The 72,089-nt window shown below is 42.8% G+C and overlaps 1 protein-coding gene across 1 annotated transcript; it reads left to right on the top strand.

Annotated features, from left to right (window-relative positions):
• Positions 1-53,353: 53,353 nt before the first annotated feature.
• Positions 53,354-57,825, top strand: IQCJ (IQ motif containing J). The gene is given in 4 exon segments (XM_072868509.1): positions 53,354-53,439; positions 54,321-54,401; positions 57,603-57,753; positions 57,814-57,825. Coding segments are annotated over 4 exon segments (330 nt in total).
• The last annotated feature ends 14,264 nt before the right edge of the window (positions 57,826-72,089 follow it).

Here is a 72,089-nt window from a genome sequence, read left to right as displayed (position 1 = left end):
ACCATATTCGCTGCCAGCATTGAAAAACACCAATTTTTGCATTTTGGACAAATTCAGATTTAAACATTGTCTTAGTGCATCATGGCTGCTTACGCCTTACGGAGTCTTTTGACCTATGAAAAATTTGCAACTAGCAGTATTTCTTGCTTATTATTTAAACCGCGGACTTGTTTATTTTCCTTCTATTGGCTGAAAATGCATACATGTTTGGCCAAGTTTAGTCTCAGTGTGCTGACACTTTTGCCACATGCTTGAAAACATCTGAGTTACCTCTGTAAAATGTATTTTAGCTTCCCCGGCAATACTAGAAAAAACCTGAGCAAATTTGTTTATGTGCCTAAAGAGCATTACAAAACCCCGTGAATCCACTTTGCTACATAACAGCAGTTTGAGTCGCCACTGTACCTCTGTGCTGGGTTTAATAAAATGCGCAGCAAATAGCTGACGGAATGAGCCATTTGAAGTTTGTGCTGGCACCTTGGCTCGTATATATGTGTGTGTGTATATACATACCTACCACGCTATTTAATTTTTGATCCAGCATTGTTCCCAGATGAGCCTTGTAAAACGAGCTGAGCTGCACCTGCACATCTTTGCAGAACGATTAGAGCAGGATCCAAATCCGCCTGTAAATTCAAGTTCCCCTTCATTTCCATCGCTATACGTCTCTGAATGACAGCAAATTCATTCCTGCGCTGGAGACTTGCCAGAAGTTTCTCATCTCGCTGTCTGTGGGCTGCTCGCTCCTGCTCTGGCTCTTTTTTTTTTTTTTTTTTTTTTTTCTTTGAGGTTTTTCTGATGCCTATAGAGTGAGCTCAACTCAAAGGTTTGCAGCTTCGCTCTCGTCTGCTATTCTGTAAGAGCCAGCCTGGGCGCCGGTACAGTCAGGAGTAGCGTGTGAACGTCGGATTTCTGCCTTATTTCCCTGCAGGTGACTCAGAAACTTCACAATGCGGCTGGTAATGTATTTCATTTTTCTAAATAAATACTTAAGTGCTTCTCTTGTGCAGCTTTGTCAGCTTTTGGATAGACTGGCTTTCTTAGAACTAATTAAATGATGTCGGGGGGTGGCGGATGCCTACTGGGACATGGATGCTGTTTGTTTTACTCGCCAGCCAGAGATGTACAGGCAGATTTCCTCAAGGAATCTTAAATCAAGCAGCACTTTTTCCTTTAGATAAGGAGGCTTGAACAAATACAGATTAGCAGATGCAATTCATAATGTGCACAGAACTGCAGTAAGTTTATGAGGGAAACCGAAATTTAAGGCTGTGTTACGTTGTAGGCTCAGAAAGGAGAGAATCGTCTTCATGTGCTAACAATTTAAAACAGTGTTTGAAAAAGATGCCTGAGGATTCGGAGAGCTCTGCTGAGCAGTGGTCATGCTGCTGTGGCAGAATTTCTCTAGGTTTAACTGCCCTTTTCTTTTTGCTCTGCAATTATTGGAAAAAAAATGTGGCTACGGTTCATGGGGTAACCCTACAGGGCTTTTCAGCTTCGGTATTCAGCAGGCATTTCAGCTCCTCTAAATACAAGCCCTTGAATAGTAAGCAGATCAATGTAGGGCTCCTGTAGCCAAGAGTTCAGCTGTTTGTCAACACGTAAAATCTCACAGCTTTTGTCAGGTGCAGTACAGGCAGCTTGCTGGATTCACATGAAGTCATCCAGGAAACGTGGCGGGGACCAATCCCGGCTCCGACGATGGTCAAAGGACTGAAGCAATTAATCTCAGATTGATTTTTTTTTTTTTTTTTGGCATTCCTAACATAGTAGTTGTAACAGGCAGAGATTTAGTTTGGGGAAACTAGTTGTATGCATTTAGCACCAAAGCTCTTTTAAGAGCAAATTCTGTCTGTCGTTAGCAATACTTCCCGCAAGAACAGCTTGTGCAGTGTGTTGTCTTTACACCTGATGCAAAACTGTACATCATCTCAGTACAGTGCAGAAATAGCCCACGAGGCTTTTTCATTTTCTGCTGCTTACCAACAGACCGCCTTAAATGTTGTGTGCATCATTACAAAGCTATCCATCGGAAGGCAAGGTATTGAAATGACTATATGTAAACACCACAGGGTAATAAATAAAACTAGGTGCTATTAACTCGGGAGAGACGGAGCAGACTAACGTGCCTCTGAGCCAGCACATGGGAGTTAAAGCTCATTGTGAATGGTAGCTCAGGCATTTCGTGGTAAGGTTTCTGACGCAGCAGGTGAGGATACATCCCGCACAGGCAATTCCTCACCGCGTGGCATCCGCTGCTTCTCTTAATTCAGTGGGCAAGGAGGAGGAGGTTTAACATGTTGGTATTGATATATCCGACGTGGCATAGAAGATATGGCTCTTAGCTCTAGTGTGGGTGGATGTAAATAAGCAAATATTGAATTATCATTTCTACAAAGCTAAAATTAATCTGAGCTTTTATGTTTTCCAGGACAACTTGTCAGACAATGTAAACTAATTTGCTAAATTGCACAGGAAAAAAGAATGCATTAGGAATGTCTAATTTACCTAGATCTGAATATATTTTGATTCCCTTTATTGCCTGCTTCAAGTTTTTCAGCTTTCCAAAAGGCTAGGTAAGCTCCATAGGTAGTCTTATAAACAAAAAAAAGTACATAAAGAACTTACCTTAGTAGTAAGATGCTGGGATTCACTTAATGCTCACAGTGCAGCACTGTAAAGCCTTGTGCATTGTGTCAAATACTTTTCTCACCTGCTTGCACTATGTGTTTCGAAGTACAGATACTATATGAGACCTTCACTTGCTTTAAATCTCTGACCTCTTAAAACTCTGATTTTATGTTACTTAAGGCTCCTGCAGGTTCTTACTCTCGCAGTTTGTGGACTCATGTAATCTCAATAGAACCAGGAGACTATTTATATGCCCAAGGGCTAGATCGTGTTTTGTGTTTAAAAGCTCATATAGACCTGAAGTACAGGAATGAGATCAAATGCAAGGAAAATGTTTGTACTTACAGTAATTTCCCTGGATGCCAAAGAAAATACAGTAATAAATGCCACTGGTTGTTCATATGCCCTCTGAAGGTGAAGTCTTATTGTTTCAGAATACCTGTAACTATTATACAGACTTGTAGCTGTACGTCAGCTTCACAGTAAAACCAATATTTAACACTTTTAAATCTGAAAAGCCTGCGTTGTAGCATCCTGGAGCATTAGAAAGGCAGTAATTCGGGTGGATAGGAGAAGTGTAGCCTCCAGATGTTGCCCCAGGTCACCGTGCTGTCCACTGAGCAACGGGGCTGTTACCTGAGTTCAAATATACTCCTCTACGCCAGGTTGGATGAGTAAAGTACAGTGTGCAAAATCACCCGCAGCAACACCAGAGGTAACGTGAAAATTTCTCATGAAACAATGATGTCGTCAGGAGTTGAACTGGAGTTTGGTCATGAGACAGATGAAGTCAGCTCTGCTCTCCCTGGATTGGCAGAGGCTAGATGTGGAGATGTTTTCATTTAGCAAGGTCAGATCCTTCGAAGAGTATATAATGGGTTTTTGAGAAAAACCGGTGCTTGGGAAAATATCTACTAGCAAGAATAATGATCAGGTCTCTTCTTCAACATCTCTATAAGAACAGGAGAGTCAACTGAACTTAGACAATACTTCATTTAAAGGTATGTCAAATAAATGAGGGTAGACGTGGCCTAAAATTGTCCTTAGGAAAACTGTGAATGATGACAAATGGGTGTTGGTAGAACCAGGCTAACATGGTTTGTACGTAGGCACTGAAATGGGCCATTAAATTGGACTAGATGATCCAGACTGAGCTGTTGGGAGACAAAATGGAAAGAAGCTCCCAGCCCGTATGACTGGTGCATTTCCCAGGCAGTCTGCATGATGAATATAAAAACACCTTGAAGCAAGAGGCTTCGACGCAGAGGCAGCTACCTTTGGAGATGGCATTTGACCCCGAGCATCGACTGTAACGATGCAGCTCAGCTGCGGCCAGTCCTCCCGCCGGCCACGATGGCTCAGAGGAGCTGGCTCCTGAGAAGATACTAAAAGTGAAATACATATAATTTGGCTAAATAGGAAAGGATCGGGAACATAAACCACTCACCAGTCTGAAACTCTGTAGTTTTCAAGGAAGGGAATTGCAAGGAATTATTTACTGTGGTAGGAAGAGATGTAATAAGTTGATAAAGGCATAGTTATGCTGAATATAGGAAGATTTTCCTGTTGTAGGGTCTTTTTTATAATATGCAAAATAATGTCTACAGGGAGCCAAATGAAATTTTACTACTTAAGCACTGAAAAAGAGCTGTGACAAGCTCTGTCCCCAAATGAATATGGCACATATTGGATCGGGCAACTGGATTAATTTTTTAAAAATCTCTACTACCATTCTGTGGCAAAAGAAATTTGTAGTAAAACTTGAAGTTATTTTCAGAATTCAGTGAGGTGTTTCAATAGGACTATTAAATTATAAGTGTTTAAAACACCTATAAAATGTAGGTGTTCAACAGGACTATTAAATGCAAAGCATAGCTGAGGTGCATTTCAACATCAGCAAAGCCCTTCAACCTTTCTGGCAAGAAATTAGAACAATAAAACCAGGAGAACATGGTAAACTTTTCCAATAATTCTTGCACAGGACTGAGAATACTGTATCTCATGCTCTGTGCGAGCCAGCTGGATGTGGAGATTGGTGTAATCAACCCACCATGCCCAATTTTAACTGACATATCTGAAAACAGCTAAGCTACTTAAATGCAAAGGCATTTGCAGGAAAGTGTTCCTGAGCCCTTTGCCTCTCTGAGGGGTGGCAGCACGGTTGCCAGTCACTTTATGGAATTACCCGAAAGGACTTGTAAAAACACTTTGTAGCATCGGTACAATTCGCAGCGGCACGAATCCTCCGCTCCCACCAGCAAGAGATTTTGCTGAACTTTCTCCACCCAAAGCTCCCCTTCCCACCCAGGCAAACAGCACAGCAGCAAGAAGAAGTTAAATGCGTTGGTGGTCTCTGAGCACATTTCTCTCATGGGAGGTTTAGTTTTTGCAGCGATTCTGAGGTTTTATGAAACCCTCTCATCTTAGTGCGTTGGGTCCTACCTCAGTGCATCAAGCTAAAACCAGGAGAAGCTTCTGCTGCAGGGTTTTCTGCTTTAATTACTCTTATTGCTGCACCTGAAATACCTGTAATTAGCCCCAGCCTGGCTGGCTGAGGGTGCAGGAAGCCAATTACTGAGGTGCCAGCATCTCTACCCCAGTGGGGTGGGAGTCGGTGCTGCTCCTTTCCCTGTCTGGCCCCTTGGGCAAGAGCCAGTGCCTCCCGGAGCAGGGAGAGGGCAGGTTTGCCTTTCCATTCTCATCCTCTACCTTCCATTTTGCTGTTGTACTTGAGGGGTGGTGGGGAAAAGCAGGTAAGAGAGTGTTATTCCTCTTTTCTTGGAAGGGCTGGGGATGTGAGTGCTGCACCTGCTTGCAGGAGAGAGATCCCCTGTGGTTATTTATCTTTCATATTTGCATCTTAAAAGAAGGAATCTTAAAGCATATCGGGGGGGAAGAATGTGTAACTTGTCATATAGAAATATCCTGCAGACTCTGGAGAGAGATGACCGCTTTTCTCAGGCGCTCCCTGCCTGCACGGGTCCCAGATGGGTCTGGTGGGCTACCACACTCATCCTGTGGCTCCCTGGAAAGCAGGCTTTCTCCCCAGGCTGTGCTGAGGTGGGAATGGGAAAGTCTCTTGTGATGCTGTTGGGCAGAACCTGCTTTTCTGAGCAAGGAGGTTACAATCACGTTGTCCATGCAAAGCTTTTGTGACTCCCTGTACTGGATTTTGTGCCTGTGATCTAAAGCTGAATTACCTCCGCAGACCCTAGAGCTGGTGTATTTTCTTTGATTAGATGTCAGTAGGATGTACCTGACCTGGCCTCGGCTGTCTTACTGCTTCCAAATTTAATGACTATGTTTGATCAAATTTTTCTATGCGGGAATGGGCTGTACTTTGTAATGTTGTCCACATGGTATTTTTTTCTCCTTGAAGAACAAAATGTAATATTTTCTTTGGGGATAGATATTTGCTAAACTCCAGATTTGAGAGGAAGCATTTTCCCCCATCACAAACTGGGGGGGAGGAAAAAAAAAGCCCTTTGTTCTTACCTGTCCCAAACACGCAGCAGCTCTTCTGTTAGAGTGTGGGAATGCTGCTCGGGTCCGTGCTCTCCGTCTGCTACAGCCTCACGAAGGGGTGCTGCCGGGGCCTCCTGGGCACAGATGGGACCGAGGAAGGTCCCACCGCAGGTCCTCCCCGATGGAGCGAGACCCACCAGGGATGGGCTGTGGTCAGATCTGGAAGGGACCAGTGGTTTAGTGAGGGAAGGGGCAGAAAGCTCCTGCCTCTTTGTCCAGAAGCTACGTAGTATTTTGGTACCTGGAGACATTGCAATACCTGTTTGGTACTATTATAGTGAAAGATCTGTGGTACTGCTGTTTCCAAACCATGTGTGAAGTCAGAAATCTGATATTTTTACAGAATACAGTCTTACAGATGGGTGAGATAGTGTGCAGGTACGAACCATCATCTACAGTCCGGATGAAACTTTTAACGTGGGCAGGGCTGGGGCTAGAAAGTCTGTGGTGCTGAAAGGTGGCTGCACCCGTGCATGGGTGGGCTTTGGCCGTGCCAGACCCTCGTGCCGAGGGACTCAGGTAGCAGCAGCATCGTGGTGTCCTTCGTGTCGTTGGTATACCATCCAGCGGTGTTCTGCTCTAAGCCATGGTCATCTTGCTTTGCGTGTCTAGAGCGTGAGTAGTTTCTCTCATCTTGCGTCTTGCTTTGTCACTTGCTGTTTGCTCTCTCAGTGCTGAAGATGGCTCCCGGGTCCTGGAGTTTGGCTAGCGTTTCCAGCAGCATCAGCTGGTGTAATGAAGGATATTAGCTCTGCCCCACAAGAGGGAAAACAAATAAACTGGGAAGTTGAAAGAGGTGGTTTTGTTCCCTCTGTAGTTTCAGGGCAAAATATCTTTCGTTTCCTGTACTAAAGATATGTTGGGCAGCGCTGCCCCTTTGGAAGATTCGCAGGGGTTACCTGCAGCCAATTTAATTGCAGATAAGCAAATACTCTTTGCAAGCCACTCCACAGTAAAATTTGAGTGAGATGTGATATGGTACGGCACTGTAAAGCTTGATATTAATTTTTAATAATCTTTGGATACCCTTTGGAGGGATGCCCTCCATAGAATATTAGTCCCTGTCCTTCAAAGCTCCACCTTTCCTGCTGAATAAATTGTGTGGTAGCAAATATCTATTTCCAGGGGCTCACAATCAACTTCTGCTTGTTCAAAAGTAAGTAACAAGGACTGCGTGTCTCCTGTCCAGAGGCACGTCTGGTTGCAACTGCTCAGGACAGAAGCTTTTGATTATAGAAAATATAAGTTGTTCCTAGTCCGATAGGAGCGTTTTGAGAAGCTCCTAAGGAAAAGGTAAATCGATTTGTAAGAATTGAAAGATATCTTTCTTTTTTTTTTTGTTTGGTTGGGTTTTTTGGAAGAAAGCCTAATAGACTGCTTTGTAGGCTTTTCTGTGCTAGCTTTGTTTACTAGAATAGAAATATCTTTATACAATGCTGGAATACATTAAAAAAAAAAGCAGTTTCCTACAACTTACAACTCTGCTTACTCTGAGAATGATCAGAAATGAGGAAAATCATTTTGGAGTTACTCCCCCGCTCCCTTCCACAAGTCCTACCATACATTCATCCATGTTAGTGAGTCCTAACTCTGGTGCGTTAATTTAGAGCATCTTGCTTCTTCTTGATAAGCATGAAACAAATTAGGGCATGTTAACACCCACTGCAGTCCTGCCTCAGATTGCCTCTTGGCAGATATCCTCGCATCAATTTCTGCAGCACCGGAGGTAGCTGAGCTTGATCTTTCTTTTGCCATCCTGGGCATAATCCCAGAAACATTAGGTTTGGAAATCTTTCAGCAGAAATGGCTGGTGATTATGCTAGCTGTCTGCCAACGTGTCCCTCGCCAGGAAGCGGCAGGAATAACGACCACACCTTGACAAACGGCCTAATGAGCTGAATTCACATCCTTTTGGAAACAGGTTATTCAGGAGTGCAAAGCAAACCCAACAGCTCTTGTTTTTCCTTTTAGACCCTTCTTAATATTCCATTTTCTTGCTCTTGGTAGACCAGTTTTGAATAAGCAACTGCTTCTGTGTTGACACGTGAGCGCTGGTCAGACACCGGTGTCGCAGGAGGAGCTCAAGGGCTGATGACGGATGGCCTTTGCTAGCTCCCCAGCTGACCCATCTCTGCTGGTTTGACGTGATGTAGCCAGCTCTGCCAACAGCCCATCTTGCGTAATGTAAGATATTGCAGACTTTCATATTTAAACCAGGAAATAAATGACTCTTATGAAAGCATAAGCTAAAAAATACCTTGAATGCAGACTCAAGAGCTATGGAGATTAATAGGGCATCGCAACCGGTAAAACAGTGAAGGGCAACCAAGGATGTTCTTGGTGGGTTATTCCCGTTACCGACCTGTTGGTACCCGCTGCCGACAGGAGTGGGTCACGGTGGACGTGCCTCTGTCACCAACTATAGGACTTCTCTTTTCCTTTTCGTTTTCACATCCTTCTCCAGGATGAAGCTGCAGCTGCAAAGGTCGCCAGACATCAGATGCTGCAAGTCAGTGTTGTTATCCTTGGAAGAAAATTGCATCACTTAAGCTAATTACCAAATGGCATTTCTCCTCTGAAAAATTACATACCTGGGCTCTCTAGGAACACAGAGTGCACAGCTTTGAAAGCAAAGTCATTCCTAAGGCTTTTTGAGCAATGTGATTTAGTTAATCTAATTCCTAAAGCACAATTAAGTGTAGCTGAATAATGGCTGTACAGAAATGACCTTTCCTCAAAAAAATCTGGTCCTCGTGCATTTGGTATTTCACTAAGAAGGTTTGCACAGCAGCTAGCATACAATTAGTGCTCGAAGAATTACCAAAGTCTTTCCCTGGGAGGGTGAGCTCCTCTCCGTTCTTGATTTCATCTCGGCTGCAGAAGGGTTGGCATGTGTGAGCTGCTAGCCGAAGCATCCTCCCTTCAATTTATCAGCTTCATGGAAAGCAATTAAATTAAAATCTTTGGGGCTCGGACACAGTTTGAAGACGTGGGTGTTTGAGAGCATTGCCTGGTCTATAGATATCTGTTGGAGGGGCTGACAGGCAGAGCAGCTTCTAGGTTTTGTGGGTTGTGTTTGTTTTCTTGCCTTTTTTTTTTTTTTCCCTCCCCTCCCCTCGTATAAGAGGATGGGTGAACAGATTGTTCCCTTTTCGTATGTTCCCAGTAGGTCATATCTTACTCCGGATAAATTCTTGCACAAGTCTGAATGTTAACAGCAGTGGTACAACCCAGTAAAGGTTTGGTCTTGTTTCTGAGTACTTCCAGAATATTTTAAAGCCAGATGCGAAATTCTTAATTTAGGCCTTTCTTTCCTGTGATGCTTCCACATCTTTAATAAAATAAAAGTCCTCTCATCAGTATGAGTGAACAAGTTTTGAAATGTTGTAGTCAAAAATGTGACCTCAGCTCTTATTTCTGAAGCCAATAGGTTGTCTCTGAGTCTCGGGTGTGAATCCCAAAGGCAGGTTTTAGTGTAGCTTTATGCCAGGTTTTAGTGTAGCTTTATGCCATCAAAAAAAGTACTGAAGGAGCAAAACCTGAAGAGGGAAGATTGGCTAAGATTGCACTTTGCAGATTCGCAGAGCTTTTTGCATCAGATCTGCTGGCAGGGTTGGATGAGATCTTATTGATGCATCAGTATTAAGAAGAGCTTGCTGTTTGTTTTCCAGCTCCACATTTAGCAGAAATATTCTTGCTTCACATTTTTAATGAAAAATATATTTCTGGCCTTCAGTATTTGCAGAGGGTGGCTTACAAATGTGACGTCCAAAGGCTCAAAACCCCAAAGGCAAATAAAGCACCAATATTTACAGCTGCTTAGAGTCATTCTTTTTAAATTGAGTTTTGTGACATTTGGTGTTTTGGTTTATGGATTTTGAATGATAATATACTGGTTTTGAAGTATCTTGCAAATTACTAAAACTGGATCATATTTTGTAAGTTGATCATCAATGTTATAAACCGCCATTTTAAAAACATTTTTTTAACATAGAATTATCTTTTATAAATCCTGTTTTGAGATATTTCTTCCTATCTCATAAATTAGTTGCAAATTATTTAAGGAAAGAAGAAATAGAAAGTAAAATTGAAGCCTTTTGCTGTGATTTAACCCCAGCCAGCAACTGAGCCCCCTCAGCCGCTCACTCACTCCCCCCCAGTGGGATGGGGGAGAGAATGGGAAGGGTAAAAGTGAGAAAACTCGTGGGTTGAGATAAAGACAGTTTAATAGGGAAAGCAAAAGCCGCGCACGCAAGCAAAGCAAAGCAAGGAATTCATTCACCCCTTCCCGTGGGCAGGCAGGAGTTCAGCCATCTCCAGGAAAGCAGGGCTCCATCCCGCGTAACGGTGACTTGGGAAGACAAACGCTATCACTCCCAACGTCCCCCTTCCTTCTTCTTCCCCAGCTTTGTGCTGAGCATGACGGCGTATGGTGTGGAATGTCCCTTTGGGCAGTTGGGGTCAGCTGTCCCGGCTGTGCCCCCTCCCAGCTCCTTGTGCCCCCCAGCCTGCTCGCTGGTGGGGTGGGGTGAGGAGCAGCAAAGGCCTTGACTGTGTGTCAGCACTGCTCAGCAACAACTAAAACTTCCCTGTGTTATCAATATTATTCTCACTCTAAATCCAAAACACAGCACTATACCAGCTACTAGGAAGAAAATTAACTCTACCCCAGCCAAAACCAGCACAACTTTGATGTCAGTTTTTCTCTATTTTTATCTTTCTCCTCACTTTTTATCTCCTTCCCATTCCAAGTCTTTCATGCAGTGACTGAGGACAACATTCCTTTGTCCTTTTGTATAAAATGTAATAGGTGGTAGGCTTATTTTTAACTATTGCTATATTGTCTAACCGTTTAGATTTACCAGTCATGTGTGTGATACTGGCAATGTGCAGTCTCAAGGAGGGGGAAAAAAGAAATCTTTCTGTTATTTTCATATTAATAAAATAAAAAGAAAAATATATTAAGAAAAATAATTTCTTATTTTTCTGTTGTTGTATTTAAAAAAAAAAAATCTGTCTTTTACTGGAGGCACAGGCTCCAGGCACTACACGGCCATCATGCAGAAGTGCCCCCGCCGCAGCGGTGGCAGCAGTAGCCTGGATCCTGACCAGCGGTGGCCGAGGTGGTAATCTTCTTTCATCCTCTTAGGTGAAATCATCCACTTCATAGTCCAGCAGCTCAGCTGGACTTACATCCTTCTGTGGTCACCTATACATTGTGTTATCCTTTCTCCCTGTACATCTAGACCTGTCTTGCCCTTGGCATACTGCTGAGCTGTATCTTCTCCTGGTTAGGAGCTCCGAAGCTCAGGGCCTGTTGCGTGAGAGCATTTCTTCTCGTCATATTTGAATTTGCTGCTTATTTTCCAATGAATGCCAATATTCAGTCCTGAAAGCTGCTGACCTACAGTCCCTGTAATGTCCCTGTGGTTTATGAGGACCGCTCCTCTCCATCCCCTTTCTGGTGGGAGAAGCTCCAACTCTTTCTCTGGGGATGAGAAGCTTTCTCCATCGTCTGGCCAGTTTGGTGACTTGTCCACAGGCTGTTGCTTCTCAATGAAGGAACTTGGGTCTAATATCCCAGCTGCAGGAACGTTGCCGTTAACTTTGCGTGTAAATCTAATTATATCCTCCAGTGTCTGTTGCATTTCACTTGCTAATGGTAAGTTTAATCTGCCTTCAAGTTCACCAAATTTCAGCGTTCTTTATGGTCTTTGTTAGGTGTGACAGAATACTAGCATCAGCTGCAAATCTTGTCCCCGTGCTGCTCATCTGTTTTTCTATATCAATAATAAAAATAATACAATATATCAATAATATATAACAGTATACAATAACAATATAACAGTATATCAATGTACAATATATCAATAATAAAAGAGCTCTATGAAGGTCTTTTCAAGCTATGAAAGTTTTGCTCATTTTATTCCTGAATGCTGCACATGTAAGTCCTGATATTCAAGCAGGGAATTCATTTACATGCTATGGATAGCTCAGCTACCCCTCAACCACTGCCATTTTGTCCCTCTTTCAGAATATTATTTACATTTATTAAAAAACAGTTGAACAATATTTGTCTGAGTTTATTTAAAAAACCCAGTGTAAACCAGCTGCTTTCAGAAATGCATAGACACTTCAGATGAGTTTCCTATTAATACTTTAAACAGCTTCAATTAGCCTGTTTTTAAAGTATTTAACATGTTTTACATGTTCATAACTGAATAAACGAGCAGTTCTTTAAGCAAGCTTTTGTTTAAGACAATCTCTGCAGCTCGTGTATCTCCTGTAGAAATACACAGTTGCAGGGTGAGAGTCATTTTAGGTGATTCTGCGTTTGCGCTCCCTGGCAAATAGTCTTGATTCTGGTAAAAGGTTACTAGATTTTAGGTATATCTTAAAGAATGTATTTTCCTTGAGCAAAAGCTCGTTGCACAAAGGTAATTTGGTACCAGCAGCGCTCCTAGATGGGCAACTTCTGGCTTATATGGAAATAAAAGTGGCAGAGCAATACTATTTCCTACCTTAGGAAGCATCTCCCCTGCCGTTCTCTTGTCATTCTGAATGAGGCCACTCTTGCTGGTTCTCATTGCATAAACCGAAATGCTCAAAACCCGTAAAGTTGCTGGCCCTATGGTATCTGCATCTGTATTGAACTTAAATGATTCACTTGCTAGAGCTGACGCATTGCTTCATGTAGGGAACACGTGTTGTCGTTGCTGTCGGTCCATACATGGCTCATCTGAATTTCACGTACGTGCATGTGATACGTAAGGTATGTAGAATATCACCACCTTTTCACCGTGCAAGAGGGAACAGGGAAAAAAAATAGCCCTCAAAACTCAAATGAGCAACAGAAACCCAAAGGTTTGTTCTCTCTGTTCGCATTGAAAGTAATGTTCTCCCTAACAGTAATGCTGACTTTTCTGTTAACCTTACCAGCAACAGACTGAGAGCATTTAAAATTCCTTTCTGTCTATTTAAAAATAATACTAAGAAAGATCTTCGTGTCACAAAAAAGTTTGGGTTTTTGTTGTCTTAGGATTTCAGATTGACTACGAAAATTGTCATAAATCGCACAGCAGCTGAGTTATCTTCTTACTTTCTGAGACACAGATCAACATTGGGCCCGTCTGGCATGTCCTACCTGTTTTCATACCACCAAGAAGAGGTAGAAGGTGTTTCGCGTGGCTAGGCTTGTCTCCCAAATGTGGAAGTCAGTCTTACTGGTTTTGTAGACTGAGTGGGATTTTGCCCTTTAAGTTCCGCAGATTTTTCAAATGTAATCCAAATATGTAGTTAAAAATATTCATCTTCCATGTTGCTTTGTTTGGTTGCTAGCTTGGTGTGGTTTTGCATCTTCTCTTGGTGCGATGGACAGGAAAACCTGACTGGGTGAGCAGAGTTGTCTTTTTAGCTCATCCCTCTGGAGTCAGTGGGCACCTTTCAGAGCCCTGCTTGGGCTGGGGAAGGCTTTTGGGCAGCCCATCATGCGTCCATTACTCTTCTTGTCTCCCCGCCTCATTCACCACTGTTGCTTGGGAGAGAGCGACGTGACTGTATTCCAGTCATTTTGTCTGTTTATTTTTGTTCTCTTGCCTTGGATGAAAATTGCTGGTCAGGGCAAACGCTGTCTTCAAGACTCCGTTTCAACTACCCGGTGAGGATGGGTGCCTTTTGGGTGCTACTATAACAGTTGCTTTTTGGGGTTTTTTTTGCCTCTTTTTTTTTTTTAATTTTTAATTTTTTATTTTGAATCCACAACAAAAGATCCTTCACACTATAACTTCCTATTCTACTAGGAACCTACAGAGTGTAGCATTCAGTTTTTCTAAGTTAGTACTTAGCTAGGTGCCTAAAATTGTAGGGGAACATGTAAATAGTCTACTTTTTCCTTTTTCTTCTCCCCAAAACGTCCCGAGCTACTAGCCTCTCTCTTTCCTCCTCTCTATGGGAAATGCAAGAGGCAACCCGATAAAGCCAGTGGTGACTGGGGCATTTTCCATCGAACAGCAACGCTGTGGTGGTGGTTATTGATCTGAAATGTGGGCAGCAGCGTGATTGCTTCCAAATCGTGATGGAAAACGTCCACTCGCAAAGAAAGAGACGTAAAAGCTGGCTGGAAACGCTGGTGGATTTTAGGCTCAGCAGAGAGTCAAGGGGTGTACGTGTGTGTAAGCCCCTCTCGGGTCCATTTTTTGGTAAGCGTTTCAGCAACCTGTTAGATTTGTGTCAAACTCCTCATCCCCGCTGGTCTCACAAAAATGGGATCTGCTTATACATAAAAATAAAGATCCAAACGGGGTAAAATTAAACCAGAGTGTTAAAACTGAAATGTATGTCCCAGGCAAAATGATTGATCTTAAATTATCCATTTAAAAACATTGCTGCTAATTGAAAATGCTTCTCAGTGAAGGCCTGAGTTAAATGCGGTATCACAGGAAGCATGTGGACACAAAATGCAGCTAATTTTAAAGTGATCGTGACTTTGGGCAAACTTATCTTTTAATGAAGTCTGAAAGCAAGGTAACATCATCTCTTCCTTAGTACAAAGAGCACCAGCAAATTAATGTCACTGAAGCAGAGAATTTAATGGCTGTTCTGCAAATTAAAAGCTACTTTCTCCTTAGGTTTATGATTTGAAGTAACGTTCCTGAGTGAAGTGTTGTAATTAAAAGTAAAATGGAGGCCTGAGGATGATAAATGTGACCTGCGGCGCTCGCATGATGAGAAGTCTGTGTAATTTTTCCCCAGCAGAAGGTAGATGGGAGACTCATCATCAGGACAGCAAACATGCAAGCAGGGGTGGGGGAAGCAATTACATAGAGACCTGTCACAATGAGAAGTCCATAAATATTCTTACACAAATTTTAATTTAAAAATATTGGTTTAATTGTCTGTCGTGGAACTTGATGTTCGCTTCGTAAGCAAAGCAACGAGTTCGGTGATGGATGTGCCCCATCGGACTGGGAGGTGTTCTTCTCTGTGTGAAGATGAAGTGGCCTAAGACACTGAGTACCAGTGGTGCCTGTCACAACCCTAAAAATAACTGCATTAAGTAATTTAGCATCTTACATTTATAAATGAGTATGACTTATCCAGTGATCTCCGACAGTGTAAATTGTATTGTACTAGGGGAGCTCAAACCAGTGGACAAGATTAATGGCCACATAATGGGAAGAGAAGTCTGAAAACACTTTCTTCATGCAGAAATTAAGAGGCATTAATTTAGACATAAAAGGCATAAATGTTTGGAGACACTGGCTTGCTAGGAGTGATAACATGTATAATAACAGCACTTTTCAAGTTTATTACTGTTTTCAGTATCACAGATGGCTGCAAATTGTAGGGCTCTTTTCTATTGTGTCTTTCCCCTCTGCCAAATTAACAAAAGAATGTTACATCTTGGCTAGCCTTAATTCGGTGCATATGTTAACGATGGAAATCGCTTCATTGTGCTGCTAAATTGATGGAAGCAAGACAAGATGTGGGGAAATGTGTGTGTTTTAGTTGGTACTGGGTATTATTTTGGGATTCAGACTTATGTTCTGCACGTAGTGGGGCTCTCTGGAAGATGAACACATTTGCATTTCATGTTTGCCAGCACATTTCTGTTTTGAGTGCTTTCATGTTTCAGTTGCTACTGGGTATATTTCGGGACAGAAACTCATGTTCAGTATAAACTGGAGCTCTCTAGAAGGTGAATAACTTCATATTTGGCAGTAGGCTTCTGTTTTGAGTGATTGCCTCCCAGCTGGCCACACAGATACACATTTCTGATCAGTGTGTTGCTTTGAATTATAGAGGTCATTGCCCTGATCTCAGCCTGGCTCCTGGTGACTGGAGAGGCAGACGACTACAAACAAGTCCTGGAGATAAAGCAGGGCTGTAGCATGCAGGAGGTTACAGCTGGCCAAGCCCTATGCCACTTGTTGCGGATTTTGGAAGGTGTGTAGGCGAGGTGAGGGACCGCAGATAGATGAAGAGCAATATCCTAGCTAATGGATTTGAATGCTAGGGGGGGATCTTGTCCTCTGAGCTTCTCTCTACAACAGCATTTGTGTGTGGGGTCACTCAGGTCATATTTTGGAGATCCTGGTGTGATCTTTGCTCTTCTGGATGCTCAGCTAATGACCGTGGGGTCTGAGCAGTCACAGTCTCATCTGAAATCTATAAGTACATCCAACTATTCTCCAGTTCTCCCTCCCTGCTCCCCACTCCAGACCGTGTACCCAAAATGAAGGAAAAGCTTTGCTCTTGGTCTCTCTGCGCCTCTGATTCACTCTGTGAAATGGAAATTGCTTCCATTTCTTCCCCGGACTGGATAATGAAATGCCCTGATGGTATTGTGATGAGCATATAAGAGACCAGAGAGAAAAGTAGCGATGCAGACTGAGGTTTGAAATGTATGCACAAAGATGTTGGTTCCCTCACCAAACAAAGAGGAGAAAGCAAGCTGTATAGAACAGAATACTATTTATAGAATAAAACAGCTTTTTGTGGAATAGTTTTAACTTTGACAGGCTCCATTCTATGGAATAGGGTGGAGGTGGGGTAGAGTTGGATTGTGTAGTTAGAAAAAGTATCAGGAACGCATGAGGGGGCTGAGTGTTTGGGTTAGGCTACTTTAATTCTGGCATTTAATTTGGCATGTAGTTCTGGCAACTTAAATGCTGACATTTAGTGTGACATCATTTTTTGTGCTGTATATGTAAGGTCTAAGACCTTTCTGCTTGTGCCTGCCTGGAAAGCTGGGATGAGAGCGATATCTCTGCTAGTCCTAATCTACGTTGGACCTCACTGGCAGAGGTCACTGGACCAAGAAAGCATTGCACCTGACAGATTTGGGTGGTCAGCCTAACTTTCTATCCTTGTTCTTTCAACTGTGTGCTCTCGGTAGTTTCTCTATCAATTTGCAAAGCACATGAGAAATTCTTATATATCCATGTACAGAAAGAATTTTTGTAGGGACCACAGTATGACATGGAAGTCTTCCCTTGTAAAACCAGTAGAAAACTGGATATTTGTAGTTTCTTATGAATAGACCTGCTTCTGCTATTGGAAAATGTTGCCTACTCTTACATACCCATGGTTTAAGGAAAGCAGACTGATGTGAGAGCATAGCCACTTTGCTCTGCGCTGGTTTAATATCACTTTTGTGCGGCTCAAGTTGCTCTTACTGAAAGTCTTAAATTACGTGTTTAGTGCTTCCTTTCTGCTCATTTTAGGCTCAGTGGGAATAATTGCATTGCCTTTGTCCACAATTTCTTGGAGAGTCAGCAGCTGGGCTTTCTTGGAGCTGGTCCTCTTTATTGTTCAACAAAACATAGCTCTGTTTTTATTTATTCTGCTTTTAAGCCATTCTGTAATGCACTGTGTGGCAGAGAGGCATGGGGAGGGATGGGAACGCTCCAGGATTCTCTCATCATATTGACTTGCTGATCACGTGGGTGTGTTCATATCTATGCCCACGTGTGCGCGTACAGGTGCATTGCACCAATCTGAACAAATGCACTGGTCTTGGTACAGATTCCCCTTCAAAGCCCATCTGGAGCGGGAATGTGGCGATCTCCTCAAGATCCCAGTGGCTCTCCGAGATTTTTTTTTTTCCTTAGTGTTTATTTTGAGCTGTAACAATATGGTTTGCCACATAAAGACCAATGCGCTAATCAAAACTTGATATAAATAGGTTTCAATAACAAAATATTTGCAGGGAGGTATATTACATTTTCTCGGGAGTTCATTTATTGAGCTAAAAATGTTAAAACTGTTTTCTTTAAATAATACAGAATTGAACACATACTTTGTGGAGGGAGGGTAAGGAAGAAGATAATCACTGATAGTGCATTCATTTCAGCCTGCTTGGAACACAACCAATTTTGTATTTTTCCTTATGAGAAAATCCAAATGTGTAACCAGAAGCTCTCCTTGATCTTCTCGCACCGGAGTAGCCATCCAGCTAAGTCTGCTAATGGAGTTCGCTTTAGTACAGTAATGTTGCTGCTTGGAGCACATTCAGGTATAAATTATGGCCATGAAGAAATCGAATCTTTTTCTGATTCAGCTGTTCCACCTGCGGAGCTGCCCTGTGCAACCGCTGAGCCCGCAGCCCAGCGTGGCTCTCCAGGGCCACCTGCGATCCATCACCGTGCACGGGCACTGCCGAGACCTCGATGCGAGCAACACAGGGAGCTGAAAGAAAAACCCACGGTGTGTTGTGATATAATTTATGCTAGTAAGCAGATTTAAATTATGTAAATTACTGTCTGCACTGAATCTGCCATCTGGAAAAAGTTATGCATACAAAAATCTGTTGGGGCAATGTGAGGGACGGAGTATCATTGAAAAGGGAGATGGGTTGATGGAATAAAACCAGCCTGCTCTAGGAAAATTTATTCACATGCTACAGTCCAGTGGTAAAGCTATTCTTCTGTAATAGCCAGTTTAATTTAGTAGGACTGAAACAATTGTTTAAAGCTACTTTGGAGTTTGAAGACTTCGTTGTTACCGGGGCCAGATAAATGCTGGTTAGGATGCAAAGAAGGAGCAGGAGGGAATGCTGGTATATCCCGAGCTGCAGGTGTGCAGGGGCCAGTCAGCAATGTAAGGATAGGGGCAGAGGAGATGAGATCTGGCTTGAAAATTCTGGGGCAGAGGATAGGTTCTGCAGCCATCCTACCTGTATCATTTCTTGCAGTAAATGAGAATTAGAGGGGTGAAAGGCTACAGCATTTACTACCTCTCTAGCATGTTAGCCATCCTGGTGTCTCTTAGGTCAGAGCAGACTTGTCCAGTTTCTTCTCTCCCGAAGCAAGAGCCCCTGTGAGCTGGAGGAGTTGCATCGCCTAATGGCATATGTTTTCTGGGCAATATGTCCTTTTATGAGCAGGTATTGCCTTACCTTCTGCTCCCAAGAGGTCCCAAGGTAAGACCTCTGCAGAGCACGTTACAGAAATCAGTGTTGGCAGGGGGATAAGGACTTGTAGGACTGCCTAGAAAGGCAGAGTTTTGTTCTTCACATGCTCACAAATAGTAAAGCCTCTTGGCTTTTCAACAAACCCACTCACATGTTTCAACTCAGCTACTTTTGTGTGCCTTCAGTTTAAGGAAGCAGCAGGCTCTCAGTGATGTGTAATTCATTACAAAAGCGGCACAGTACGTGTATTAGTAATATTCTATAAAGCAGAGCAGTAATTACAGAATGCTTTGTCAAATTTTATTATCTGTTACTACAAAGTATAGTGTGCGCTATTACAGGAACTTATAGAAAAACCTTACTGACTGCACGCCTATTAACTCGGTAGGCACGGCGTTTAATTTAAAAAAATAACAGTTGGAGACTGTCAATGATGCTCCCATAAAAGTACGCCAGCTTCTGCTGCAATGCAGAAGGGAAACAAATGGTTCCCATTTAGACTTGTCATACTGTAACCCTACAGAGCTGACTTACCATGATAAACTATTGTCATTGAATTGTATTCCCACAAGCCATTACTACAGCCTATTTAAAAAGCGTAACGCGATCTCATGTATTTCTAATTATTTGTGAGATGAAGGGATAAACGCTTCACAGTGCTATTTTTTGCTTACCATTCTCATAACTTGCAAAGCAGCTCTGAGTGCCTTGCCTCTTTCCATTACTGTTTATTAAACTGCTCTTTAATGAAATGGGTCAGCAATATTGTGAGACACTGAGCTTTTACCTTGGACTGAAAAGTGTGTATTAATAGCTTTAGAGAGTGGCTTGCTGGACAGTGGAGGAGCCGCATCGGGTTTTGAGACAATAATGCTGGTTAAATTGAAGATTACAGAGCTCTGAAGAGCAGCAGCTTGGTGTTTTTGAGCAGGCTTGCTTTTCACAGCATACCCTCACTTCTTTGAGGATTAGGTTGTGCATTGCCGAGCTAATGGACTGGCAAAGTTTGTCGTTTTTTTGAGACAAGCTATGCGTGGCAAGCTTTGAAGAGCATATCAGTAAAGCCTGTTGTGGCAGGGGTAATGAGGGAGGAAACACATCACCCCCATGCTGTGTGCTGCGAGTCACTCCCACCTTCCCAAAGACCTTGGGCAAAGTGTAGCTGGTCAGTGGGAGTCATGCAGGAAAGGACTAAAGGGATAAATCAGTGCGTGCGGTGGAGTCCAAAGTCTGTGTAGTAACTCAAGCTTAGGTTCCCCAATTCATCATCTCTGATCCTTTAAAAAGACCAGCAGCAGTACCCTCCACTGCTAATTAGTTGCCACCATAACTCATGCTCTTACAGTGTGGTGTTTCCTGCTGGATCCTGTCCTAGAGCTGCTCTTCTCAACCAGGGTTGTTGCATGCAGCACAGGGCATGCATTCTGTTCACCACTTCCTCCACCATTATTGCTTTTTTTTAAAAAAAAAAAAAACAAAAAAAAACCAAAACCCAAAAAACAAAACACAAGATACCCAAAGCAGCCTTCCAACTTTCTTCATGGAGAAAAATCTGTAGTCCTTGCAGACAGTCCTAGAGGAAGGATGACTATGCCTGTGCTCGATGCCACTAGGCTCCTCTAGGAAACTTCAGCTGGGAGGAGCAGCTGCAGCACATCCCCTTTGCAGGGTGCATGAGCCCAGCTCACCACCCTCTGCTTTCTGCACTGCCTCCCCACAGGGCGTCAAGTCAGGCTCGCCTAGACAGCCCTTACCTCTCAGCTGCCAGAAAGAGATGAATGCAAGCAGAAAATGAGGCCAAAATAATGAGCTTTAAGGATAATCAGTGACCAGAGCCTTTTGCCTATGGGCGTTGGGTTTGGTACCTTTCTACCAGAGGTATCTTTGCTCAGCCAGGGGTTATGTTCTTCCGTGCTGGAATGGATAGGGGAAATTCTGTGTGCTGTGTCAAATAGCAAATGAGACTAAACAATCAAAACTGCTTTATGTCCTTAAAAATCCATTATATGAGACTGCTACGAATGGATGGCTTGGTGCTTTGGTGTAAGAAAGAGCAGCCTGTTCTTCCAGCTGGGTCAGTCTCTGGATTCTAGCCAGATGATGGTCTCAAATGTGCTTTGAATATGTTTTCAAACCTTATAATATTTAAAATAGAAGGGTCTGATGGGATAAGAGTAGAAAAGCTTGTTCTACCCTTGAGAAGAATCAGGCCCAGAACAAAGCCCCTCCATCTGCACTGTAGGCTGTCACTGCAGGGGGTCTCACAAAGCCCACGCTGATACTCGGGCTTTGAAAATGTGCAACAACCTAATGTGCGATGGCAAGAAAAGTAATGACTACCGTAGATACAATAAGTATTGATTAAATGTATTGTGCTGCTTCTCTGTCTGGTGAAATTAGAAAGGGAAAACATAAGATTTAAATAGAAATCCATTTACTTTCTCAATAGCTTTTACTGCGTCTGTGCTAAATTTAGTGATAATTAAGTTCTCTGTGCTTGTAACAATGTGCTTCGTTCTCCTGGTAGCTCTTTCCCAGTGGTCAATCCTTCCGCAGAAGCACAAGGGTTTCCCAGTATCAGGCAGCATTGTAACAAGCAAGAGTTCATGTTCTCCTGTAGTATGGCGATTAGTCTGAAACAAATGATCTGAGTAAAACCTTTCTCTTTGTTGGAGAGTTTGGGTTTCTTGACTAGGTAAGAAAACCTCCTTGAAAAAATACCTTTGTTTTCCTCTAAGCATCTAATAGGAAAAGCTTCTGTTTATAATAGAGATTCAAATATTTGTACAGCTTCTTGTATTCTGTTATGAAAGCTACAAATTATAAAGAATCCATACCAACTTGGACTGGAACCTCAACTGATGAGAGCAAGGCTTCCTCTTGGTAGTTTGCTCTTAAAATGGTATTTTATCACTAAGCAAATTTAGAAAAATACTTCATCCCAGTTGTGGTTGGCTTTTTTTGGTGCAGAGATGAGCTTGGCTGTGCTCACAGAGGAGCACCGTGATTCTTATGCACCTCTTAAGAAACCACAAGTGCCCTTGCAAGGGAGCGTCATAAGAGTGCTTTGGCTTTTTGGTTGTTCCTGGCTGCTCAGGAGACGCTGCTGGGCTGGAGGCATCTCCCCGCTCCCTTCCCCAGCGGGAGAAGGTGCTAGTGAGGCTTGGGCCTCGGCAGAAGTTTCTTGGGTTGGGATTGCAGTGCTTCGGGGTCACAGTGCTTCTGCACTTTGGCTGTTGGCTTCCTCTGCCTATAAAAATGGACTGCCCAGCAAGGGAGTGCTCAAACAACCAGAGAAAACCCTTGCCTGTGAGAGCCACTTGATGCTTCTAGGCTTAAGTCCTAAGCTTAGGGCTTATGTTTTGTGGTAGCTTGTAATGCTCTACAAAAGAGTCTGATGGAGAGCTATATGCTTAAAATTAACCCAGCCCATACCTCCCTTTCACACCAGAGAGCCCAGCACAGGGGGTGGAAGGGCTGGTTTTTCTTTGCAGTCTTCGGAATGATGAGCGTCGGCTGGCTCTGAGAGATTACATAGCATTATTGATCTGACCTTTCCTTCCCATGGCCAAAGTTTATCCACTTGTAAGGAGTTTTCTGTAGAAGTAGTGATTTGACCTTTACTGCTTGCAGCAATCCATGATAAATGGAACAGATGAACACCCAGTGCCAACATTTGCTTTTTTTAAATCTGAATCTCCAGATTTTGACAGATCTATCCTGTTAATACTGCAGTTTCTTGAGATATAACCATAGCATTAAGGTAGCATCTTCAACTTAACATTTATATAACATTTCACTGTAGCTTCCACCCTCACCCCACCATACTCACACACACAAACTGAATATGTAGGGATGTGACTCTTTGTGACTGTTCGACCTTTTCTTCAGCTTTTCAGTCAATAAAGTTCACTTCTGTGACCTTATTGTAGCTTGGCAGTGGTTCTGTGTTATGATAGTGGTATTTCTTACATTCTTGTAGTATTAAACTTGGCAAAAATGGGATGTTTCACTTGTAGGCTCAGCTGTGAAAGATCTTTGTAATGGGCTAACTTTAAACATTGAAGGCACTATAAAAGCACCTTGAGAAGAAGAGATATAATCATGCAGGTTCTTTCATGTGTGAACCTAAGGGTTCTGTCTTGCTTTTTGATGACAGAAAATTTCAAACTTCTGGTGAATTGAGTTTTTGTCCTTTCTGCCACTTAGATGAAGGAAAGATGCAGGCATTTAAAAGCAAGGTTTCTTGCTGTGCTCTTTCTGGCATTTCATGCTTGTGGGTTCAGTCATGTTCATTTTTGCTCTTGGGAACCCAACGTAGAGGCTACCGTGTCCTTCGTGGCAGAGAGCTGTGCGGTGATACCGGACAGTGAGGAAAGGGGTTTTCTTGTCACTAAGTGTTTGGGTTTTCTTTTACTTGGAAGAATTATTGCAGCATTTTTGTTTAGTTGGGAGAAAGGGTGGATATGGAGCTCCAGAACAAGATTGTGTTCGTATTTTCTAATAGTGCTAAGTAAGAGCCAGCACTGGTGATACTACCCCTAGGGGTTTTCAGTGAGTGAAGAGTGGTGTGGGCTTGGGGTTTTGTTGTTTGTTTTTGTTATTTGTTTGGTTTTTTGTTTTTTTTAAGGCATCCAAAAACTCAAATTGCCATTATCACAGTGCCCAAGCTGCAGCCGCACTGCATCTTGCACAGCAAAAGAAATGACAGTCCCAGCTGCATAGGATATCTCAAAGTAAACCCAGATAAACATCCTCTGGGCTATCCAGCTTTGCACACTGTATCAAAGACTTCAGTCTCTCTTCTCATTGACCAGCCAGGCTTCTCTTAGAGCACAAATTAACAGGCTCATTAGTGGAAACAGAGACTACGTGTTCTGCCTGCCTGATTTACTAATGATCCTCAGGTGTCTTTCTGCTGATCCCCATCATGTAGTGAAAGAGGTGGAAAGTATTTACAAGAATATGTTAAACTGGGGACATTTTTTTTTTCTTTGCCCTGGCTGTTGCTCAGAGACTACGTCCACTGTGGCCTTCTGCTTTCCATCAGGGACAGCATTGCTCAGAGTGGTGGTGTGACTTGGGAAAGGAGGAGGGAGGCTTCAATGTCCATCAACAGCTCCAGTGGGTGAATCAAGAGTGGCCCAGAGCAGTGTTATTCCCAGACCAGCTCCCATGCCATTGCTCAGGATCTTAATGGGGCTCACGGGTTAGGTCCAAATCCACATCCTTGAAATGGTGACAAACATCAGTATAAAAATGAATGGGCTGGTTTTACCTTTCCTGACTGACACCATCTGGAGCTGCTTAGTATGTGTAGTTCTTTTGTTTGTGAACACTGTGGTTTGATTTTTTTTTTCCTTCTTTGTTTATCTGATCTTGTGATGTGTGGGAGATGGGGCCTTAATTTCCTGTCCTGTTGGATCTGTCTTTTAAAGCTTCCTAAGAATGTGTGTTTTCAGGAAACTGGGAGTATGAAAAGGCCCCATCTGCACATTTAATCTGCAACAATGCAGTTGCAAACCTCAAATGAGGAGGGCAGAATTAACAAACCAAATCAAGCCAATATTGTATAATGCGGTCATTATAGACTGACTGCATCTGACTGAATTAGCTGAAGACGCCGCAGTTCATGAAGTTACCTTTAGATTTCACAGCAAGAAAATTCAGTGGACCAAGACAGGATGCTGCAGAAAGCCAGCAGGTCCGAAGGACAGGCTTTTTGCTCCGTGATTGCAGAATCAAACTTCTCTGGTATGCCTCAGCTGGGATTATTTGCTATTAGGTTCTCAGCCGAGCAGCAGCAAGTGCAGTTTTATCTCTTAGGGAAAGCTGTAACCTGTTTAAAAACTTCAAGTAGTTATAGTCTCAAAAGACTGGGGACTCCCACAAAGTTGGGTGTGTTTTTTCATGACTCTCTACTGGCTTCTCAAATATATATATACATTGTGTGTGTGTGTATTATAGATCTTGTACATATCTCCTCTCTCTCTCTCTCTCATATCTTTATATATATATATTAAAAAAATATACACGAGTGGCACCATGGCAGGTTTCACTTATTCAGTATTGTAGAAATATAAGTGTTGAGGCTGGGAGTTGTGTGTCTGCTTGGGTAGAAATGCTTTGAGGAGGAAGAGCTTTTCAGGATGGAGCAGCCACAGAAATTACAAGCAGCAAAAATGTTATGAGATGTTGAACAAGCTTTCCTGCCAGCTCTGGGTCAGCTCAGCAGAGCTAGATAAAGCTGTTGCCAGCTGAGGAGCAGGGTTAGGGGGACCTAGAGACTTTTGAAGAAAAGGTCAATTTTGGTTTGCCTACAACATTTGTGATTAACTTATCCTGACTCTTGTTCTTTAGAGCAGCAAGTCTGCAAAATCAAAACAAAATTGCTCTGGAGACAATCCTATTTCCACTGTCCATTAAAAACCAGTACAAATATTTTCTTATTACTTGAAAACTCATTAACAATTAAAGGTTGATGCGAACATTTAATGCATGTGGCTGAGGCTTGGGGATCTGCATCCCTGAGAGGAATCTGCTTTGCACTAGTGCCATGGCTGGTGCGACTTTAAAAGAGAAGTTCTGGGGCTTCTTCAAACCCTGTCAATCCTCAGTACATCTAGCCCTGTCATTTCAAAGTCTCAGTGAATCCTGCCCAAACAAACCAAAAAAAGCATCCATGAAAAAGTCTGCAAGGAGGGAGGAAGCCCTGCAGCAGACCGGGGTGCAGGGTGGATGGGGAAGGCTGGGGCTGTCCAGAGCTTCTGGAGCCTGATGCTGGCTCAGGGCTTCCGAGAAAGAAAGGACTCGGTGTCTTACCAGCCCTACTGAGTCTGTCTTAATTTCTTTTTTAAACTTGAAGCTCTGAGGTGAAATGGAAAAAAAGCCTTAGCACAATGTGCAACAGAAAGCCAAGTGATTTTTTTTTCCTTCCCTTTTAATCAAGCAAAGCAAAACCAACAAAACCCCTGTGGCTCTATCTGATTGACATTGTCTAAAACCGTAAATATCTACAGATCCATCACCTGCAGCTTTTCAGTAGGTGCTTTTCAGGCCGCAAGCTGCATTTCAGCACTGCAGGAGTGCGAAGCCTCACGCTTGCCAAACCGGGGCTTACACACTTGCTTTGTCCTGGAGGGGTTTTTTTCCTTCTCTCCTGTTGCTCTCACCTCAGATGAGGTCTGTATGGGTGGATTTACATGAAGATCACAGAAGAAACATTCCCCCCCCCCCCCCCCCCCAGTCCTGGTACTTGTTAATCTGCTAGGCATGCTGATTTATGCAAGATGTGTTGAAATTTTCTCTCGGATTTTCTTGGTACTATGCACCTATGTAGCTAGAAAAATAATTGCCGTACAAATAGTAGTCTGTCTTGACCTACTTTTTTCTCTCTTGATGTTATTCCCAAATGTGTATCTTGACAAATAAATGGTAAATTGCCTGTTTTAATAAGTAATATGCTCTATTATAGCATCTTGCAATTTGATATGGCATAAACATGTGCATAAGCATGAATAGCATACCATGGCCATGACTTGGCAATGAAGGGCCTTAGATTATTTAAACCCTGATACCCTTGTCGAGGGTAACATGTAGGAATACATAAAAGAAGGTATCTGGGGGGGGGGGGGGGGAAGTCTGGGTGTTTCCACATGGCCTCTGAATTTTTCTCCAAGCCCTGAGGATGACTACATCTGTAGCCCCTTTTGGGCATGACTTATCCTCCAACATGACCATGCAATTGAGACTTCAGTCCGTGCCTAACCTCAGCCTGGTCCCACCACGCCTAAAGTCTTTCTCTCTGTCTTCCGCAGACCCGCAGTGCCTCTTGCCAGTCCCTCTCCAGCTGAGCTGTGCGGAGACCTCTGTGCAGAGACACCCACAGGGAGGCTGGGCTCCATTTCTCTGGGTATATTCAGAATATTGCAATATTATTACTGCACTTTTCCAGTAACCACCATGGTAAAGCAGGGTATTAGAAAGAATGTGAAACAAAAAACCACTGTTGGTCTAATAAATCAGGATAAAAGATCCTGATTACCTGCCTAGTGGATGAGGGAAAGGCTGTAGATGTTATCTACCTGGACTTCAGTAAAGCCTTTGACACCATCTCCCACAGCAAGCTGGCGGCTCATGGCTTGGACGGGTGTACTCTTCGCTGGGTAAAAAACTGGCTGGATGGCCGGGCCCAGAGAGTTGTGGTGAATGGAGTTAAATCCAGTCGGAGGCCGGTCACAAGCGGTGTTCCCCAGGGCTCAGTTTTGGGGCCAGTCTTGTTTAATATCTTTATCAATGATCTGGATGAGGGGATCGAGTGCACCCTCAGTAAGTTTGCAGATGACACCAAGTTGGGCGGGAGTGTTGATCTGCTGGAGGGCAGGAAGGCTCTGCAGAGGGACCTGGACAGGCTGGATCGATGGGCCAAGGTCAATTGTATGGGGTTCAACAAGGCCAAGTGCTGGGTCCTGCACTTGGGTCACAACAACCCCATGCAAGGCTACAGGCTTGGGGAAGAGCGGCTGGAAAGTGCCTGGTGGAAAAGGACCTGGGGGTGCTGGTCGACAGCCGGCTGAATATGAGCCAGCAGTGTGCCCAGGTGGCCAAGAAGGCCAACAGCATCCTGGCTTGTATCAGGAATAGCGTGGCCAGCAGGACCAGGGCAGTGATCGTGCCCCTGCACTTGGCACTGGTGAGGCCGCACCTCGAATGCTGTGTTCAGTGTTGGGCCCCTCACCACAAGAGAGACATGGAGGGGCTGGAGCGTGTCCAGAGAAGGGCACCGGAGCTGGGGAAGGGTCTGGAGCACAAGGCTGATGGGGAGCGGCTGAGGGACCTGGGGTTGTTCAGCCTGGAGAAGAGGAGGCTGAGGGGAGACCTCCTCGCTCTCTACAGCTGCCTGACAGGAGGGTGTAGAGAGGTGGGGTCGGTCTCTTCTCCCAGGTAACAAGCGATACGATGAGAGGAAATGGCCTCAAGTTGCACCAGGGGAGGTTTAGACTGGATATTGGGAAAAATTTCTTTACTGAAAGGGTGGCCAAGCTTTGGAACAGGCTGCCCAGAGAGGTGGTGGAGTCACCATCCCTGGAGGAGTTCAAAACACGTGTAGACGTGGCACTTCGGGACATGGTTTAGTAGGCATGGAGGTGTTGGGTTGACGGTTGGACTAGATGAGCCTAGAGGTCTCTTCCAACCTTACTGATTCTGTGATTCTATGACCAAGGCCAAAATGAAGAATGACACTGCAAGATACTGAAAACTTCTGATGACACTTCAACTTCTGCCTCAAGCAAGCTGTGAGATTAAGCTCTAAATATGTTTTTAAATATTTGTTCTTATTTTCTTTCTTTCAGGGCTAATCTGTTGGTGCAAATTTGTTTCCTGAATGTAGAACTATAGGAAAAATGCAAATCCTTAGACAGCCTTTTAAGTTTCTAGAACAGTTTATTGCAACATGAAAAAGAATAATTCATGTGTGGGGGAGGTGGGGGGAGAGAATGCAGACCTGAACAAATAATTTTTTGGTGAGCTTTTTGGCTTGTATATATAGATGGCTGTGCATGTATGGATATATGCATAGTACATACACACACACAGATGAAGGATAAATATGTGTTGTGCTTGGACAATAAAATCCAAGAATCAAAAGGCAGTTACGGGGTGTTTCTTATCGGACCCTTTCCCTCTCTGAGGGGAGAAAAAATAACCCTGCAGTACTATGTGATAACACCAGTCAGAATTTTATTGTGGTAGTGGATCAACCAGACCGATACAGATCTGGTGATAAATGACAGGCTGCATTTCCCCATCGTGCTTAAACCGGTCTTGAATCTTGACTTACGACTCTGGGATCTGGAGTGTAGTTTTCATTTCCATTTGCTTTACATAGCTCTCGTCTTCTGACTGTACAGAATTTCCATTTTCATAAGCAAAATTGAATTCACTCCACTCTTAAACGGGGAAGGTTGTGGGAAGGTTTTTGCTTTTGGTGTTTTTTTTTTTTTTACCAGGCTTGAAGTGGAATATGGAAAACAGAAATATGTTTACTATTTAAAACTGAAATATGTTTACTATTTAAGGTCTGGATGATTAATAAATACTTTTTGCCAGGTGTTTGAAGTCTAAATTTTGGTTAATATTAAAACATTTCTCTTAAATGCTGAGTGGAACAGATACCTCTGCTCAGGTCGATGAATAATGAAGCAAGATATCCTTTCTCCCGTTGGAGTTTTGAGTTAGAATAAGCATGATTATCTAGTTGTAAGCTTGCCATTAGAAAGTATCAGTGTATGAAATGGCACTAGGTGACAAACTAGATGTTATTCTTTCCTTTGAACCATGTTCATAAAAATGTAGATATCTTACTAGAATCTAATTCCTCTGCAAGCCTGTCCTGAGAAATGGACTTTTATTTCAAGATTAGGCCAATAAGTAAACCTAGTTACCACTTTGAAGTTTTATCTTTGGATGATACAGTGGCAGTAAGCTTTGCAAATTAAGTTGCTGTTATTTGAAGATTATTTACTGCCAAATCACCTGCCAATGTGCTACCTATTTTATCTGAAATTTTTATGTCCTTCCATGAGTTTCTGAAAAAAGGGATGACTAGGGCAGTGACAAAGTTTCCTTAGGGGGCTACATTATTCGGGTTAGTGAAGGTGGTTGGTTGTGAAGAGTGGCTAAACAAGCCTATGACCGAGCATTACGTTTGCAGAAGAAGTTCACTACGGAGAATGTAAATTGATGCATACATGGGGGAAAATCTGTACTGCACATATAAAATGATGGGCTCTGAGCTGATCATTACCACAAGGGAGTGAGACATTAGCACTGTAATAGATATCTTGATGAAAATGTCAACTCAATGCTCGGGAGGAGTAAGAAAAGAAAATACAATCCCAGTCATTATTAGGAAAATTACAGAGGAGGATGTCATGATGTTATCCTGATGTCACTGTCCGCAGTGGTGCCCCTGCACCCCAACAGGACAGAGCAGAGCTGGAAACGCTCCAAAGGAAGGCAGCAAACAAAATCAGTTGTAGAGGAGCCTCTGTACACGGGTGAATAAGCAAGGCCTCTTCAGTCTGCAAAAGAAAGAACTGAGGCTAGGCATTGTAGGCGATTTATAATCGTGATTGCAATGGAAAGGATGAGCAAGATCAATTGTTCATTGCCTTTTCCGCTAACAGACCCAAGGCATATCCAGCGGAGCTGGCAGGTACCCAGCTGAAAATCAGTACTGGGCGATGTCTCTTCCTTTGGTGTGTACTTATCCGAATGATTGCAAGGAGATAACTGCCCATCTCCCATTCTGATAAAACTGGCCTCAAGCAGCTTCTGGCGGTGTTTCACAATCACGTGAACAGGCCAGCCTCATGGCCCCTCAGCTGGGACATTTTTTTAACTGTGTATTTTCTGCTCTGAAATCTGTTCGTTACTCGAGCATCTCATTTAGGGAAAAGAAACCACTAAGAGTCAGAAATAAAGTTATTAAACCATAATGTATGCAGATACAATTATGTTTAAAATGTGAAGGTGAGCACATTAATCTTCCTCCAAATTAATAAAGAAGAGTTTTCAACCAAAGGTATTGTATGCATGCCAATCACTTTTTTTTAAGGGGAATTTCACAGAAACTAAAAAAATGGAGGCAGCCAGTTCCCTAACCAGAACATGACTCTTTCTCTAGGCAGGGAGTAAGGTTCAGATTTTTAGAGGTGAGACACTTTAGGTCCATGTGAAAGTGTTAATTTAAATAAGTGAAATCACTCAATAGAGCATTCTAAGAACAAGAATGAGCTTTTCCTGTTGGCAATTATAACTGTAAATATAAAGAATGAAATTGTTTAGATGACTTGTTCAGTGTTGGTTTGCTCAGCATTAAGACTTATTAACAGGGAAGCCTAGATAAGGCAGCTCTGGGAATCCAAATGATAAATTATTAAAATTCCCATTAAAAACATGGAGCTAATATTTGGAGTTACACTAGTGTGCCGGGGAAACTCCATTAGTAAAACCTCCTTCATTGCAGTGATGCTGTCTCAGGCATGCGTTAAGTAAAGGAAACTCAACCAAACTCTCGAAGCCAAGGTCCTTCGAGTTCACAAGCCATGGTACGAGCAACTGTCACCTCTGATGGCACTTGTTCCAATTAGGGAATTTAACTGTTGGGAGGTATGCAGCTGCTTGCAAGTATTTTTATTTAATTCCTCCTGAAGTGCAGACACTCCTCAAGCAAAAGCCTAAAGGAAGAAGCTGGGCGAGTAGCAAGACTGAATTCTGGGAAAGGCAGCAATGTCCAGAAAAGAAGAGCTGAAACTATGTTGAATTGTTGCGGTGGGCACGTAGAGGGTGTTTGTCCTGTACGTGAATTGCTGGGCCCATGAAAACCTTTCTTTTCAACAGACCAGTTTGTATGAAAAACCCGAAATTCCTATTGTGCATCATATGAGTCTGAATGAGAACACATCCCATAAGGTTGTTTCATCAACCTCATAAATATTCACCATGACAACCCGGTTTCTAGAGTTACGAGAAACTGTGAATTCATTTTGGGAATTAGTGTTGATTATAATAATTTGAGTTTGGGACCCAAATATGAAAATAATTTCTACAGAATTATGATGCTAAAGTTATTTGTCGCTTTTTCTTACAAAGTACCAGTTATGCCACCTGACAGAAGTGAAGGGTTTCTGCTAGCATTGCCCAAGTGTCACTTCTAGCAGGGTAAATTGCTATTTTAATTAATAGAAATTTTACTTGCAAAGATCTGATCCAAGAACCTCAAAGCAATTAAGTTGGGGAATCTTCCTTTTTCCATAGTATTAAAGAGAACGGAGCTTGATAACTAATTTCTCTAAAGGTGAAGTTCTATTAAAAAGTTACCTGCATTTGGGACTCTTGTCCATGAAAACAGTCTTTCCTCATTAATTTTTATTAAGCTATTGTATTCACACAGGTCCAGAATAAAAGCAAGCCATGTGTAGCCAATATGATGCTTGAAACTATTTAAATCCATATTTTTTTCACTTTGCAATGAAGGCTGCTAGAGTTCAGAAATTACGTCTGTCTTCTGAATGCATCTGCTTCCTGGTGGAGAAATCTGAATTAGCACAAAACTTAATTTGTATAAAGATATTCCTAGTTAGATGGAAGTTCACTTTCCTCATTATGGTGCAAAAAAAAAAAAAAAGAAAAAAGAGAGGGAGGAAAAATTCTTTTCAAATCTGCTCCTAAGACCTTCACAGTGTCCTGGCCATAAATGTTCTTGGGTTTCTTTTTGTTGTATGTGAGAAATCCTTTTTTCCGTTAAAAGTGTTTTGAAACTTGACCAGTTTCAAAGAGGACAGAGATGGGTTGTGTCTAAAAGTGCTGCTCGTTTCCAGCTGGAAGGACGCTTGTGGGCTCTTCTATTCATGGTAATATTGCCCTGACTTTGCTGGATACGCAAGTCTGTCATTTCGTGTTTGGCCAGGGGGTTCGGGAGTTGTAGGGCTGTGGGGTGGACTGATGTGCAGGTGCATGAACATAGATTATGGGATTTTTTTTTAGGGAACATCACTGAAATAATGAAAACACCTTTGCTGCTCTGAGAGCTTGTATGTTGATAATTACCCTGGTGCAAAACAAGTTCGAAAGCCTCCAACTTGTGGACAAGCACGCTTGGGTGGAAGCATGGATGGTGTAATTACAGCGGGAGAGGGGCAGAGACTTGTGGCATTTGCAAGGATCAGCACAGTTCGTTGCTCCAGGAGGACGGCATGGTGCTGCAGAGAAGGACCCCATTACTGTGTGGTTGATGTAAATCCCAATTCCTCTGCAACAACTGTTTTTCTCATCCCACCAGGATTAAGGACCTGGAAGAGGCGCTAGCGTTTCCGCTAAAATGAATGATTGCTCAGCAATTGCTTTTCGTATGTAATTTTAAATACATGGAATTTCTACATATATACACACCATCTACAAAATTGTGCTTGAAAATGAGTGGGTATTTTTTTCCCCCTTTCTTCTTCTCTTTTCAGTTTATTAAGGGTTCAGAGGATAATTCACTATTTGTCATAAAAGGCATAACATGAAATTCAGGATTTATTTCTGGGAAGAGCACTCCCAGCCTCTGGGAAGAGCATACATGAGCAGACCTACTTTCCCCCCCCCCCACAAGAAGGAGGGCCCTGGAGTCCCATGGACAGGCACAACTTAATCACTGTGACTCTCTACGTAAAGTGAAGCATAAATCATTGGTTTAAACTCGTGCTTGGGTGTTGTTTCTGATGATAATTTAAATCTGCTGTATTTTTGTAAAGTGTAGGTCAAGGAAGGAAACTTGTTTTTAATGAATCACTTAATAAAAATGGGCTTCTGCTTTTCACCATGAAGAAAATTTTAATTCAGAATTGCAGTGTGTTTTGCAGAGCTATTTATATTAATACTTACTATGCAACAAAACTGACTTGGATAAACGGACAAAATTAGAATGTCTTATTTTCTCCTAAGTATCCTTAATGTGAGGGCCAATTCTTTCACCTTGAGGGAGGGAGTGAATCTCAGCTCCAATGAACCTCCTCCGATGATGCACAGAGCCGTCTCCTCCCAGGTACCTGTGCCTTCAGCTGGCAGAAGCTATTGACGTGACTTAGGTCTTCATTTCTCCAAATCCAGCCTAGCTCACGGAGCCAGAGGAAGGAACATGCTGTATTTCTTCTTTTGAAAAGCATCATCAGTATTGCTTACCTTGAGGATTCGCCCACAGTAACTGGATTAAGATGGAGCTTGTACAGATGTCAGGGACGATTCCTAGAAATAATGGAATTAAAGGCTCAGAAAAATGTTTTTAATAATATTTTTATGTCATGTTCAAATTAAGTACTAGAAATGCTTTTTGACATAACTTTCTCTGTTGTGTTTTGGGCTTTGGGATTTTCTCTTCTTTCTTTGTTCTCATCCTAATTCCTCAGGAGAAGCTATCTTGCAAAGAACTATGAATATTTGGGAAGAGAAAGACTGGCACTATAAACGTGCTAGGGTTTCCATTTGCTATTTTTTCTTTTTCATTCGCTGATGTCATTAATTGATCTGCAGCCCTCTGTGGCAGTTATACAGCCTACAGCACCGATTTCTTACATCCAAAGTAATTAGGAATGTGCATGGGAATGTTTTGGATTCCTTCTCTAACCTAAGGTGACCTTTTAGCTACTGGAATTGCCCCGTATTCATGGTTACTCACTTTCCTTGGCAGACTATATGGGTTTTTTTAACATTTTCGGTGCTTGACTGCTATTGTGTTAAAAACTTGCTACGTAGCAAATAGCAAAGCTGAAGACTGACTGTGAAGAATAATGTGTTCCTCAGTATCCAAAAGTGTTTTGAAGCAGGTGTGTTGTCTCTTCGTGCTCCCTCTCTGCGCTGAGCAGAGTGGTCTGGTTGGCGACCACTGATGGGTTTGGTGGAAGAAAGCTATGTGGGTTGGGTGGGAAGTGTGTGAGCAACAGAGGAGGTGGTGGCTGAACATGATGAACCCCAGCACCCACAAAAGGGGCTGTCTCTAGTTGATGTCTAGCCAAATCACCTAGGACAGGGTGAATATATTGTGAGTAGATAACATACTGTGGAAAAATTGCTTGGGGAGGGTATGTTTGGCTCTCCCCTCTGGGATCTGGGGTTGATGGCAAGTGCAGCTCAATGGGCTGAATAAACCTCGTTGGTAACCCAAGGCATGGTGGTGTGGGGACGTGGACAGAGGAGGGCGAGCAACCCAAGCCCCTTGTCACAGTGATGCCTGAACTCGAACCCGAGCAGGGCCAGACCCGTAGCTAAGGTGCCAAACGTCAGTCCCACTGTTCTTGCGTAGAGAGTAGACACAGTCCTTGCTTCCTAAGGAGAGATATCTTAAAGAAAAAAATAACAAACATTTTAAAAACCGTAATGGATAAGTGTTTCTGATTACACAAATACCATTGATGTGCATTGCCTAGGAAACCCACAGCAGTTTATCCAGTGGGTTCTCGCTACGTGTGCTGTGGTGGCACTTAGTGCTTACGTTTTTCTCTATGTAGTTAAATCTATCAACAGATATTAAAATGAAGGTGACCTCTATCTTTGAAACCTAGCATCAATGTGGAATGATTGTGTCTTAGTTTGGAGGTGAAGCTCCCGCTGGCTGGAGTTTCCCTGGGGCTGTGGAGGAGGTTATGGGTGCTGGCGGGGCTGGGGAGCCGCAGCTGAATTCATGGAAGGGCCATGGAAACAATTGTTGACTGCATCTGTAAACGAAGACCCAACAGCCTATTTTGCAAAGCATTGTTGAAAAATATCCAAAGGCATATCTGCAATTTAGCAATCTAGCATATGCCACAATGTCTCAGCAACAGATCTGGGCAGTGGAGTCATATTTCTATAGACGTTGCATAAAAGTAGCCATAGCAATGTTAATTTGTGTGTTGTCTAGGGAGCAAACACAGATCGTCAGAACAAGACTAATCTCCCCCTGTGTTTTTTCTAATAAAAAGGAAGAACACTAAATAATTAACATAAACAAATGAAAACTAATTTGCCAATTTTTAATTTTTACCCAATTGCATGATCCATGTTAATGAATAATTTACAAGTCAGAAAGGAATATAAAATTAAAATATTTCTCTGGGGTCTGCTGTACATGTTATCTGAACATCCTATCTGACTGTTCGTTTATATATATATATATATAAAGTAAAAAGTAACCCCAGAGAAAACAGCATTCAGCACAAACCAGGCTGTAATAAAAAGAGCTGCAGACTCTAGAGGTTTTACCATTTCCTTATGGACCTGGGATCATTTGTCTGAGGCTGTTTTTGAATTATTCATATAAACTGTAGCTCTTTGCTTTCAGAGATTGAATGTGACCAGCTTCTATCGTATGGTTTCACATGCTGCTTTTTTGTTTGCATTTAAGTTTTTTTTTATAGGGTGCCCTTTATTCAAAGGCTCTGCTGGATGCTGCAGGATTCTATCAGCCACACATTAAACATTAAGAACCTCTATTGTGGTTAACACTGAGGGTTTCACACAGCAACTAAGGCAGCTGGTGGGAGGGTGAGCCAAGGAAACAAGGGAATGTAATAACTGAAGAGCTAATAAACCTTGGAAATAAAGCCATGGTTCTGCTTTGACTTTGGAGTGCTACCGCCAAGGAAAAAGTATTTATTATTTTAGTTCCAAATGCTACATGTTGATTTTACAGATCTTCTGCATCCCAATGCCTAGACCTACGTAAGACTAACAGGTCATTAGATTGACACCAGTGCCTCTATATTAGCATTTTAGTTTGGATCAGGAGAGTGTCTTTGAAAAAATTTCCCCATTGCCCTCCCTTACTGTACTTAGACTCAGAACATCTCGCACTGCACAAGCTTTATTTGTCATGGCTGAAGCTAAGCTGAGAGCCACTGATGGGTCTTTGCCCCTAGGACCAGGTTGTTGATATCCCCAACTGCTTATCAGACCGTTGGTTTTGCCATGCAGATCTGCTCCTGTCCATCCCACTACTTGTTATCGTAGACAGTGCCACGGGTGCAACCAGGGCATCACACCACCCCTTCAACCTCCCCAGAAGAAACTTGTGATGCTACAGGGAAGTGCAGTGGTTTAACTTTCCTACCCCTGCCCGTGGCTAATCAAGCCTGAAGATGACAAAGAGGGAAGGGAACATCTTCTTGGCCCTATTGGAACTCCTTAGATCCTGAAATACAGGTGTTGATTGCTGTCTTTATAATTAGAAGGACATATTTTGGGTGTAGCTGACTGGGCCGGCTGACTACATAAGGCTTTAAATTTTGCTTCTGTCTTAGGTGGATGACTTTCTTCTAGTTTTTTAAAATAAAACTGAAAATGTCAGCGTCTGAATATATTGCTAGCAATATTCTGGTCAAAAACAAGGCAGCTCTATGGGATCTTATTTTTGAGGAGGGAAAGAATTTCCTTTGGCTATCTTTATTTTTTCTTCAGTAGCTCAAGGACAGAATTTTCCAAATATTACTTTAACTTCCTTTTAATCGTCAAATAGCAGCATCCTTATGTAGACTATGTAGACATCCTTATGTAGACTTACTATGACTTTATAGTCATGAGACAAGCAGCATTCAAAACTGGCAACCAGCTGAAGTTACTCATCTGTGCTTCACTTGCCTAGTGTCAGGCCTATAGACAACTGCCCAGTCTCTCAATTTTCAACTGTTTGCTACCTCTGCCAGTTGTTGAGATGAGAATGAAGATCAAAACCAAGGAATAATAACAAAGAATGGAGAGTTACCTAAGAGATTGCAGAAGATAAAATGGAAAAGAGGAAACTCTGGCTTATAGTTTAACTGATTCATGTGATTTACAACCAATGATTCAACACGATTCATCCTGCAGATAAAGAATAGAGTTGGGACAAACTGTCTATGGTCCAGGCTAATTAGTACTTTGTCTGCGTTACAGTAACAGCCCTCCAGAATCTGGACTTCAGCAAATAGCTCGGTAACTGCAGCCAAGCTCCGACAGGGATGTCCTTGGCTCAATACTTTGGAGTGATATTAGAAGACGTGACAGCCCTGCTGTGTATCCTGATAGTTTTACTGTGATGTGGAGATGCTACATCAAAAGCAGTCTCAAGAGTACTTCCAAGAGAAAGCCCATTTTGTAGCCCACTCCTGCAACACCAGCTGAAGGTTTGTATGAGTCACCCTGGGACAGTCAAAAGCCCAGGCTTCACTTCTCATAGTGAAGGCTGAAGCTTGGTACGTGTAACACAGAAGAACTTCTACCACATGCTGAAGTTCATCCTAATCCTAGACAGCAAATTAACATGCTTTTCCAAGTCCTATTTAACATGAAAAATCTAAGCAGGTGCTCAAGTACCAGCTGGAGCAGAAGGAGTTTTTCTGAACTGGGACCTTTGTGGTGGTTAGGTATCTGAATCCAAGCCGGGTAAATTAAACTTGCCTTGAAAACCCTCCCAGCATACCTTCTTCTGGGGCTTGCCCAGGGCATAGTTCTTCTGTATCTTTCCAGGAACCGTTGACTTTCCTGGGAGCTCTTTTTGCAATTGGTTTTGTACTTGACATGTCGAGGCTGATGAAAAATGTCCCCTGCTCTTCAATCCAGCTGTCTGGATTACAAGCTCGCACTCCCTCCAGCCCCATTTGCCACCTCTTGGCCCCGTGGTACCAAGCCAGGCTGCTCCCCACCATGTAAGCTGGAGTGCTGGTGGTGAACAACCCTCTGAAGGTATCTGGAGACGCGAGATGAGTCTCATGCACGTGTCTCTGAGCGTTCAAATAGATAGTTCTCTGGGGACTCATAGCCTGTTATTCTTCGTTTGGTATTAGGGGTTTTTGGAACATAATAAAGGCAACCAGAATAGCCTTTACTTGGCAAATTCATTCTGGTCATAGCTGGGACATGTAGCTGACTTGCAATGGATGGGAAAATGCATGCAAATCTTTTCTGAATCTTAAATGCTTAATTGGTCACCATGTATTAGACCCCGACATAGGAGATCCCTGAACATGACCGAAGTAAGGTATAAAAGTTAACATTTATACCAACATTATAATGCAAAGATGTTGTTAGTGAGCTATTCAAGTGCTTAATATTCTTTGTTAGAAACGCAGTAGTAGCACCAATAACCAGCTCTTAAACAGCTTGTAAAGGCTAGTATAGTAGCAGTCTTTAAACAGTAACGTCCTGTTACCAAAGTTATGAGGAAATCTTTTTCTCTGTGGTCTGGAAACGTGCTTTTTCTGATGCTTTTCAAAGGCTCATAGGCCTGTTCAGAAAAACATCTGTGCATGATTGAAAGTACTCTAGTATTTTATCATTATGTGTTCAACTGCAGTGAAATCTTTCGAGTAAGAAAAATCCTGCCAATGCTATCTCCCTCTTGATAAGCTCCAGTTGTAAGAAGCAGACCGAAATGTTTGCTGGGTAAGAGGAGGAGAAGAGAGCTCTTCTAACCTGCAAATGAGTTTCATTGGGTTTTCCCTGCTGATGGGTATCAGGTTAGAAGCATAACTTCTGGAAAAGCACTTGCAGCTCGTTGTAGCCAGCTATTTCATTGCCGCTAATCAGATTTGTAAAGTGCCATCCTGATGTTTATCTGCTCCAGGTGAAAAGCATCGCTGCAGCACACGGGATGCAGTTGCTAAGCAACTGCCTTCAATTAAAACATCTTTTTAGATATCTGCAGTATATGAGAAATTAGATTTAACTCCTCAGGAGCTCAAACAAGAGCAACCTCTGAACCTAGCAGATACTGCCATAGATCCCTCCTCCTTTACATCAGTGGTTGCTGTCGCTTTGTCTATAATATAAAGCTTGGCAGTGTTATTTTATTTCTCTCCAGGTTAGCGATGTGACTCCTGCCCGTGCTTGTCATTAAATATTTTCGGAGTTGCAGGCATCTTGCTGCATCAGAGTCGGACAACTCTGAGGAGGACAGGGGTTTGAACCAACCTCTGACCTCAGGGTGAACTTTTCAAAACAGATTCAAGCCTAGATTTTGAAAGGAGTTTGCCACCTCTGCCCATCACTGCTGCCTGCCTCTGCTCCATCTGCCCTGGTCCATGGTGGTCAAAGCCAGTCCCTTCCTCTTGCTCCAAAGGACTCCAGCACGGGCAGGCTGCTTTCATCCTCCAGCTCTCAGTGATGCACACCTTCACATAAAAGCTTGGAAACAGAGCCTTTGCTTCCTACACAGCACGGACTCCTCGGGTTTCCTCCTAAAAGATGTTTATTGGGAAGCACTGTCATTTTTACCGTGCTGTTTTCAAGCCTCCCTACAGCTGGATTAGAAACATGAGGGGGTTTCTTTTACAAACTAGAAATATTTGATGCCTGATTTTGTGATGTCCTAAATTCCACGGCTGGTTCATTGCTTGTGAAAGATAAAAAAAAACAAATGGGGAGCACTTGGAAGGTAAAGCACTGCTGAAGGATGAGGAGGGACTGGAAACACAAGAATGAGAGGCCTTTTACATTGGGAAGTTCAATAATGTTAAACTCTGAAAATCCTGTTTTCTAATCTCCAAAGTGCTCAAATGCCTAAATTCTGTTGAGAACTAGTAGGATCCGAGTGCTTTTTCTTGTATCCTATGAGAAATCACCCCTGAGCTGTTTCTGTCCTAAGATCCCAGGCAGAACCACGGCTCTGTTGTGGGAGATGTTTCACAGTATTTGTGCCTTTGGAGTCTACCTCAAGCATTTTGTTTAGGACCCGTGTAGCTTTTGGAGAAGCCCAGAGAAAGCCAGAGTGTTCTGCTGCTTTTTTGAAACAATCTCCTGATCACTTTTCTGCATGAAAGTGAGCCTCCTGAAGTAGTACTGGAAGTTTGGAAGTCTTGGAAGAAGTAGATAGTATTGGAAGCTTCTACATGCTGGATTGTAGAAGTTGATACTCAGAAGCATAAATACAGAAAAGCAGCAAACATCTGTTTCATTATACTTTTACAAGGTCTAGTGCCTTCACTTTTTCCGCTCTGTTGAAACATCCAATGCTTAGCATCCTCCAGCACCTCAAATTATGTAACAGAAATAACTTGAATACTGAATAGCAGCAGAAATTTAGCATAAGCTGTGAAGTAACTAAATCCTAGCTTTTTAAATGAAAGAACTTTGTACACCTTTTGCAGTCTTTCAGTACTTGTTTTCTGCTTGCTATTCACAAAAGAAAAAAATCTGCATGGCTGCTCAGCTGCTGAACAGAGTATCCCACAATTTGCAATTATATTTAATTTTTGTGCAGAAAATTAGATAGGTGGGTTTTGACGTGTATACTTGCTCTGAAGCCTGCTATGTTTTGTGATTATTTTTTTTCTCCAGGATTCCTATAGCTACAGCTAATGTGCTAAAACCACAACTGAATAGTTTTGTAATTTGCCTCTGAGAGTAATCTGTGGCCGTCTTTCTAATGGGGTTGTAAATTATATGCACTTTATAAAGGGACTACAGTAGACTGAACAATTGTGTTAATGACTCTTATCAAGAGATTAAGTAGGAAGGCAGGGTGTAGAAGATTAGATTATTTCACCTGTGAGATTGCCAAGGGAACATCTTTATGATTTGTCTAATTAGCTCAGTACCCTTTTATAGTGGTCCCCAGCAGTGCTACGAAAGTTAGAGGAACTTCTGCTGTGATCCCCCTCCTACGTTGCGCTGTGGCTGTTTCCAATTGCATTGGCGTGAAATGCCAGGGCATAAACAGGCTCTTTTTGAAGGAGCTTAAAAAAAAAATCACTTAGCAAGGTGCTCTGTGTATATGAAGCCTCGTACATGTGGTGACTGCTCTGCCAACACGGAGTCCCTACCTTGATAAATTTGATAAATTTGCTATCCAGTTTGCATACAGCAAGCTGGAGACTGAAAAGAAGAAAAAGAAAAAAAAAAAGCCCTGCTAAATTAAACTGATGAGTTTTGTGAGAGGTTATTAGTTGGAGCTGTTGGGTCGTGCAAGAACAGTAGCTGATCAGGAGCCCGTGTTGGCTCCCTGGCTTACAGCTCAGTGCTGGCAAGGTGGTAATGATATATGGATGTAGGGCACTCTTATCTCAATCCTAAAATGCTATCAGTGTTGGGATCCAAGTGAGGACCGTGGCGTTTGCTTTACCCTAAGTAGCCCTTTTGCTAATCTCCCTACTGATTTAATTGGCCTCTGTGCGTACCTCTTAGCATAATTATGCCCATCCTTAACATGGATATAATGCAGATTTACCTCTTGAGAGTGCTGAGGAAGCTTTATGGAACTTGCAGTTAGATCTGCACAGAAAAATGCAAGTCTTTTGTTACTGCCCAACGCCTGGGATGTAACGTGTGGAGTGGATGATGAGGGACGTTGGCTAGGCTGGATGCAGGGTGCTGTCCTGCTGGAGGGATTTGGCGTTGGACGGCTGTTTCTCTGTTTCTGCAGCTGCAATGATCTTTATGGCTGAGCAGTTGCTGGCTGCTAAATATAAAATATTTTTCCACTTGTATTAGAAAATATCGTATTGTACGATCAAGAGATGGTGGGGATGAAAAGGAAGGTAGCAGAGGGATGGAGGCTGGCATAACTTGTGCTTGCTGTCTCTAGCAAGCACAGTGCAGCTGGCACATTAATAAGTGGATTGCTGGTTTCTTGGTGTGCTTGCATAGTTATAAGCATCAGAATGAGTGAGTAGTTTCATTACTATCAGCATGGAAAAGCTATTTCTCATGTTGAAGACAAACACAAGAGTGTTTGGTAGAAATTACAATATACATAAAGATTAAGACCCTAATCAAAATTGCTCAGTCTGTAGTTCATCATAACAGAGAAAACAGTGTTTCTGTGAATGCACATATTTTTCCATGAGCCTAAAATGTGCAAATGCGGCTGCTCTTCTCCAAAGTCCTTGACCAGAGATTTCATGTGGCTGCTGACTGTGCTGGCACCTCTCACTCATGTGCCTTGCAGGAGAGGGACCATATTAGTGACAATGCCTCAAATGCCTGAAAATGGGAGCGAAGCACTGTGGCCTGTCTGTTCGGGCTGGCTGGGAACTGGTGGTACCTTTTGGGAGCCAGCGTTGCTCCTTGATGCTGTGGCTGAGGACAAAGCTGCCATACGAACAGCAGCTACGCATCGTGGAAAGGCTTGATGAGCCAGGCCGTGCTGGGGCCATCTTCCTTGGCAGCCTCCTCCATGCATGTCCATCCACACTCATCATGGCTCGGAGCTGCTTAATGCTTCTGCCTCGCCTCTGTCCTCACCTCCCTGGCACAGGGACGCCTGTCCTGCCCAGGGATGGGTATTCCCATGCATGCGGTGTTGGAGAGCAAAGTGTCCTGGCATTAAATCCTGCAGGTCCATTGTCCAAGCAAAGGCTGTCGCCGTGAAGTTGATGGCTTGGGGACCATTTTGTAAGTGCTGCTACTGTGCAATGTAACAGATATTTGTGTATGCTTTCCGAAAAGCAACTCTCTTGGTTATGGACCAAATACATGCTGCTTGGCCTAAATGGGACTTTCAGAAATGCAAGAAGTGTAGAAAAGTGTTTCTGTCATAGATGTGTGATTTTAATTTTTTTTACAGTAACCTTCTGATTCCTAAACTAGTTCATCAGTCTTCTCTTTTGTGAAAATTAGTAGACAGTACCACATGCTGAAAAGCTGAAAATTGGATTAATATATTTCTTTTCAGTTTTAAAACAGTCCTCTGTTGTTGTCATTCGAAGTAATAGGCTCATGAGCTATAAAAAGAGCTGCTTACTTTTTCTGGGGGAAAAAACCTCCACTGGGAGTTCAGAAGATGGATCTGTCATGTCAGATTTTCCCCCTGCCTTCCCTTTCCTGGCATGCGGAAATCCACACTGGCTTGGTTGCAATCTCATCATATTTCTCTCAAAATTAAGCTGGACTCAACCGTAATTTGCAATGAAAACCTTAGAGGGAGATGGAAGGTGTGGTTTCTTCCAGTAGAGTGGGTTGGGTGCAGATTTGTGTTCTTCATAAAGTGACTGTTAGACCAAAACACTGGTGTCTCTTTAGCAGGCATAATTCTGCAGCCCTTCAAAGAAAGGGTAAAGTAATGGTAAAGATAAAGAAACTTGGACTGTTGGTGACACTTAAGGACAGACACGTCTCTTCTCCATAAAAATGTTCACCTACCATTCCCCATGTAATTTGGCCAATGCTGTTCTCTCCAAGGTGCAGCTTTTGTGCCATAAAGCAAAAAACAACACTAGGGTTGCATTTTACTTTCGTCTCTTGAAGATCAAAGTACCGTTCCACATGAACCAATACTGGGTTGGTGTCCTGGTTTCGGCTGGGATAGAGTTAATTTTCTTCCTAGTAGCTGGTATGCTGCTGTGTTTTGGATTTAGGATGAGAATAATGTTGATAACACAGGGATGTTTCAGTTGTTGCTGAGTAATGTCTGCACTGGGCAAGGACTTTTCAGCTTCTCATGCTCTGCCAGGTGCACAAGGAGCTGGGAGGGGGCACAGCCAGGACAGTTGATCCAAACTGGCCCAAGGGCTATTCCATACCATATGGTGTCATGCAATATAGAAATTGGGGGAGTTGGCTGGGGGGCAGCGATCGCTGCTCGAGGACGGGCTGGGCATCAGTTGGCAGGTGGTGAGTGGTTGCATCACTTTTTCTTCTGTTTTTCCCTGGGTTTTGTTCCTCTCTCTCTCTTGTTATTTTCCTTTTCATTACAATTTTTTAAATTATCATTATTATTAATAATAATACTACTATTAATATTATTTCAATTATTAAACTGTTCTTATCTCGGCCCACAAGTTTTCTTACTTGTGCTTTTCAGATTCTCTCCCCCATCCCACCGGGAGCGGGGAGGGTGAGCGAGTGGCTGTGTGGTGCTTAGTTGCCGGCTGGGGTTAAACCACGACAGTTGGAAAGCTTAATTTCTTCTGAAACGTGTTGTTATTAGGCTTTGCTGCCCTCTCTGCAGTGCAGTGTCTAAGGGTGGTCAGCCCTGGTGAGCTTCAGCCCCGTTGCCTCCACGGCTCTTCCAGCACTGGACATGCCCTGTTGGGATTTTGGGGCTGCCTTTTGCTACCCAGGACTTGCAGGGAAGGTTGGTTGCTCTAACAGTGGGTGTGGTGGCATTTGGCACGTCAAAATTGTCAGGTTTTGTTCCAAATGGAAACCTGCTTTTGAAAAAATCAGTGTTTCCTACAGCATGTTGGTTGCTGTCTTGACCAGCTCTAGGTCTGGTGTAGGTTGTCGCTGTAGTAAAGGCAACGTATAATGGACGACAGGTAACACACATTCTCTGCTTTGGTGAAGCTGTGGTGATTTACACCAGGTTTTGCACTGTCACATCAGGTCCCATACAAATGGCATTAAAATCCTAGACATGGTTATAAGCATCTCCTCATCCCATAAGTGAATCATGTAGTGCCTGCTGCCACTCGTAGGGTAGCTGTCATATCTGACTCCAAAAATTTCTGGACTTCAGTGAGAAATTGGCTTTCTTGCCATGGACTTGAATCCCAATGTGTATATATATGTGTGTGTATATATATATATTTTTTTTTTTTTTTCCTTTTTTCCTTGAACTATAACCTATGAAACGCTTTCTTTGCTGAGTCTCCTATAGCACTCATGTTGTTCCAGACCTTCTCCTCGGCTTTCAGACTGGCTATAGCTTCAGAAGCACTTTGGCAACAGAGGAGCCAAGGTGTCAAGAGGCTTCATTCTCTCTAGTTGGTTCCCTTCGCAAAAGTTAAAAAGCTTGTGTATTTTGAGGCAGAAGCAGTGCTGCTGAAAGCCCTGACCGCAGTGACAGCATCAGAAAGAAGTGGCTTTTTAAAAGGAATCTATCTTGGCTTTTTAATGCTATTCATCCTTGTGCAAGGTTTCCAGAGCTGCTGTAACTATGAAATAATGTTCTGTAGCCATGGTGCGATACTTTACTCTTCCTGAAGGCAGAGCTGAAAGAAGGAAAAGAAAAATTTATTGATATCGGGGAAAGTGGAGAAGAGCTCAACAGGTCATCCTGTAAGTGCTCCTGTCCCCTGGGAGATATCACTAGCATTGCTGCCTTTCCCTTCTGGCTGTTTACACCCACTTAGGAGGGGAATTAATATATCAGCTGTCCTGGGCATCCTTACATAGCCAGCATCATAGCAAAGGGATTAGGCACAAGTTCAGTTCAAATATACAAAGGCCAAGACTTTCTGCTTTTGTTCCCTATGCTGGGTTTATACGTAGGCAATGAAGTTTTGTATTGAGTCCTGTTTTGATTAAATGATGAGTGAGGAGAGAGCAATGTCATGATTTACAGGACTAGGAAGAGAAACAATCAGATATTATGTCCATAGGGTATACAAAGGGAGGAAGGGCTTTACGTGAAGAAAATGAAAATATTACCAATTCATCAATTAAGTGATGAAATTGTCCTGTGAAATAGGAGGCAAACGCATCCCCTGGGAATTTTAAACAGTAATGAGTAAAGTTCTGAGAAATGATGCAGGGACGAGTTCACCTTTGGCAGAAGAGTAAACTCGCTGCTCTAATAAAGCTTTTCCTTCTCTGCCTTCTTAAGTTTTCAGTGAAGGGACTGAGGGAGGTACCTACAACCCAACATGGGGTTCCAGCTTCTGAAACCCAAGCCAGCCCCAGGCTGGTGGTGGGGCTGTGCTGCTGCTGGGTTAGCAGGCAGGAGCAGGGTGGGGGACTCGGCTAGCAGTTGTTGCGTTGGGTCACCCCATGTGCTGAACAGCGCAGGGTGCAAAAAGCAGAAAGCAGTCTAGAAACTATCAGAAGTGCTGGAGTATTTCTGTTGCAATATTTTTTTTCTCTGTGGGACAGTGTTACAGGAAAGCCTGATTCAAATGATCCCAAACTTGCACCCCTAGCTCCTTCCTGAACTCCCATGGTAAACCTCAGAAGTCAATCTGAAAGCAGTCCAAATCAGCATGGAGATTTCAGCGTACTTGCACAAAAAGTCCCTTAGCCAGAAGGCGCTTCTCAGTGCTAGCATTGTAGGTGATGCTCCGCTGCTGTATGTGTGGGGACATTATAAATATGCACTACGTGTGAAGGATGGGAAAAAACCTGATGGTACAACAGAAAAAAACGATGGTACAACAGATTTCTAAACAGACCAAACTGAGCAAGTAAGAAGCCACAAAAGACTTGTCAACAGAGTCACATTGTTAGGAGGACCTAAGGGGACCTTTGGAAAATTAGACCATATTCTGTAAAGATATTAGCTAGTAAACTTAGAGGAAACTTGTTTTTGAAAAAATTCCCTGAGAGTTGGCCTGTGTTGGAGAACAGTGGAAAGCAATGTGGTCCTTCTTTTTGGAGAACAACCTAAATTGTAGCAACTGGGCTCTACAAGCATAACTTGTTTCTCAATAAACTAAGAAAATGCATATTGAGTGAAGTATCTCTTAAGTGTCTAGAATAATGGAAACATGAGCAACAAACTGTGGGAGTTAATTGCCTAATGGCTACTGTTCCCATACGTGCTCCATTTGTCAGCTAGATCCTCAGAATCCTTGCTGCAGCACCAGCGCACGCTCATTTGTGCTGAACAGCCATGATGCTTAACTCTAAAACTGATTCTTAACCCAGCGGCACTCTAATTACTGGTAAGCTCTTCCCAGCCTGAAAGGTTTCAGTGATGCTTGCCCTTTGTTTCCTACTCTTGGCCTCATTTTTTGTTCAGTGTGACACTTTCTTTCCTTGAGCAGTCCTCAGGTTTTGGTTGACACCTTCTTTGACTTGTTTGGCAAGTCGAGTGCATGGACAGAGCCTGCACACACTTACCCTGTGCTCACCAGGAGCAATGTCTATAGCAGAGGGACTGTGGTCCCCCTGCAGTGAAAGTGAGCCATGGAAGGGAAATGCAGGCAGTATTTGATGGAAGAGCGATGGAAGAGTCTGAAATTGTTTGCTATTAATTAACGGTTGATAACCACATTCTATTTCAACTAATCAAGATCAGAGCCCTGGTGCACAAGCAAAAAATAAGAGCTGTTCCCTTCCTTGAAGATATTGTGACTTAAATGGACAAGATGCACACAAGAGAGGAGGTGGAAAGACCTAAGGTGCCATCGGAGGTCAGTGACAGACCAGGATACAGGATCCAACCTGAATGACCATGCTGTGTCCCCCTGCAGTTACTAACCCATTTCAGCGAGACAAATTCATATTTTGTTTCTAAATCTGGACGTGAAACTTGTTTAAGTAGGTTTAGGTAACTCTATTGATGGCACCATTTCTTACAGTGACCTGGCAAATCGTTCTGACAGCTGTGGATCACAGAGCCCCTGTAGCTATGTTAATCTTGTGCAGTTAACGTACTTTTCTTAAACGTTCGTAGCTGAAGTGTTCAAGGTCCCTGTTGGGTTGCCAGATCAAATAAAATAGGACCTTCCCCCCCCACCCCAAATATACAAAAGCCACTATCATGTAATGTGTCTTTTTGTTCCAACAGGTGAAGCAGTTGTCACCATCTGACATTTAATTACCAACTTTACCGGAGGCTCAGCATATTCAGGGTGTAGCATTAGCTTTTGTCTTCCAGCCCCTGAAATGGGATGCAGAACCCTCTACACATCCCTAAAATGGGAATTAATGCAGATGGTCTCATGTCTGCCCAAACTGGGGCTCCTTGTGCCTCTGATGCACCCCCATACTGGGCACAGAGGTGCCACCAGAGACACTGCTTTGGGGACAACCCCCCTGTTGTGTACCGAGAGGGAACAGGAGCTTTAGGGCCCTGCTCGTGTAAGCCCCTGTGTTTCCCACAGGAGCAGCCCCTCCATGCCAGCGTGAATGGGTGCCCAAAATAGTAGCAACTAAAAGCCTCCACCGCAAAGGATCCTGATCTTTCTATCCTCTTTAGACTCATTGTATCCTACTAAGAGGCTTAATTAACACACTACTTGACAGGCCTTGTCAGACTGAAACATGGACTCTACATCATTTAATACAGGGGCCACAGTCTTCCCTGAGAAAACTGGGCAAAATACAAATGAAAATGAATAACATGAAAAAAGAAAAAAATATAAAAGGAATAAAACCCAAGTTGCTTCATGGACACAAAAAGGAGGTGGGGGGAATTCTTGTTAAATGGGAAACAAAGTCTTAAAAATACAGACAACAGCAGACCTGGGTGTAAGCAGCTCAGAACAGCATTGGCAATGGACTGTTTCCAGTAACCAGAAGCAGCTGGGGTGTTTGAAAAGCAGCTGAGGCTGCTGCTCTGTGCTGGGATACACATGGCACATGGATCAAAGCCGGAGCTAAAGGTGGTTTAGCACTGTGCGTTCTGTCCCCAGACCAGCGTGATGGACTGGGAGAGGTGAGCAGCAGCAGAGAGCGCTTCCTTATCTTGTATCCACCTCTGATGACCACAGGATTGGAAAATGGCAGGAGGTGAGAATGTTTAAGCCTATAAATTGGCTTCCTAATAGGTGACAGCAAGAGGCGTCAGGTGGCTTTGATCAGAAGATGGATCCTGCATGGCTTCTGGTCTTAAGGGCAGCAGCCATTGCAGTGTTTCTGGCTTCAGATTGCCTTCAGCTGCGCTTGCCCTCGCTGCGCCATCACTTCAGAGGTGGTGCTGGGAAACGAATGATCGGTTTTGCACATGCGTGGGTCAGTGCTATGGAGAAGGCGTCATATGTTTGCCTTTAAATGCAGCAGCTCTGGAAGGATGAGATGAGCTAACGCGTTCACTGGCAAGAGCAGCTGTGAAAGCTCCAGTGATCTTTATTGATATTTCCAAATTAAAGCTCTCGGCACTAACTCCCTCCCTGCGTAGCACTGGCAGGCTGGTGAGACATATTTTACCTTCAAGGCAGCAGTTGGGCTGTGCTCTGCTCTGCCAAGTCTCGCCCGGGTGCTGTTGGGCAAGGCTGATGCTCCAGCCCCTTTCCAGCATCCTGCTCCAACAGGGCGAGAGCAGCCGTGCCACTCCAACGTAGGGTTTCTCCAGTCACTGTGGCCTTTCTGTGCCAGAAGAGGAGGATCTCAAACCGGCACTGTGGTGTTTCATCAAGCAACTTGCAAGTAAGGGGAGGAAGAAACACACAGAAGTGCAAGTTTTCCTGCGTAATAGAAAATCACCATTCAACAAAATTTTGATTAAAATTTGGAAGAACATCAGTGAAATAGAGAACTACCCAAAGCTGGTGTGTTTGAATAACTGCTACACTCACTCTTAACTATAAAATGGAAAAACAAACCTATTTTACTGCTATTTTTGGGCTGTCGTTCTACTGAAATGGAAGCTTTCTCTTCCAATCTCCATCTCTCTGACCTCTTGGGAAGCACTGTTGTATATTCATTCGGCACCAATCGACAGACCTCTTAGGCAGAGGTACTCAAACAAGAGCACGCATGTACAAAAAGGATTTTGAAAATTAATTTTTAATATGTGGTCTCTGCCCTGATTTCTCTGTGCTAGTCTAAACCCGCGAGTATAAATAGCTCCACTGACCTGAATGGATATTTTTGGGTACAGCAACAAAAAAGAATCATTGCCTGCTACTGGAAGTAAATATTTATCTAGGTATGATTTAACGTCTGCAAGATTTCTTTTCTTTCCTTAGAATTTGCACTAATAACTGTTTTTTGAAACGGACTTCTTTGAAATTAATTTAGGGACTAATGCATTTAGATTGTTTTAGATTTCTGCTCCTCTGCGTCTGAGTCTGCCTTGATGATCCTGTATCTGCTGGCTGCCGTCATCTCCACAGCTGGTCAAATGAGAGGTGACATTTCTGTGCAAGCCCAAACAAGGACCAAAGTCTACGGCGACCTCTGGGTCCCTCCATTAAAAAAGACCCTGAAAACTGCTGAAGGCAGCTGGGTGAGGTTGCTAAATCATCGCACTGGACATGCACCAAGAGAGCCTGTCCTTGGGCGGCGTGGAGCCAGACACAGCTGACTTGCAGGGAAGAAGGCAGAGGGACACAGAATCTTTTTGTTCTAACTGAATATTGACAGCAAAGCCGAGCCAGGCTTTTATAGCGTGCGGACTGTGCTGGGAGCCAGCTCAGTGCAGCTTAAAATGGCTCTTTTACGCGGGCTTCTCCCTGGTGAGAGCCTATAGATTGGAGCCCCTTGGTCTTTTCTGTCCCCTAAGGTTACAGGGCTTCCTGGCATTAATTAAGTCATTGCAATAGCCTAGTTTCCTAAAAGTACAGCTCTCCGGGCTGAAAAATAATTAATGCGCAAGCAGAACGTACACGTTAAAGACTCGAAAAAGACACTTTAGTTTGCTCTTAACACCGGTCTTGTACTTCAAGTTTTCATTGCTTTTTCTTCCTTAGGTATCTATATGTGTCTGTAGCTACCCGATTGCTATTAATGTCTGTATTCAACTGAAGTAGGAAAATGAAAGCTGCAGTAAATTTTACAATATGTTTACATTATAACAAGGTTTATAGAGGCATCATCATTCATCGTGTATTCCAACAGAAGTATGGATCTCTTCCAATTTAATTTTCTGAAGTTCGAGTTTGCAGCTGGGTCACTCCTGGTGTAATCGGGGAGATGCATCTCCTAAGGCTGTGGGTTGGAAGAGCAGCATCCCAGCTGTCACTGCCACCCATCAGTTACCGCGCCGGGGGCTGAGGGCAAAGCAGCCGAATCACTTTCTGTGGGCGCAGCAGCAGAGCTAGCTTCATAAATTTCATTGCAAGGAGCAATAATCAATACTTCATTGTTAATGACGCAAAACTGAAATTAGTATAGATTTTATGTCTCTTTCTCTTCCCAATTATGCAAACATTGCTATGCCCCTTCTGTAGTTGCCTTATATTATGGCTTTTATAAAGACTGTCCGGTGATGTTTAATTGAAAGACTGAATAGTCAAAAATGTCACAACCAATTTTGGTTTTTACTTTTTTTTTGTTTGTTCAGTCTTCACCCTGAGGTTAATAGAAAATGATGTCAAACACAAGAAATGATTTATGTAAGTCATGCAGGTTTTGTCACCCAGAGCTATATATAAAGTCAATTGCAAATTGTTTTCCCATTCTAAATTACTGTACATAGCTCTGGGATACACTGAAAAAATGACCAGCGGAATAATATGGGAGAAGAAAAGGTTATCTTCTGAACGGAACTGTGCTTCAAAGAAAACAATTTTGAAAGTTGCTTGTTTTTAATATGCCAGAAGAGGATGTTCCTCAGAACAGGCAAAAAAAAAGAAAAAAAGAAAAAAAAGGAAGGCAAAAAGAAAAAGAAGTTTCACGACTGGATTATTTCCAATGGCTGAAGAGCGGTAGGCAGCAGCCAGGCATCCCAAATCATGCGCAGTGCTTTATCTGCTGCAGCGTGTCTGCAAAATGGTGCTACAATTAGAGACCCGGAGGGGCAAAGACTGGGGAAACATCTAACTTGTCGTCTTGACAAATTTAGTTTATGCATAAAACATATTTTGCAGTAATAGTCCTTCCAAGGCTGGGAAGAAATGAAAGCTGTATTAGGAGTAAATCAGCTACCAACTGTGATCTTGTTTTGTGTCGAACAGGGTAGAAACTTGTACAGGATTAAAGTGCGCCACGTAAAATTTCCCTGTTTCACAAAATTGGCTTTGTTTGGGAAAGCAGAAGGTAGAGCTGGCTGATCTGTTGTGCTCCCGAAGACTGGAACAGTCTTATTGGAAACAAAAATCTGTGATTCATCCCCAGGTCAGATAAGATATACAAGACAAAAATATCCTTGTTTTGCCTTTTTAATGTTCTTAGCCTTCCTGGGAATCCTGTATCTGTATGCAAGGTAGGTCTGTAAGTAAATTACCCTCCTTCCTTACTCTAAGTAGCTTTTGCTTTTACATTTGATTCCCAACTTAATGATCTAAAAGAAGTCATGAGTTAACATCTTTGTGTTTTGCATAGACTTCTCATTTTCCAGTGTTGCTTAATTATCAAACAGTTGATGCATAAACACAAACCTGAAGGCACATCCCTGCATCTCGGGATGGTGATGCTCTTTGCGTCCCTGTGATGTGATGCAGTCAGGGGGTTCAGCATTTGCTTGTCAGCCCAGCTTTTAAGGAGACTGGGCATGTCCCCTCTCCGCATGCGTGTCCCAGCGATGCCAGGGCACTCTGTGGGCTTGTGCCCTGCGAGGGGACGGAAAGTTCAGCCCAGGAATTGCATCCCCTGGAGCACGTGCTTCACTGTGACTAGGTTCTCCTCCACCCCTCAACTCCTACCCCTTCTGAACAATAAAACTCTGCCAGCCAGATACAATTTAGTTTTTTAAGCCATATCTCTGTGCTGAACGTCACGGGTAGATTTTTCCCAGGACATTAGCATGGATGCAGGGAACCCCAGCTATGCATCTGCAGTTACATTTGTGACATCTCTGCTATTGAAAAGGATCTGATGCAAATACCCTGGTAAAGGCATCGGGCTGCAAATCTCAGCCAGTGACTCTCTTAATTATGAGACTGAATGCTGTTTGATTGCAGAACAAAGAGAAGTGCCTGAAAGTATGAGCTGATGCTCACTTGCCTCTTATCAAGACCATCTCCTCTGAAATCAAAGCAGCCACACACCTAAGACGTGAAAGAATACTTTCCTCTTTTGCTCTGCCCATTATTTTTGTAAGTCTGATATTTTCTTTCAAAGTTATGTGCTGGACATATTGATAAATATATTGGTTTCTTTATAGTTATTTTGCATATCTAAATTTGAAAGCAACCCCGTAGACAGTACCCGAGGGACCGTTTTGTTTAGTGGCCGGCTTACAACGTCTTGAGGTTGAGGGGGAATCTCCAATGTCAACCAAGGGCTTCCCAGAAGCGCATTGAAATGTTTTTCCTCTCCTTGTAGGAAGAACTCAGAAGGCTCCAGCACACCTTGGAACAGGTCAACAATGGCAAAGACTTGCTTCAAAGGTAAATGTGAGATTTCTGCGGTATCTCACATGTGGTAAAGTGAAATGGCTTTTATAAGGCAACAAGCCCTTTCTGAGGGACAGTCTCTTTGTTGTAGACTATGTTTCTCACTTGGTAATATACTAAATATTCAAGATTTTGCATCTCTCCCATAAATGATTCTTATTTTTAGTTACAGGAGGATAATTTCTGAAAACTGCTGCTGATTGAATGATGTAATTAAGTGTCCAGTAAAGTCTCAAAATAACTCGACAGGTTGGGGTCTAATCTTACAAATTTTCATGCGAAGACCTTTCATTCATGTTGCTAGTCCCATCCAAAGCAGCGTCCCGAGATGTTTGGTTTTTATCTTCTAGCATTTTAAAGTTGCTTTCTCAAAGCGATCGGTTTGCAGCACCAAGTCCTCAGTCATCATTTATTACAAAGAATTTTTTCTTCATATCCCTGTATGGCTCTTGCTGATGTCATTCATTTGCTACCGGCATTACCATTGTTACTTTCCATTTTACTCTCCAGCTTTTCAAACGTAGCCCCAGGGATGAAAGTTAATTTAGCAAGAATATCTATTATATTTGCCAGGGTTTTTTTATTTGCAGCAACTTCTTTGCTGGGTGTGCCTGTCTCTGGAGCTGTGGCATCTGGAAGGTTTAGCGCAAGGACTCAGGCGGGCTCCAATCTGGAAACTGGATCCAAACTGGTACTTGTTGTTAACAGTCAAACGGGGCTGGAGACGGGGACCCAGATGCCTTCCTCCAAAGACAGCAACACCTTATAATAAGCAGCTTTCGTACGTTCTTGTCAAAATTTTGGAATTAATTCACAGTGATTGCAAAAGCATCATGCTGAGACACATTAAACCCATTTTCTTTTGTTTTCCATAGCCATCAGCTTGCCATGGATGAAGAAAATAATATTGAAAAATATCATATCAACTTACAGCCCTTGGAATCAAAAGTGAAAATGTAAGTAACAAAGAATGTCTTTTCTGCCTTTAAATGCAGCTGAGTTTGTCCAGTTCCTGAACCACAGAACACAGACTGTATCCATCGTGGATTTCTGTGTAACTTTAAGTATAAAAAAGCCTCAATTTTGCAAGGTAGCTAAGCTCTCCTCTACCTTTATACACATGAACGTTCTCTTTGAACTGAGTTTCAAATGTTAAACTTCAATGTTGCACTAATTTTGTCATTTCCTCTGGGAAACTATAGAATATTTGAAAATCTACTAGATTTTTCATATATACAGAGAACATCCTGGTGGGGTGACGTATAGTATAGAGCAAGCAGACGCCTCTTCAGTGGAATTTTTCACATCTAACATGAAGCCTGGTTGAAGTTCCTCAGGCAGCTCACGGGACTCCTCTGCAAGGAGCAGCCCTTGGGTTTGCATGGGGATGGAGGTGTGAGTCTGAGGGGACTAGGGTTGGGGGGTGCAGGGTTGGCTCCTGGGCTGGGGGGTGCAGCACAGCTATATGGCTCTAAGAAAGCTGGTTTTTATTGGAAAGCGAGGCAGTTGCTAGCACTCAGCCAAGGCACATAGATGACACCTAGCTGCACCACCTGGAAGGAAGAGATAAGCATCACTGTGTGCTGGTAATGAACTCCCCAACTTCCAAATGCAATCTTTTTAGCCTTTGTCATACATTTCCAAATGTTGTATAGTTTACCATGGGGTCACTTACTCTAAAAGGCTTGACTGTGCTGTAATACACGTGGTAACAGCAGGGATATAACTTAGAACTTACCCATGTGTCTACTGGAGCAGAGGACTCCTCTTTGTGCCTGTTCCAGCGTTGTTCCTCCAGCCCTGGTGCAGGCATTAGCTCCATCCAGCTGGCACCAACTCTGTGCTAACGTGGTACCACTGGACTTCCCCGCAGACAGTGAAAGTTTAAAATGGCTCTGCTTGCATCAAAAAATATGGACGTCTTTATGCTGAAGCCCCCAACTACTTCGTGGCGAAATTTTGCAACATCAGGCACAGCTTTACACGGAGTTGTATGTGTTGCTACGTTACATACTGAATTTCACTTTCAGTTGAAAAGCTACAGCTAACTCGCTATACAGGATGTTAAAATATTAATGCTATATTAAAATATTAAAAGGACATGAAATTTCAAATTAAAATCCAGCCAGCGTCTTTTAGTCATGCAAATATAAGCCAGATGAAAGAATAAATTTTCAGAGAGCTTTCTAGAAGGGTAGTTATGACTTCACCTCAGTATATTCTCGAGCTTTAAAATAGAAAGTACATGTAAATATAAATATGTAAATACTACTTGTATATATTATGCAGTGAAGCTTGAAACTGAAACAATGCAAAGTGCAAATGCTTGAGGTGTGAAGATGTGGGGATTTTTTAAAGCCAAACGCATTTACTGAAAGCTCCTCTGTTGGCATTTGCATTTGGGAGCTTTGCTGTCCATTTTAAAGCTCCTGTAGGAAAACAACAACAGGACTTAACCCACCTGGCTAGCTCTAAAGTGCACCTATCCTGGTGAGGCTGCAATGAATGCTGCTTTGTTTCTGATCTGGTATTCTTCTAAAAAAAATAACAAAATACACATATTTGATTTCCTCAACCTTGAGACGTACACAATGCCATGTGTGCTGGGAGCGTTGTTCCCTGACCAGGAAAAATTACATGCCAAGAGGCAATTCCCACTGTCTGCAGTTCCCAGCGCTGTAGGCAGTCAATGAGAAGTTGTAGGTGTGCTGGGGTTGAGCTTCGTCCTCCTCCTGCGGAGTCAAGAAGTTGGACGTGCCAGTCTGTAATCAAACGCCTTTTCAGAGGTGTCTGGGTGCTAAATGTTTTTCTGGCTTGTGGAGGTGGGACCAGAAAAGACATCTTAACTGTTAAAAAAGCAATGTAAAAAAACAGTATTCCTAGGACAACCTAAATCCACGCCGAAGTCTTTGGACCCTTTGGTTCCAACCACAAAGCACATGGTTTGGTTCCAACCATAAAGCACATGGTAAGGTCCCTTCAGGAAGGAGCGTTGCCCTCTGCACCGCCCCGGGCTGCAGGCACCGTGGGTGGGAGCAGGGCCAGGGGGGGTTTGGGCATGGGACCCCTCCCGGGGACACCCCAGCAGCAAGCCTGGGTACCGAGCATGCCAAGACCTTCAGGAGCAGGCAGGGTGGAGGAGCGCGGGCTCCCACCCGCTCCCCACACAGCCGCCTGGGGAGAGCAGCACAAGAGCTTTGCACCACTGAGAACAACTTAAGCAAAGGTCGGGGTACTCTACCTGATTAACAGACACACTGAAGGTTTTACTGGCTTGATATCTCCATGGATAAACTCTCAATTGCTTAAAAATCCTAAAAGGAGCTCTTTCTAGCTCATTGCGCTGCAGCAACACTGCCGAGTCTCGGGACAGAATTTAGCTTCGCTTTTCTGCAGAGGTCACAGATCATCCTGTGTGCAAACACCCACATACTTTGTGTTAATGCCAGTACTGTTGTGAACACAGTTTTAATTCCCAGCATCTCTCACTGGTCTCCCTGGCACCTTCAGAAAGGCACAGGCGGTCCGGCACTGCCACCTGGTGAAAGCCACCCCGGCCTCCAGCTCCCTGGCCACCAGCCGGCACAGAAAATTGAATTTCTTTACAGAATTTCACATCAGATTTTAGAAACTTGGTCAAAGTTTAGAATTTGGAAGCAGAGCTCCTACCACAATCCCCACGCGTTGCTTTGGAGGAGGTTTTAAGTCCCCAGCTACCCAGGACAGAGGAGATTTTAAAGGATACTGGTCTGGCTCTAACTTCCAACCATCTCTACATTACAATCCGAAAGCTGATATAAACATAAGATTTTGAAGGCTGTTCATTCTTTTAAACAGATAATTGCATGTTTTTCTTTGTTTGCAAGATGTAAGAGAATGGCTGAGTTCTGTACATCTCAAATTTAAATCCCTGCAAGTTTAAGGATCTGAAGTAAAGAATCGCTTCTACTTAACAGATATCTCAAGTGGTACTAGTAGTGGCTAATGTAAGAGCTCCAGAGGGTAGTTATGTGTGATCATTATCCAAATCATAAAACACAGTGCACAAAAAAAAGAGAAAAACCACCGAACCCCACCTCTTCAGTCAAGAATATATATTTTAAATCCTTTTTGTTGCTGCATTCCCCCCCAACCCTGTGCCTTGGTGTTTGCCTTAGTATCCAGCGAGCATGGCGTGAGTACCTGCAGCGCCAGGACCTGCCACAGCACGAGCAGCTGGACAAGCGCAGTCCCTCCCCACCGTCCCTCTCCTCAGACAAGATGAGCAGGTCCATCAGCATGAACACCTTCTCCGATAGCAGCACACCGGTGAGTACAGTGTTGGGGCCCAGTTTCCTGTTTGTTGCTTTTTGTTGGTTTCCTTTCTAGGACTTGGGATAAACGAAAGCTAAATTACGGGCTGATCATGAAAGAAGGACATTTAGGGGAGTAGTAGTGTCTCAAATGAACCTGCGAGCAGATGCGCCTCTTGCAGGTACAGCTGAATATGTGACCGCATGTGTTAGATGTGGATCTCAGCAATATTGTTTATTGGACACAGCAGATATTAGCGGTGCTTGTGATGGGAAAAGGTGTTTCCAAATGGCGTTGTGTTCTTCTGCAGAAAGCAGGGGTCTTCATATGTGTTTAGCACTTTGTGTTCTCCAAAAAACCAAACTGTCATGCTTTCCCTACAAAAAAAATGTGGTTTGTAGGGTTGGGTTTTTTCCTAAAAGAGACTTAGAGAAGTTGATCTAAGGATTTAAAATTAAATGTAATTTTGGAAGAAATGTTCATGCCACCTTGCAGACTGGGTGGCTAGCTGCTGGAGGCTGTCCTTCTCTTTTTAAGATGACTCTAAACTAGAAACTCAAATATAGAGCCCATTTTTTGAAACAAGTGGCTTTGCGACTGTCACTGGAGTGGGATCTTTTAGGCCAATAAATCAGCAGATAGATATAGCGCCTATAAATATTGCTTTCAGCTTTGTGACAGAATACATGAGTTTTGAGGAAACTGTAGACTAGAGTGCATGAAATAATTCAATAGTTTAAAAAAAAATACGGGAGATAGAAATTGCCACGGTGTGTGTTAGGCCAGCTAAATAAAAGCAGGATGTGTCCCACTGTTCGACTGAGGTGTGCAGGATAGGTGTGACCAGGTTGTTTGGATCCTTGCTAGGAGTGCATATTGGTCAGCGATATGAAGCTCCGTTGCCAGTCCCAGGACAGCGTTTGGTGGCTTCTGAGTTCACTACGAAAATCTGGAAATCATTGCTAGTGGGGTTCTTAAAGTAGATGGAGCCCTTGTGCCAGGAAGAGACGTTTGTTAAACTCTGCCTTCGGTTGCCAACTTGGAGCAATGCCACCTAATGTAAAGCACAAGGCAGGCTCTCAGGTCCAACAGAGCTTTTCTGTGCTAAGAACTCTGGTCTTGGACCTACAGGGACAATTTGACTCTTTCCTCCACTGGACTGCATTACCCAGATTCAGACTAAAGCTAGGTGAGATGTTTCCAGTAGCTATTATTTTTGTGATGCTGTGGTTAGCCAGGCTGCATTAGATTTGACAGAATTTAATAAAATATTACTCAGAGCGCACTGTTTTACGTTTAGGTGCCTCGTGTTCGTAGCTGGAGACCAGGATGATAAACTAGGTTGCAATATTGGGTTATACACTACTGCCTCATGTATTAAACGAGTTAGGTTCCTCTAATGAGAGAGACACATTTGGATCTCATTTTCCTCTGCCTCTGGCTTTTGTTGGAGCCCGGCTGCCATGCAGGAGAGCTGAGCCAGCCCCTCGGCCACCACAAGAGGTCCCTCGTACCCTGCGCAGGGAGGCTCCTGGGTGCTCTCAAGAGGTTCTCCATCAGTAACCTAATTGGGAAAACGATGCATTTTCAATGCTTTCGGGTCTTTCAGGGTAAAATGAGTACATCTGGGAGTTATATATTTGTGGGAAAATAAAGCTTGGACACTAGAATTCCTACTTAGTTTGTATTAATGCAACACCCAGTCATCTCCCTTCTGCATCCTACTTGTTTCATCCAAAGGAAGATGGGAATATTTTCTTACACTTTTCTAGTGCCAAGTCTGCCAATAACCTTTGAAAAACCTGGGGACATTTCTGAAGGCAAAGGAACCCCTATCTATTTAGCGTGTCCTTGATTATTGCAATACCTGAGGCTGTGAGGGACCCACACTTTTATGCGCAGGTCCCTCACAGAATTGGTCCTCAATACTGGGATGAGGCACTGTGACTCCAGGCAAATGCTGTTGTACTTTTCAAGGTCCTCACAAGCCATTTAAAACCAACCCTACTGATTTAAGACGTTTTTCTGTCTTCATCAGAGGGTGCTGTGGGCATCTTGAAAGTAGGGAGCAGATGAAGGAGGTGAGGAGAAGCCTTTAGTGTGGGAGCTCAGCAGGTGCCCTAAGAGGGGGGTGGTCGAAGGTGTGAGATCTGGCGGGTGCGGTCTGAGAACAGCTACTGCCACAAAGCAAAAAGGCAGCAACACTGTCGTGTAGTTTTGTTTCCTGATTGCTTCTGATGAAGTAAAGCAGTGCTGGCCCTGCGTGGATCACGGTCTCAGCTTCTGCAGCGCGTGGCTGGGTGCACAGGTGTGCGCACAGAAACACCACCAGTGCGTGTGCCTCTCAGAGCTGGGCCGGGTCATCCTTGCTAGTCCTTGGACACGTATTCTAAGGAGAGACTCTGATCTAATGCAGTAGCAAGTATGTTTCTCTCTGGTACGCATGTGCTTTCCTGATGGCAAATGTCACATATTTTTGGTTTGGAATTGATACTGTCAGGTTCGGGGCAGGGCAGGGACAAGGCCAGAACAAAAGAGGGACAATTAACCTTGAACTGTTGACATGTGAGTGGGAGAGTAATTGATTGTCCTAACCAAATAAAGACTTGGGCAGAATTAAATGCACCATTTTGACTGTGAGCCATGTTTTCTGCTCTAGTATAAGATAAACTTCAAATAGGAGAAAAAACATCTGAGAGCAGAGAAACCGCTGCTGGACCATCTGTAACTTTACACTCTTTTGAAGTTTTGTGTTTATAAGACCCAAGCTGGAAGCAGGGGAGTGGAGCTGGGCAATAACCAAGCAGTCAAACATATCCCTTTGCCAAGTCCTCAATTTAGCCTACATTCCAGAACAAGACCTTTGAAAAATGGGGCACATTCATTATAATGCCATTTCTTTTGCAGCAGCCGTGTTGCTGGTGCCCTAAGAAATAAGCCTGTGCCTAGTCTTCGTGTAAAAGTATGCTGTGCTGAGCAGTATGGAGTCTCCCAAATCTCTCTTGCTGTCTGGCAATCTTCCTCTGAAAAATTTGGAGGAGGGAGAAAGTCAGACTGAAAGTTTGGACTCTTTGGATGTTTTCCCATTTCTTTTTTCAAAGAGGCAGAAAGCAACTAGCATGTCAAAATATGTTAGCAATAAGCATTGATGCAGATGGGAGAGAGAAATTTATGAAGTATTTTGAGAAACCACTGTCACAACACAGCCACTTAATTCAGCTGAAATCCAATCCTGGTTTTCAATTTCCTTTCTCAGCACAAGCCTCCCGGTGTTCGGCTTTGCTGGATCCTCAGCTGGATCTGACATACTCTGGGGGCAAAAAAGTAGTTGGCTACTTGAATAATGAAAGACAGAAAGGATCTCATGCCCAAAATATAAATGAGAGCCTGTGGGCTAACAAATGCATGCCACTGCAGCAGGCTGGGTATTGAAACCGTGTACACCAAATATCTATTTATACCAGTACGTGGGACCAGCAGTTGTGGTGAGGTAGACCTTTGAAACTCTTAATTGGATGAATAATAACCTAAACGCAAGGTTTATTCAGGCTGTTGGGCACAACAGAGAGTGTCGACGTGTGCAGTCTGCAGCTGGAGAGTTAAGAATGGTGTTTGGTTATTTGTAGTTGAAAGAGAAGCTCTTTGAGCTCATTTCCACTATTACTACGAACCTCCAGAGGCATTTGTAAGGGAAAACGGGGAATTACTAGGACCCAGAGAAGTCAGAGTTTCAAAAGCATTTTTCCTCTCTTGCCCTTGAAACTTTTCCATTCTTAAAAAATAAGACAAAACGTGCGAACAGGAAGTAGAAAAAGTAATTAAACCCACAGGAAACCAAAATCCAGTGAAAAACCTGTACACCCAAAGTAAAAAATGCTGAGAATCAAAGGTGTGGGGCCTTTTGTCAGCACGTGCACAGCTTGTGTGCAGGGTGGCAGGGCACCAGCTTGAGCACTGACCCTGGGAGGAGTTAGCAGCGATGGCCTGAGCCTTGCTAGATGTAGTGCAGGGGAGCTGTGCATATGCAGACATTCATTTGTAACCACTAAAACTTTGTGAATGCATCAAATACGACATTTTCTTGTTGTCCCAGCCAAGAAGATAAATATAGAAACATAAAGCAACACAACCTCTGAGTAACTTTAGAGAAGTGAGGAGAAGGGGAGGTACCAGGAATGGTTCTTGCTCTGCTCGGCAGCAGTGGGGATGCTTTCTGGTCAGCTGTACCACAACTTTCATGGTTAGCAGTTTTCACAGGACTTTTTTAAAGCCATTTGGTTCCCATGAGATGGGGATAGCTAGGCAAATGGGCTTTGCCTCTGGCCAGAGTGAGACGCTGGCCATGTAATCAATCAGTACATCACTGGTTCATTGACAGAGGGTGATGTGAGCTCTCCTCAACTTGCTGAAGATCGTGTATGTCTTTCATGTATTTGGCTTCAAAAACCTGCAGTTTAGCCCTGCTGGCGGTGGTTATCATATTTCATTTCAGAGAGACAACCTAATTGTGTGATTCGAAGACTCAGAAGCTTGATAAATCATTAATTATGATACCTTTGAATCCAGTGTTTGAACTTGTTTTGGATCAGCTAGCTGCCTTCACGACTGCAGGAAACTGTTGCTCTTAAAATGAAATACTGATGAGAAACTTGTGAAATAGAAAAGGAACTACTAGATTAAAGAGAAAAAAACCCCACAATTGAAATAATTCCTTGTGTTTGCTGCTGCCTCCAGTTCTTGATAATTCCCAGCAGCTCTCCTGTGTGAAATTTTGCCTTAATTTTATGGCAGAGGAACGGTGTCTTCTGGACTGTGGGACACTGAATCCTTGCGGGTACTAAAGGGAAAAGGCTATTCCTTCAGGCTTTGTTTACATGCCTCTTGCCCTTGAAGCCTGAGCATCTCATCTCAAAAGCATTTCAGTACAGTTGTGCATGTCCTTTCGTTAGCTGGCTCAAAGGTACCAGGTGGTAAACAAGGCCACGATTAATTTTTTTTTTTGACTGGCACCACCTTTGTCTTCCTCCTTCAGGCTTAAGGGTTGGTCAGAATGGCAACTGAGGAAAATAGATAATTTAATTCAAACTCATAATGATTGATCACAAATACCTTGAACAGTTCTAGGTAGCTGGAAATCAGTTGCTCTGTTACTAAACTTTTAAAAGAAACATAGTTGCAGATAATATAGTTTAAGAAAACCAGAAAAATTGGTAAACCTTTTCTGGGATGCAGTGACTGAAATAGCAAGAGGAATGATTACTGTTCTGGAAAATTACTTGGAGAGTAACATATGCATCTCTTGGAAAAGTTTTCTGGTTTTAAGGCATACTTTTATGCTTAATAAAGTACACTCAATTTGATCTGAATATTTGTCACTGAAAATATTCTTGAGATTCACATCTAATCAACATGTATTTCTGTTAAAACAGTATGAATTCATCTGCCATGACTCTGAGGCGTAACACAAGGCACAAAATAAAATAGGGCACAAGGAAAAGCAATAAAAATCCCCTATCAGATATGTAGAAGGAAGAAATAAAGCAGTGCATTTAGCAATCAGAAACTCACAACCAGAAGAAATTATACTAACCCCAAAGTATTATATACATTGTAGAGTTGAAGTCATCCAGTATTTCACTTTTTAGTATTTCGAAGGTAAACTTAAGAGGATAATGATCTGTGAATATTCGCAATGAGATTTCATCTCATGTTTTAAACAAATTGATTTTCTTTTAAAATGTCAGCCCAAATTGCCTGCTCTGCTGCACTGTTTTTATGCAGATTTGACTCTGACCCAGAATTAATAACGTCCCATCTGAAAGAAGAACAAATCTTCTTTTATTTTCATTTGGCTTTCTTCTTTGTCATAAACTACACCAGCCAGTCCTAGAAGGACTCTCACCAAGGCTGCCTCTATCCAGGTCTTAAGACATGTATGTGTGCTCAGTGAAAGCATTGTTAGTTCCCTAGACTCCTGCCAGAGTGCTTACTACCCTCTTAATCCAAGAACTGTTTGCGTAGATCAAATTATCAGGTAATGGGTCATGCTTTCTGTTTATAAATAGATAAATCATTCTTGGCATTGGGGGGAAAAAAGTGATGAGGCTATCTCAAAGTGTTTGTGCTATAGTATACAATGTTCCCTTGGGCCTGCCTCCCAGTAGAAAACTGATATAATGGGCAGAATGACAGAGAAAGGACATAGCTTGAGTGACGAGATGGGAAACAGACTTTTCTTGTTAGGCTACTGCTTTGTAGGCTAGCAAAGAAAGGATTTGCCAACTGTGTGTGTGTAGTACAGGCAGTTTCCTAACTGTTGGAAAAGCCCTGCTGTCAATCACTTATCAGATTATTGTATTAGGAGCACACAAGCAGTATCTGTACTGTCTTTAGTTGCTTTTGTTTCCCTTCTGCATGTTTATTTTTAATCAAAAGACTAGGAGCAAGACAAACAATAGATTTGAAAAGAATGTTCTTCCTTATAAATACTTTATTTCCTTTTATTGTGTAGAAAGGTGGCAAAACTTACCTTCCTGTGTGGCGTGTGACTGAGTTTCTGCTTTTTGCCCCAGCAATAAACAACCGTATCTATAGTTACTAAGAAAAAAAGATGATGTCAGGTATGTCCCAGTCGCATGCGGTTGTGGTTATGACCTGTTTTCTTGACGACATCATTGTGTCTCTTTTACATGGTTCAGTCACAAAGACACAATCTGTGAAAGCCACAGAAAACCTGATAATCCTCAACTGACAAGCAAAAGCTGGTGCGAGACATACCTGCACCCAGGGTTCTTACAGAACTGCTGTAGGATCTTGATTTCTTTTTTTTTTTTTTTTTTTTTTACTTTAATCTGAAACATTGGCACGGAAACACAAATAACTTGTTCCGCTCTGGGCAGAAGCGGCTTCCGCTGTGCGTGCTTTGAAATTACATGTCCAGAAGGACGTGTTTCCCCCAGCAGCCACCTCCCACCCTGCTATAGCTTCTGAGGAGAGAATGGCAAAACGCCGCCGGAGCCCGCCCCACGCCCCGCAGCCCCTCGGGCTCTGCTCTCAGCCGGGGGCGGCGGGGGCCGCGCTCCCTCCCCGCGGCGCTGCCCGGGGCCGTTCAGCACCGCGGACAGCGGCGCCGGGGCCGCTCAGCACCGCGGACAGCGGCGGCCCCGCCTGCGGGCTGGGCGCTCGCCGCCCTGCAGTGCGGTCCCCCCTCTGACCGTTTCACTCCTGCCCGGGCATACTGACCAAGCACGTGGTTTTTTCTGCTAATAACGTTCATTCTGACGCTCACGAGGATGGTAAGAACTGATTCTGCAGAGTGATCGTTTCTTACTTGAGCGCAGCGCTTTAATAGCATGCTTTCTACTAAGAAATAGTCTTGTTAGAGCCATAAACGTGTGAAACGTGCTTTTCCAAATGTGACCGTATGGTTATTTTTCTACCCTTTCTCTGTTGGTTGATGTCGCAGAAAGTCATTTCCAAGGTCTTCCCCCCTCCCCTCAAGCTGGATTAGCTGCAAATACAACAAAAACCAAATCCACATTAAAGACCAGGTTCCTACTTTGTCTCACAAGGATACTATTGACAATAAACAAAAAGTTTCTTCAAGCTAATTACAGTGTCAAGTACCTGATATTCATTCTCTAATGTTCAGGACAAGAGCAATGAGCACAAACTGAAAGACAAGAGGTTCTGTCTGAACATTAGGAAATACTTTTTTTACTGTGAGGGCGACTGAGTACTGGCACAGGTTGCCCAGACAGGCTGTGGAGTCTCCATCCTTGGACATATTCAAAAGCCGGACATCGGACATGGTCCTGGGCAAACTGTTCTAGGTGGCCCTGCTTGAGCAGGGGGGTTGGACCAGGTGACCTCCAGAGGTGCCTTCCAACCTCAGATATTCTCTGATTCTGTAAAGTGATAAGCAGGAATTGGAGTGAAATAGTTGGACATGGAGCATAATATTGAATCAAAGATAATACAGACAACTGCAAAGAAACGTTTGCAGCTCATTCTGTTCATAATTAAGCCTCTCATCTGGTTGGAGTTCTTATCTTGTGTCTCGGGGAATTTGGGCTGCAATAAAAACATTTTCTTACATTTCTTACATTTCCTTTTATTTTCAATAAAAAATAAAATTCTTACTTAGTAAGAATTAACACATAATTTACTAAGTTTGCTATTGGGGAGAGAGGGATTCTTTGTAAAGTAGCAAAATAAAAAGATGCAAGGTGTTGGATTTCTTTATAAAAGTTGGGGGTTTTTATGCTTTAATAGTGGTGCATTTAGAGCTTTCCTAGCTTCCACCACTTATCCTGTGTGTATATAATTTTCTATACTACAGATTTGAAATAGTAACCTTTTTATGCAGATTTACTACTAAAACCCATAACTACTTACTGTGGGCAGAATTTAAGTGACTATTTTTCATTAAATCATAAAATGTACAATGTGCAAGTACTCATAATGTGTGGGTGGGTATCTCTCTAGAAAATCAACAGTTTGGAACATTTTCTTCACAACTTGCAAACTTCTGTAGATGGAACAAAGAAAAAAAATAGCCGCGCTGTTTCCACATGCTGCTCACTGAAAATGATTTAACTCTTTGATAGCAGTTATGCCTTTTTAGCTATAACCAGCCCTTTAATAGATGTTATTTTTAAACACTGAGTCTTGTTTGGATGAAATATATTCCTTTGGTTTAGTACCAGTTACCTTCGGTGATCTGGGACTGCAGTGTAGCCTGAGAGTTCAGAAACGTGGAGTTTTCTAAAAGAGAGTTTTGGACAATGTCATCTGTTTTCATATTTAATTTGCTCTACCAGAAGTTGTCAACCTTATGGCTTAGGGAAAAAATGTCCTGAATGCTTTCTAACATCATATATTTATAAATCTTGTCACCTTTAGCTAAAGTGATCTTGGCTTTGTATACTGCAATGCAGTGCTATTTAGAAGCAAGAAAAAGGTCTAGGATAAAACCTAGGCTCCACTCATGGCAGGTTTAAAGCTCCTCTTGACTTAATGTAGCCAGAGGCCACCCCTCCAGGGCCTGTATCTGGGGGCTGGGCATTGGGATTTTTTGTATTATTATCAAAGTTTTATTAAAAAAAAAAAAAAAGTGAAATTTAACATACAAGATTGAAGAGATTCTTTCAGTCCATTAATTCATCCTTTTTTCTCACACTGATGGAAAGTCATACATCATCCTGTCTGACATAATTTAAAATAAGACATTTCCAAAAGAAACCTGCCTTCAGTCAAAATCCTGCCTTCAAGATTTGAAAGAAAGGACTTGCGACAGTGATATCTCCACCCTAAACATTCTGATGGGGCTTGGACCCTCCGGCTTGTAGGCAGATTGTCTGCATTCGTAGTGAATTGTATGAGTGTTCGTTTCACTCATTTTGGAGGCTAAAAAAAATTCTCCGTATTACAGCATGAGACTTTCATGTTTCTTGCCATATCTTGTCTCAATGGATTTCGCCACATACTGTGGTTAAAACACTGGTATAAAAAGGGGAATTAGTAGAAGGTAATCAGATGCCATCAAACCCCGTGCCAAATGGTACACAAACTGACGGGAAGGTTTGCTCTCCTCCCATCTCCAGCACTGACTCCTTCATTTATCCAGTAAAACTGTGGCTCTGGTACTCTGCACCTTAGTGCCGTCCTGAACTGTAATTGCTGCTCTGACGTAGGACTTGTGACAAAATGACACAAAATATGGAGATTTTTAGTTCTTATGAGATCACATCAGTGCCCACCCCAGAGCTTGGTTTCCCTTGGACACTCCGAAGCTCAGCTCTAATAACTGACTGCAGTCGGCGCACCTAGGAAGGAGGCCAGGTTAATCAAACCTGATCTTTGTGACATTTCACCGCACTGATAGAAAGAAACTCCTTTTCCTTCACCACAGCACCTGTGTGTTCCCTTACCCCTTATTTTTTCTCCCTTTCTATTATTTCCTACCTCCCCTTCTGCTTGCTACCTCCCTGCAGTAACCCCCTGCTCACACCCTCCCCCTCGGTGGAACTGCGAATGTGTCTTAATTTGACTACAGCGTAGGTACAGTAAATAGTCCTGCCTCTGCAAGTTAACCCTCTCGGTTGAAATGACAACCCTCATCTAAAGCTTTCCCCTAATTCTCTTTTTTTTTTTTTCCTGTAGAGTCTTTTCCTTCTGTTCCTCAGTTCCATCTGCTTGAGCACTACACACCAAGCCTGCCCTTATGTCCCACTTAAAATAAATAAGAGAGTACGCTGTAATGCATTAAAAAAAATACATTGACAAAATTAGGATTCCACATTTGGGTTACCAAAAATAGCTCCAACTTCCCAAACAGAATTCCTACCTTGTCTGAGACTGAGCCCAGGACAGCTCTGGTGGAGAGGGATGTGTTTGAGAAAAATAGTTTTCTTCTGTAAAGTAGAATAGGAATTGTAAGCGTGACTTTATAATGAATTAGTAAAACTAAGTCCTGTTGCTTTGCCCTCATTAAAGCTAAATATTACTTCCTTTGGTTTTCTCTGTGGCTGGTTTGTTACTGAGAGTAAATATTAAACTATTAGCAGGAATTGTTCAAACATGCACCAGTAATCCTGCGTAGCTTTAAACAGACGTGGATTAAGGTGGTACACAGTACGAGCTGGGACTGTAAAATAGATTTTTACCTCTGGCAAGAGGGTGGTAGTTTGTTTAGGTGGCACTTCACCAGCTAATATAATTTGTGATGAATAGCAGAATGAGCTCCAGTGCCAAACAGAAAGTGTGACTCGATTCACTGCTTATGAATCTGTGACTCAATATTACAGAGAATCTCAGAGACATTAACTGTGATAAATGTATTAATGTTCTTAATGATAATAACATGTTATATATTTGCAAACCAAAGCACGCTCTAGCACAATACTGAGGCCTGTGCCAGAAAATCTCATAATTTTGTTCTGGAAGGTCAAATGAAGAATTGTTATTACTATTTCTGATTGTCTGGAATGGATTAGTAGAGCCCTCATAGCAAGATCAATCCAAAACTAAGAGGTTTATGAAATAAGAGCAGATTTTATATAATATGAAGGTCGTAAGATGGGAAGGACAAGTCCAGTTGGGAAAAGACCGAGTGTTGAACTACTTCTGCCACAAAACGCCCAGTTTGCTTAGCTGTCCTTTCTCCCCTGTGCGGTACCTTCAAAGCTGCATTCATTTTGCTCAGTGACCTATTCAGATTTGGTTCTAAAAGTAGAACAAAATCTATTTGCAGCTTCTGTGGTTACAGGTCCCCACACCTGCAAACGATACCGGTGCTTATGCCGACTTTCCTCAGGTGTGTTTTGCACCTGCAGGAGGGAGGAGAAGAAGCCGAGGTGAAGCGGATATTATTTAAGACAGTGCAATCCTAACAAGCACTTTCTGGTGTTTACAAAGCTACACCTAAAAGGAAGCGGAGGGTTGGTACGGGGAACACTCTCCCTTTTCTATAAGGCTGGCTTCATGAATCTGTGAACAGCAAAGGAGCTGTCTGATAAATATTTACAATGTGATTTCTATATAATATAAAAATGCAAATCTTTGCATTTGCTCTTGAATAGCATAGATGGAAACATAATTAAAGGTGAGGAAGACAAATCCAGCATTGGGATGAAAAGGGCTTAATTAGAAATCAAATATTTGATGATTTTGTGAGAAACGTTAATGCTGGTGTGGGCTATAAGATAACATTTGAAATTAAGTGAACATGGAAACAAATGTTATTTTCAGTTTCTTTCATTCGCTTCAGATAATTTAATCTCTAAAAGTAAGCAGATAACACGCAATGCTTCTGGCCTAATGTGACATTTATCTTTTGAATGGGGATTTTATGTAGAAATAGTTCTTGCGGTGAGTTTGTGTATATATGTGTACATACACATAATAATCCAGAATGACTATGTATGTTTAACTTTCTTACAAGTAGTGTCCCACGGGGCTTTTAAATGCTGGGATACAAAAGGGCCGTCTCAATTCCTTTCTGCTGGTGGTAGCAGAATGCCAATAGATTTCTTTTCCTTTGTGTCGTGTACATTGAATGTTGACTATCGATGTGGTTAGTCAATTTGACACATTGCAGTTTAGTAGGAGCAAAATCAATTCAAAAATTATCTCAGTTGATGACAAAATGTCTAACAAGACATTTCTGAATGGTGTTTCTGTGGGAATATTCAGCGGGGACATGCTGCTTCAGAGACCTGAAAACAATTTCGTTGTATCTCTGGAACGGGGGCTGGCTTTGGTGTGATGGCTCACAACGGGACTACCCTGTTTGGTACTGATGGTAGGTCTTAAAAGTAATAGGTTTATTTTAGAACTTCCACTTCAGAAAATTAGGCTGAATACTCCATAAATGTTCTCTAAGACAAAGAATTAGAGAAAAAAATTCTCTACAATATCTCATTTATTCCCACGGCATGGAAACTCCACACCCTGCCTTTGGCAAAGCCAGGCCCCAAAAATGAAAACAGTGGTAACGAAGACTTTTAATGGTTAATCAAGCAGGTGGGTGCACAGCAGAATCAGACCACTACAGAAAGTTCTTGGAGGGTTTCTCTCCAGCCCTGTGGCAACACCTGGAAAATCCAGAATTGCGTGTGTCTGAGGAACATCCCCCAAAATCACATTTCACCATTTTATAAGATGTCCTACACATCTGTTCTTTTACTTCTTCATGTTGTTCTTCTCATGTAGAACAGGGCTAGAGCTGGGGGGGGGTGGTGCATTGCTGTACGGTTATTTGCCAACAGGCTCGTGTGCTGGCAGCTGGGGTAGCACACCACGAGCACTGACAAATGCTGTATGCTCAGCGGCCAGTGAGTCTCAATGATGATATTTGCAGCCTCTTTGGGGAGTGATCCCTCACCCGTTGAAAATGGTCTGATTTTTTTCTTTAGACCTGAAAAGACCAGGTCTTTTCCTGCTGTTTCGAGTGTGCAGCTAAAATATACTAAAATATCTAGTTACTAATGAGACTCTCCGCGATCCCAGCTTTGTACCCTGGGTGTTGGTGACAGTTTGAGAGCTGAGCATGGATGAAGAGAGAATACAGCAGAGCATGCTAATCCCGGCTCCTAGGACGTGTTGGGGAAGAGCAGGCCTTGGCAAATTCAAAATATAGAGATCTGTCCCTCCCCATGTGTGGGGACAGTGCTGCAGAAGACAGAGGTCAGATAGGCAGATTTACAGAGACAAATATTTGAGCAGTGCAGAAAATGAGAATGGCTTTTGAATGGGAAAGAGAGGAAGAACCAAAAGCTGAGCAGAGGTTGTCTGCGGTTTGCTCTGACCGGGCAGCATCTTGCAGGTAACACGTCCATTTATGCCTACCACCCCCTTGGCCACAACTGCTTTTCTCGTCTCGTCCATGGGGTCTGTTATGGTATTCCTCCAGTGATAGGTACAAATTACTACAGAGAAGATAAGATTGCAGAATTGTTTTTCTTTCCAGCAGCTGCTGTTGCTGGTTAATTTTTCCATCTATCAGTTGTGTGGGAAGAGCACATGGTGGTATGCCCCCAAGTCTAGATTATTTGAGACTGGGTGATTTCCAACCACAGGTTTTCCCTGAGGCAATTAACTTCACGCACTGGAATGAATTATATTCTCATGTTACCAACAAAAGGGAAAAAATGTAGGAAATCTAAGTAACAGACAATACAGGCATGATTAGTAGGACCAGAAGGAACTAAATATATAAAATACATGTAATAGAAACTTATTAGTATGTAGGGAAAACCTTATTGAAATAGCCATAGCCAGATCCATCAAATTATATCAGTGGCTATACCGACACTGAAATGTGGCAGCGTCACTTTAATGGTGTCTATCACAGAACAGCGTATCTTTCCAAATATATTCCATTTATATCCTCCCAAAGTGGAAAGTATTTATTTCTGCTCATAAAATAAATTTTTAGATTAAATATACTGGAAAACTATATTTTTACCTGAATAAATACTAGCTATTTTAGCTATTTCTCTCACTGCTATGAATTTAAGCAACCAAATAGCAAACCTTGTCCTGCTCTTCAGGAGATTCTAAATTTATTTCAATAACTACATTTTTTGAGCCAGCTTTACTGCTTACGCACATGAAATGACTTCTTAGGGTCAGCTAAAGTTCATTAGTAAGACATATATGACATTTTAGGAGGGAGAATGTGCTGAGCAGTTCTGCCAAAGGAATACATTTAAGGCAAAAGCCCTTATTTTCTTGGGCAATTTCTCTCAAAGTAGTGAATTATTTCACATTGGGAAAAAAAAAAAAAAAGCCATTATAATTTTAGCAAAGAGCCCAAACTGGAGCAGCGAAGTGCCTCGTTGTTAGTG

This window comes from Ciconia boyciana, chromosome 7 (genome assembly GCF_034638445.1).
Source record: "Ciconia boyciana chromosome 7, ASM3463844v1, whole genome shotgun sequence".
Taxonomy (NCBI): Eukaryota; Metazoa; Chordata; class Aves; order Ciconiiformes; family Ciconiidae; genus Ciconia; species Ciconia boyciana.
Note: the sequence above shows the minus strand (reverse complement) of the source record. Positions and strands in the feature narration are given on the sequence as shown.